The following is a 72,089-nucleotide window of genomic DNA, read 5'->3' on the forward strand; positions in this document are numbered from 1 at the left end:
TTTGTTGAGAAGCGAACATTACTAACCCGTAAGAATAGCATGCTTCTTTATGTTGCATGTTAGCCGCTTTTTCTAAATCATGAAGTCCGATGTTCGGATACATTGAGTCAAAATAATTTCTTAACCCGTTGCGTAAAATAGCACTTGGGTTCCCCGCAATATATGCGTCAAAGTAAAAACATCGTAACTTATGGGTTTCCCAATGTGATATCCCCCATCTTTCAAACGAAAGTCTCTTATAAACCAAGACATTCTTGGAACGTTCTTCGAATGTCTTACAAACTGATTTCGCCGTAAATAGTTGTGCCGAAGAATTCTGACCGACTCTAGACAAGATTTCATCAATCATGTCTCCGGGTAGGTCTCTTAAAATATTGGGTTGTCTATCGATTTTGTGTTTTTATACTGTAAAATAGACAAGAGTTAGATTCATAAAAAAAAATACTTATTAATACAAGCAATTTTTACATATATCATAAAGCATAAGCACACTATATTACATATATTACACCAGACGAATACAACTATCTTATTCCGACTCGCTTGTTTCTTCTTCTTCGGTTTTGGTTCGTTTTGCCAAGTTTCTAGGGATATATGATGTTCCCCTAATACGAGCCGTCGTTTTCCACATTGGTTTAGAAAAACCTGGTGGTTTAGAGGTTCCCGGGTCATTGTTACAACTTAAGGACTTCGGGGGTTGACGATACATATAAAGTTCATCGGGGTTGGAATTAGATTTCTCTATTTTTATGCCCTTTCCCTTATTATTTTCTTTTGCCTTTTTAAATTCAGTTGGGGTAATTTCTATAACATCATCGGAATTCTCATCGGAATCCGATTCATCGGAGAATTGGTAATCCTCCCAATATTTTGCTTCCTTGGCGGAAACACCATTGACCATAATTAACCTTGGTCGGTTGGTTGAGGATTTTCTTTTACTTAACCGTTTTATTATTTGCCCCACCGTTTCTATTTCTTCATCCGGTTCCGATTCTTCTTCCGGTTCCGATTCTTCTTCCGGTTCCGACTCTTCTTCCGGTTCCTCTTCGGGAACTTGTGAATCAGTCCACGAATCATTCCAATTTACATTTGACTCTTCATTATTATTAGGTGAGTCAATGGGACTTGTTCTAGAGGTAGACATCTATCACATAATATCAAACGCGTTAAGAGATTAATATATCACATAATATTCACATGTTAAAAATATATAGTTTCCAACAAAATTTGTTAAGCAATCATTTTTCAAGTAAACACGATCGAAGTCCAGACTCACTAATGCATCCTAACAAACTCGATAAGACACACTAATGCAAAATTCTGGTTCTCTAAGACCAACGCTCGGATACCAACTAAAATGTCCCGTTCTTATTGATTAAAAACGTTCCATATTAATTGATTTCGTTGCGAGGTTTTGACCTCTATATGAGACGTTTTTCAAAGACTGCATTCATTTTAAAACAAACCATAACCTTTATTTCATAAATAAAGGTTTAAAAAGCTTTACGTAGATTATCAAATAATGATAATCTAAAATATCCTGTTTACACACGACCATTACATAATGGTTTACAATACAAATATGTTACAACAAAATAAGTTTCTTGAATGCAGTTTTTACACAATATCATACAAGCATGGACTCCAAATCTCATCCTTATTTAAGTATGCGACAGCGGAAGCTCTTAATAATCATCTGAGAATAAACATGCTTAAAACGTCAACAAAAATGTTGGTGAGTTATAGGTTTAACCTATATATATCAAATCATAATAATAGACCACAAGATTTCATATTTCAATACACATCCCATACATAGAGATAAAAATCATTCATATGGTGAACACCTGGTAACCGACATTAACAAGATGCATATATAAGAATATCCCCATCATTCCGGGACACCCTTCGGATATGATATAAATTTCGAAGTACTAAAGCATCCGGTACTTTGGATGGGGTTTGTTAGGCCCAATAGATCTATCTTTAGGATTCGCGTCAATTAGGGTGTCTGTTCCCTAATTCTTAGATTACCAGACTTAATAAAAAGGGGCATATTCGATTTTGATAATTCAACCATAGAATGTAGTTTCACGTACTTGTGTCTATTTTGTAAATCATTTATAAAACCTGCATGTATTCTCATCCCAAAAATATTAGATTTTAAAAGTGGGACTATAACTCACTTTCACAGATTTTTACTTCGTTGGGAAGTAAGACTTGGCAACTGGTTGATTCACGAACCTATAACAATATATACATATATATCAAAGTATGTTCAAAATATATTTACAATACTTTTAATATATTTTGATGTTTTAAGTTTATTAAGTCTGCTGTCCTCGTTAGTAACCTACAACTAGTTGTCCACAGTTAGATGTACAGAAATAAATCGATAAATATTATCTTGAATCAATCCACGACCCAGTGTATACGTATCTCAGTATTGATCACAACTCAAACTATATATATTTTGGAATCAACCTCAACCCTGTATAGCTAACTCCAACATTCACATATAGAGTGTCTATGGTTGTTCCGAAATATATATAGATGTGTCGACATGATAGGTCGAAACATTGTATACGTGTCTATGGTATCTCAAGATTACATAATATACAATACAAGTTGATTAAGTTATGGTTGGAATAGATTTGTTACCAATTTTCACGTAGCTAAAATGAGAAAAATTATCCAATCTTGTTTTACCCATAACTTCTTCATTTTAAATCCGTTTTGAGTGAATCAAATTGCTATGGTTTCATATTGAACTCTATTTTATGAATCTAAACAGAAAAAGTATAGGTTTATTGTCGTAAAAATAAGTTACAAGTCGTTTTTCTAAAGGTAGTCATTTCAGTCGAAAGAACGACGTCTAGATGACCATTTTAGAAAACATACTTCCACTTTGAGTTTAACCATAATTTTTTGATATAGTTTCATGTTCATAATAAAAATCATTTTCTCAGAATAACAACTTTTAAATCAAAGTTTATCATAGTTTTTAATTAACTAACCCAAAACAGCCCGCGGTGTTACTACAACGGCGTAAATCCGGTTTTACGGTGTTTTTCGTGTTTTCAGGTTTTAAATCATTAAGTTAGCATATCATATAGATATAGAACATGTGTTTAGTTGATTTTAAAAGTCAAGTTAGAAGGATTAACTTTTGTTTGCGAACAAGTTTAGAATTAACTAAACTATGTTCTAGTGATTACAAGTTTAAACCTTCGAATAAGATAGCTTTATATGTATGAATCGAATGATGTTATGAACATCATTACTACCTTATGTTCCTTGGATAAACCTACTGGAAAAGAGAAAAATGAATCTAGCTTCAACGGATCCTTGGATGGCTCGAAGTTCTTGAAGCAAAATCATGACACGAAAACAAGTTCAAGTAAGATCATCACTTGAAATAAGATTGTTATAGTTATAGAAATTGAACAAAAGTTTGAATATGATTATTACCTTGTATTAGAATGATAACCTACTGTAAGAAACAAAGATTTCTTGAGGTTGGATGATCACCTTACAAGATTGGAAGTGAGCTAGCAAACTTGAAAGTATTCTTGATTTTATGTAACTAGAACTTGTAGAATTTATGAAGAACACTTAGAAGTTGAAGATAGAACTTGAGAGATATCAATTAGATGAAGAAAATTGAAGAATGAAAGTGTTTGTAGGTGTTTTTGGTCGTTGGTGTATGGATTAGATATAAAGGATATGTAATTTTGTTTTCATGTAAATAAGTCATGAATGATTACTCATATTTTTGTAATTTTATGAGATATTTCATGCTAGTTGCCAAATGATAGTTTCCACATGTGTTAGGTGACTCACATGGGCTGCTAAGAGCTGATCATTGGAGTGTATATACCAATAGTACATACATCTAAAAGTTGTGTATTGTACGAGTACGAATACGGGTGCATACGAGTAGAATTGTTGATGAAACTGAACGAGGATGTAATTGTAAGTATTTTTGTTAAGTAGAAGTATTTTGATAAGTGTATTGAAGTCTTTCAAAAGTATATAAATACATATTAAAACACTACATGTATATACATTTTAACAGAGTTGTTAAATTATCGTTAGTCGTTACATGTAAATGTTGTTTTGAAACCTTTAGGTTAACGATCTTGTTGAATGTTGTTAACCCATTGTTTATTATAACAAATGAGATGTTAAATTGTTATATTATCATGATATTATGATATATAATATATCTTAGTATGATATATATACAGTTAAATTTCGTTACAACGATAATCGTTACATATATGTCTCGTTTCGAAATCATTAAGTTAGTAGTCTTATTTTTACATATGTATTTCATTGTTAATACACTTAATAATATATTTACTTATCATTTAACATAATTAACCAAGTGTATCAATATCTTAATATGATTCATATGTACCTAGTAAGACGTTGTTATAACGATAATCGTTATATATATCGTTTTCGAGTTTCTTAAATTAATAGTCTCATTTTTATGTATATAACTCATTGTTAAAATACCTAATGAGATACATACTTATAATAAAATCATGTTAACTATCTATATATCCATATATATGTCATCATATAGTTTTTACAAGTTTTAACGTTCGTGAATCACCGGTCAACTTGGGTGGTCAATTGTCTATATGAAACATATTTCAATTAATCAAGTCTTAACAAGTTTGATTGCTTAACATGTTGGAAACATTTAATCATGTAAATATCAATCTCAATTAATATATATAAACATGGAAAAGTTCGGGTCACTACAGATTAAAGCTTGTAATTGAAGCTAAAAGATGGTGAAAATGCTTGGAGATGATCAAGTATGATGTTAGGAGTATTTTGAGAGAGAATTTGGAGTGTAACTATGAGAAAATGGAATGGAAAAATGGGGTGAAATCATAAAAACGAATTTACTTGTTATAAAGAAAAAAAAATCCTTAAGTTTGTTTTTATCTCATTAGTCATACAAGTTGTTAAATAATGGTTCCACATGTTTTTGACTCTAACATGGCTGCTAAGAATGAATGATTAAAGGTGTATATACCAATAGTAAATACATCTAGAAGCTATGTATTGTACGAGTACAAATACGGTGTACACGAGTAGAATTGTTGATGGAAACGAATGAGAATGTAATTTTGAGCATTTTTGCTAAGTAGAAATACTTTGATATATGTCTTGAAGTCTTTCAAAAGTGTATTAATATATCTTAATACACTACATGTATATACATTTTAACTGAGTCGTTAAGTCACCGTTAGTCATTACATGTAAGTGTTGTTTTAAGACCTTTAAGTTAACGATCTTGTTAAATGTAATTAATCCATTGTTATTATACTTAAATGAGATGTTAAATTATTACATTATCATGATATTATAATGTATGATTATATCTTAATATGATATATATACATTAAAATGTCGTTACAACGATAATCGTTACATATATGCCTCGTTTCGAAATTCTTAGGTTAGTAGTCTTGTTTTACATATGTAGTTCATTGTTAACACACTTAATGATATACTTAATTATCATTTTATCATGTTAAACATAGTGTATCAATATCTTAATATGATTCATATGTATTTAGTAAGACATTGTTATAACGATAATCGTTATATATATCGTTTCGAGTTTCTTAATTCAATAAACTCATTTTTATGTATATCACTCATTGTTAATATACTTAGTGAGATACTTACTTATCATAATCTCATGTTAACCATATATATATATATATATTCATATATATATCATCATGTAGTTTATATAAATTTTTAACGTTCGTGAATCACCGGTCAACTTGGGTGGTCAATTGTCTATATGAAGCACATTTCAAATAATCAAGTCTTAACAAGTTTGATTTCTTAACATGTTGAAAACATTTAATCATACAAATATAGTTTTTATTTAATATATAACATGGAAAAGTTCGGGTCACTACATCTTGTGAGTTTACTTAGTGTAATGTATGTCCCAGTATTGTCTTAGGATCATCATTACAAAGTGTATAAGTCTTGTAACTTCAATTAGTAGAAGCATAAGCTAGCTTAGTGATCTACTTCCTTAAAGGGACTTAGGAAGTTGATTAATCTTATTTGGAGATTAATACTTGTCCAAGGTGAAGAAAAGTTGATCTAGGTTAGAGTTGATCTTTCAAAGGGATAGAAAGATTAGGTTTGTTGTCTAACAAAGAAGTTGAAGACTTGTAAATCGGATCTCCACCGGGTTTGGAGAAAAGTGCTTAGTGAAGCAACAAATCCCGATTAGTGTAATCCGGGAGTGGATTAAGGTGGATTAGTTAACATCCACCCGAACCACTATAAATCCTTGTGTTTATGTTCTTTACATTACTTCATTTATCATTTTAAATATATACACCACACACATCAAGTTTGAGTTGAATTGGTTGATCAAAGTTAATTGAATTTAGTGAATAATAGAAAAAGTGTTAAAAACGTATTAAGTAACTATTCACTATCCCTCTAGTTACTTACAAACTCAATGCAACACTTCAAACAATCTTCAAATATCCTCTAAATCGATCACAATTCAATCCTCAACTAAAAATCTCCACATCTTCATAACTTCTCCAAGCATCAAGCAAAGAGACACACACACACACACACAGACACACACACACACACACACACACACACACACATATATATATATATATATATATATATATATATATATATATATATATATATATATATATATATATATATATATATATATATATATGCTCCCTAGAAAGGTTCAAATATCCACAAGTTTTGCACTTTACGAATAAATTTATCAAGAGTCGACCTTTTTAGTGCAAACTTTTGTAGGAGCTTCTTCGAACCATAAAATCATCGAGTTTTCATCTCCACCATCTTATTCTTCGAACCACAATCGATCAAGAACTACCCACAAGCTTCACTTTGGTTAAATGGAGCACCAATTTGCATGAGTTAACAAAGGAAAATGTTTTAGCCTTAAGGAAAACAGTGCTTTTAAAGAAAACTATTTTCGTTTTTAAGAAAGGGAAAACGAGCCAAGTTGTGAAACGAGACAAATTTTCCGAAAATTTTGGTTTCAAGCTTTGTGCATTCTAAAGTCATCCCGGTTTTGGGACAACCGCACGGATAGCTATTGCCCCGGGTATATAACAAAGTGAACTACCTTCTTGTATTGAAGGCGATGAGACAATAGCCATCTTGGGCTCATAAGGTGATGTGCATACAAGCCATCCCGATTTGGGACGACCGCACGGGTAGCTACTTTCCCAGTATATCATCGAAGTGAATGACCTTCTTGTGTTGAAGGCGATGAGAAAGCAACTACCTTGGGTGTGTGATTAGCGGTGGGTCTATTGCGTGATACTTGGAAGACTTTACTTCCAAGCTTAGGTCTTTTTGGTACAAAACTTAACTTGGGAGACTTTACTCCCAAGCTTGGAAGACAACATAACTTGGAAGACTTTACTTCCAAGATGAAACATTGAGAGGACTCGACTCTCCTGGGAATGTCAAAGCTCAAGGCTTTTATTCACTCGGCTACTTCCCACATAACAAGCTTTTATGCTTATATTGAGAAAAGGTAGGAAGTCAAAACTACCCTTCTATAATTGATCGAACAAAGGTGCCATAGATTTTGGCTATGGCGTGTGTTGTCTAGCAACACTAGCACGAACCATTGCTCCTAAAAAGGAAAGCACATTGTGAAGCTCAGTGACTCCTCTTCCCACGGCACTTAGCATAGCTAAATGTAAAATGGTGTAGATTAGGAAGTCTCCTACACCAAGTGAATTAACCATTCAAGTTTATTTTTGAGACATAAGAGGGTAGACTTTAACCACCCAATTTGAAACCACATAAGAGGGTGGACTTTAACCACCGAATTTTTGAAATCGGGAAGACTTTACTTCCCCCACACTTGAATGGAACTTTAACCATTCAAGTTGAAACTTGGAACCATTAATGAATGGAACTTTAACCATTCAAAAAATGTAAGTTATGGCTTAATTTTGACCAAAACTTTTCAACAATTCAACAAAACACTTAGAAATTTTTTAAAATTAGGTCATAATTTTGTTTAAGAATAAGTCCCGAGAATTTATCTCCCCCCCCCCACACACACTTGAGATCATGTAATGTCCTCATTACATGGAATCGAAATAAAATAATAAATTCAAGAGGACAAAATGAAAAAGTGGAAGAGAAATAGAGATACCCGAGAACAAAAGTCAGTTCTACAAGTATTCGTCAAATTGCATGAAATTTTCTTAACATATCCGCATTGCCAAACTTCCTTCTTGATTTTGATTAACGAGTCTTTATCTTAACTCGTCCCCGTCTTCTCAACATTCCTTATCGGGGTGGTTCTCCCCCACACTTTATCGGACGACATGTGAAATCGGTGGAAAAAGTTCCATGAATCAAGAGAGTGAGTCAATCATTAACCCCTCGGGTGGTGCATAAGAAGAGAATAATCTTCTTCATTTACATGAAGAAGATTGAACCAGCCTCAGAGTCAAAAAAAGACTCTCTTCCAAACACGATTTTGAACACGAGGTTTGCTTTCTTAATCGGCTCACACAAACACGAATAATCAACCTCAGGTTGCAAAACCTCCTTAAAATCATCAATACCATACCCGAGAGGATTTTTATACACTTTGAAAGTTTCGGGTATGATATTCTCAACCCCATCTTCTTCATCAACATCATCATCTTTGTGACGCCCCGTACAAAACCATCGTGTACGATTCGTCAACAACAGGATCTTTACACGGTCAAACACTATATGCTGTTTGAAAACCAGTTTTGCATTCATAAAAGATAGTGTTTAAAAAAGATAACGTGACACTGAGGTCATTACAAAGCCATTATTCAAATAACATAAGTTGTGAATGCAAGATAAAAGTTTCATGATTGAGACATCTCTAAGTAATGCAGCGGAAATCTAACACAGTAGGTCCATAACAGCAAGTCTATAACACCAAGACAGCAAGTCTAACAGCAGAAGCAACATCGTCTAAGCACCTGAGAAATACACGCTTAAAAGTCAACACGAATGTTGGTGAGCTATAGTTTGTTTGTTCCAGTAATGTAATGTAGACCACGAGATTTCGTATTCAAACAATATGAAAACTATATGCTTATCCGTGGGCACCCGGTAACTAACTTAACGTAATAATAATACCCCCTAAAAGTACACTTGGCGAGTGCGTATGTCCTCGAAGTATCAAACACCCATTAAATGCTAGCGAGACTAGCCCGAGTGGGGATGTCAAACCCTATGGATCCATATCTAATATTCGCGTTCACTGGTTCAAAAACCAATGATTAAACGTTACCGTGCTAAGGGGAAAGTTTATGCCGTTATATAACCCACACATATGTAAAGTTTAAGTACTCGTGTCTAGTATGTAAAACATAAAAAGCGCATGTATTCTCAGTCTCAAAAATAGTATAAGTAAAAAGGAAAGCTATAACTCACAGTGAATAAGCAGTAAAAGTCGATATGAAATGTATGCAGGTAGTAAGTCGGTCCGAAAGGTCGTCAACCTAAGTCAAAGGTCACTAGGTCAGTATGTTATCCCAATAAGTGTAAAAGTGAATAAATTAAGTTTAAGTGTCATCATCAACATCATCATTATCATCATCATTCATCAACATTAAGGTAAGTTTAACAAGAATAGATACCGAAACAAAAGGCTGACTTCGGACAGCTGTTACGGCCTCTATACAAATCGAAAAGACGCGTAGTCAGTGGCCATGGCTCCGTATGTGAGTCCTCTAACCGTTGACCAAATTTTTCAGAACTAACTCGTCTTCGTTTGACCGTGGTGATGGTTTAAGTGCGAGTAGGTCAGAAATTTCAGCACAACGTTACAAAGGCGTAGTGACTTTCGGAAGGCTATAAATCCTAAACCGTATATCGGATTAAGTTGAGGCCTAAACGAAAGGTCATCTATTCGAAATGAACTATCTGAAAATTAATTTTCCAGAATTCCAGGAGTCTGATCAGTGTGACGACCCGGGAATTTCCTACTAAATTTAAACTTAATCTTTATATGTTTCCGACACGATAAGCAAAGTTAGAAATGTTGAGTTTTGAAAAACTTTGGAACAGTTTACATGAATGCATCTGCCCTATTGACTATTCCCAACGATTCACGAACAAATGAGGTGAAATTAAATATATACATATATGAGTATAAACAAAAGTACATATAGTGATTTAAAATAATAAAATACAATAGATCAGTAAGATTTAGTATGTAAAATATTATACAAGATCATAAATTGGTTATTAAAATAAAGCTATATATAAATGGTTATGAATTCTATAAATAATTATTATGATATATATTGGATTATATATAAAAGATATATAATTATTATATGTTATTATATTTGTTAAATGATACATAATTAATAATGTGTAGTATTAATATATATTAAATTTAATTACAAGTTATAATATAAGTTGTTATTATTATTATTATTACTTTCATTAGTATTATTAAAATTTATATTAATATTAATATTAACATCATTATTGTAAATATTATTGTTTTTAATATGAGATTTGATATATGTAAGTTGTTAGATCTTAATTATTATTTGTATTACAATTATTAGATATTATTATTAATTCGATCAATAAAAATCATTATTTTTATCATTTATAATAATATAATTATCATTTTATATAAATTTATTATTACCATTATCAATAATAATGATATTATTATTGTTAATATTATATTATTATAAGCTTTTATTATTATTAGTTAAAAAATAAAGTGTATTACTATTATTGATATATATTATTAGTTAATAATACTAATATTAATTATGATATATAAATATAAATACAGATATTAAAGAAAACGCAGGTTTATATTGATATACATAAAACTGATACAGATATGGTTAAGATATACATATATACAGATAAATATATATTATACAGATATATACAATATATTATACAGATACATTAGATTATATAAATTCATATATTTGTAATAATAATATATTTATTAATTAAATTACGGTATTATATTAACAGAATTAAGAATCATATTCATATCTTAATCAAACTGTATTCAATCTTATTTATGTCCTCAAATTCGTTACCTATCTATATCAATCGTACCAATTACAGCTTGATTTCGTTTGTTTTTTATTCAATTTCTATTCCTAATTGAATATTCGGTCGACTATCTGATTAGGATTTGTGTAGTTTCCAAATTTTGTTACAAGTCCTTATCGAACACCAGTAACAAATGAAATCGTTTGTTATAGATATCCTACTGCAATTGGTAATGGAAATAAAAACTAAACACAGAACATAAATACGATAATATCTCTGTTCTTTAACTTTTTGGCAAAAATTCGATTTCGCATCAATTTTCAAAATGTATTAATGCAATTACGTTAGGAATCCTCCTGTGAATCTGTCTACAAAATCTCAAGTTTCAATTCTTTTTATTGAATCTTAATTTTCGAGTCAAAGTTTAAATAAAAAAGTCAAAGGATTCGTTCTTCGTAAAATTTGAATTCTAGTTGCTGTTTCAGATTTAATTGATGATTGGAATAGTTTCTAGGATTGAATTGAAATATATTTCATGTTTTAATCTTGGCCTAATACGATCTATAAATGAAAATCAATTTTTTTCTCTTCATCCAAACAGCGACGAACAGTTTTACTTGGGTTCTTCATTTTTTTTACTTTAAATTTCTTTTCCTTTCCTCTGTTAGTTAATATTACGGTTATACATTGTTTTCTGGATTACAACAAATAATCAATGATGTTACAAATGGTTATGTTAGTCGACTGAATTGTGAAAGGAGATGATGCATATAAATTAAAACGGGATATATACATATGAAATAGGATTTAAATCAGAAAGCTAAAGTAGAAGGAATGGTTAAGAGGTCTGCTGGTTAGCGAGAGGTCTCGGGTTTGAGCCCCGTCGTGGGTGATTCTTTTTATGAAAGCATTTTTTAATGGTATATATTTTTATTTCCTTTTCCTTTTCATTATTATTATTATTATTATTATTATTATTATTATTATTATTATTATTATTATTATTATTATTATTATTATTATTATTATTATTATTATTATTATTATTATTATTATTATTACTACTACTAATATGTATTAAGTATCAATTATCATTATTATTATTATTATTATAATCATAGTTATAACTAAGAATATTGTTATTATTATTATTATTATTATTATTATTATTATTATTATTATTATTATTATTATTATTATTATTATTATTATTATTATTATTATTATTATTATTATTAATATTATTATTATTATTATTATTATTATTATTATTATGTTAACAGAAATACTATAATTAGTAATATTATCATTTTATTAGTAAGTAATGTCATTAAGTGTTATGAGGATCATTATTAGTATTATAATGAAAGTAATAAAAGTTACTATCATTTTTATTAATATTAGTATTAGTATCATTTTAGCATTATTATTTTTATAAAAGTATTACTATTAAAGATTACCATAAGTAATAAGGTTGTTACAATTAGTATTACTAAGTACTAAGTAATAATATCAAAAAATATAATTGTCATTATCATTATTATTAAATTACTTAATTTATTAAAAACTATTAATATTAATTTAGTATTAATATAATTTTTTTTACAAACTAATGAAATACATACATATAAAATATTTGATACATATAAAATATAATTTGCTTCCCCCCGCTTCCCCCCGATTGGTTACTTCCCCATTAATCCTGCCCCTATATATATATATATATATATATATATATATATATATATATATATATATATATATATATATATATATATATATATATATATATATATAGGGGCAGGATTAATGGGGAAGTAACCAATCGGGGGGAAGCGGGGGGAAGCAAATTTTTTATTTTTTTTCGTTTTTTTTTTTGAAATTTTTTTTTCCGGCATCAAGATCACACGAAAATATGAACATTTAGAAGAGACACTTCGTGATGAATGTTATTATCTAGGTGGGAAAACGATCGACAAAAATAACATTCAAGATAATATTGTTCGTGAAGAATATGAACGTTTTTTTTTTTTTCATGTTTTGTGAAGTAAAATTTAGCCCGATTTAGAGTTTAGGGTTTAGGGTTTAGGATTTGGTGTTTTGGGTTTATTCCATAAACCCAAAACACCAAACCCTAAACCCTAAACCCTAAACCCTAAACTCTAAACCGTTCGTGTTAAAAACTCAATCTAAATCCTAAATCTAAACCCTAAATCTAAACCCTAAACCCTAAATTTCTAAACCCTAATATCTAAACCCTATAAACCCTAACATCTAAACCCTAATATCTAAACCCCAATAGCTAAAACCACAAAATACGCTCGAAAAACACGATAATTGTTATATATTACTTCTTCGAGCGTTTTCCCGCCAAAATAATAACATTTATCACAAAGTGTCTCTACTAAATGTTCATATTTTCATCTCATCTATAATGTTCGTGAACAAAGTTTTTTCAAAAATGAAAAAAAAAGTTTTTGCTTCCCCCGAATGGTTACTTCCCTCTTGATCCTACCACTATATGTATATATATATATATATATATATATATATATATATATATATATATATATATATATATATATATATATATATGTTCGTTTACAAGGATATGTATTAATATATACACAAATGATATAGGTTCGTGAATCCGAGGCCAACCCTGCATTGTTCAGTTTCGTCGTATGAATATTTTTACTACAAAATATTGTAGAGTGAGTTTCATTTGCCTTTTTAGCCTTTATATTTTTGGGCTGAGAATATATGCGAAATTTTTATAAATGTTTTACGAAATAGACACAAGTAATCGAAACTACATTATATGGTTGAATGATCGAAGCTGAATATGCCCCTTTTGCTTGGTAACCTAAGAATTAGTAAACCGATCTACTAATTGACGCGAATCCTAAAGATAGATCTATTGGGCCTAACGAACCCCATCCGTTGGAGCGGATGCTTTAGTACTTCGATGTTGTTTTTTTATCATGTCCGAAGGATTTCCCGGAATGATAGGGGATATTCTTATATGCATCTTGTTAATGTCGGTTACCAGGTGTTCAATCCATATGAATGATATTTTTGTCTCTATGCATGGGACGTAAATTTATGTGAACTGAAAATGAAAATCTTGTGGTCTATTAAGATGATGGAAATGATTATTTATGTTAAACTGATGAACTCACCAACCTTTTGGTTGACACTTGAAAGCATGTTTATTCTCAGGTATGAAAGAAATTTTCCGATGTGCATTTGCTCATATTAGAGATATTACTTGGAGTCATTCATGACATATTTCAAAAGACGTTGCATTCGAGTCATCGAGTTCATCAAGATTATTATTAAGTCAATTATAGTTGGAGGTATTATGAAATAGTATGCTTGCCGTCAACTTTCGATGTAAAGAAAGTTTGTTTTTTAAAAATGAATGCAATGTTTGTAAAATGTATCATATAGAGGTCAATTACCTCGCGATGTAATCAACTGTTGTAAATCGTTTGTAATCGATATGGACTTCGTCTGGTTGGATTAAGACGGGTCTCTACAATCAGACCCCGAAAAACAGCAAACAAGTGCTCCGGTGAGGTTCTTGGTGCTTGATGCTCATCACGGTTCTCATCCTTGATGCTTGTAAGCTTTAAGTGTACAACTCTTTGATGTTTTAGCATCACTTTGACCAAGGTTCAACCATCAATACACAACTAAGAGTAAAATCTATCATTCTACAAGTTTTGAACATCAAGATTGCCTTTTTATTGCATAGATCCAATAAAGCTTCAACCTTTGTCCTTTTTACACAATTTTATGCATCTCCATCATATGAGATGATAAAGACTTGATCTTTATCATCACAACAATCACAAAAAGGTTCCAAGTAAGTGAGATCTACAATAATAACTTAGATCTCAAGTATTAAGAAAACCCTAAGCTATAAAGCTCGGATTTTTACAAGATTAATGAGACCATAAGCTAGAAAGCTAATATCTTTAACAAAATAATGAAAGTAATGAGACCATAAGCTAAAAAGCAAAGATCTTTAACATAATAATGAAACCATAAGCTAGAAAGATTGGATCTTTAGTGTTCTTGAAGATCTTGAAACAAAAAACTTGGATCTTTAAGATACATGAAGATCATAAACACAAGTTTTGATCTTTATAACAAAACAAAGAAATTTCAAGCTAGATCTAACAAGTAAATGAAGATTCCAAGCTAGAAAGCTTGAATCTTTCATGTTCTTGAAGGATTCAAACCCAAGTTTGAATCTATAAGATATAACAAGATCAAAAGCTAAAAGGTAGATCCATAAAATGATGATGATGATGTCGACTTTATGAAGAAGAAAAGAAGAAGAAGAAAATTTAAAACTTACACTTTTTAGAGTGAGAAAGCCTAGAGAGAGAATTAGAGAGTAAGTATGTGTAAATTGCAAATGAGATCAAGTGTAGAATGGGTGAAATAAGGCTTGTATTTATAGGTGGTGAGGAGGTGGGAGGGGTGTGGTGGCCGTGGGTATGGGAGGGGGACAAGGGGGATAACTTTTTACTTTTTGGTTAATGGTTGTCTAAAGTTGGTGCTTATGTTAGGATCCCATGCAACATTAAGGATAATGCTTAACAAAAATGCTAGTATGTTCCCTTTAATAAATGGGCATTTGTCTTTCATTAATATGGGTCGCTAACTTATTATAATTGGGCTAATTAAATAGTCTACTAGCTAGTATAGGGTGGGCTAAAGTCTAACAATGTAGAAAGCCCAGCAAGACCAACCATAGTTCACGTTCATATTGAAATGTCCCGTTCATATTGATTATAAACGTTCCATATTAATTGATTTCGTTGCGAGGTTTTGACCTCTATATGAGACGTTTTTCAAAGACTGCATTCATTTTTAAAACAACCATAACCTTTATTTTATCGATAAAGGTTTAAAAAGCATTACGTAGATTATCAAATAATGATAATCTAAAATATACCGTTTACACACGACCATTACATAATGGTTTACAATAAGAATATATTACATCAAAAATAAGTTTCTTGAATGCAGTTTTTACGTAATATCATACAAGCATGGACTCCAAATCTTGTCCTTATTTTAGTATGCAACAGCGGAAGCTCTTAATAATCACCTGAGAATAAACATGCTTAAAATGTCAACAAAAATGTTGGTGAGTTATAGGTTTAACCTATATATTATCAAATCATAATAATAGACTACAAGATTTCATATTTCAATATACATCCCATATATAGAGATAAAATTCATTCATATGGTAAACACCTGGTAACCGACATTAACAAGATGCATATAAGAATATCCCCTATCATTCCGGGAAATCCTTCGGACATGATAAAAACAACATCGAAGTACTAAAGCATCCGGTACTTGGATGGGGTTCGTTAGGCCCAATAGATCTATCTTTAGGATTCGCGTCAATTAGTAGATCGGTTTACTAATTCTTAGGTTACCAAGCAAAAGGGGCATATTCGGCTTCGATCATTCACCCATATAATGTAGTTTCAATTACTTGTGTCTATTTCGTAAAACATTTATAAAACTGCATGTATTCTCATCCCAAAATATTAGATTTTAAAAGTGGGACTATAACTCACTTTCACAGATTTTTACTTCGTCGGGAAGTAAGACTTGGCCACTGGTCGATTCACGAACCTATAACAAATATGTACATATATATCAAAGTATGTTCAAAATATATTTACAACATTTTTAATACGTTTTAATGTTTTAAGTTTATTAAGTCAGCTGTCCTCGTTAGTAACCTATAACTAGTTGTCCACAATTAGATGTACAGAAATAAATGGATATATATTATCTTGAATCAATCGACGACCCAGTGTATACACATCTCAGGCTAGATCACAACTCAAAGTATATATATTTTTGGAATCAACCTCAACTCTGTATAGCTAACTCCAACATTACTGCATATAGAGTGTCTATGGTTGTTCCAAATAATATATATACATGGGTCGATATGATATGTCAAAACATTTGCATACGTGTCTATGGTATCCCAAGATTACATAATATATTAGAATACATGTATAATACAATATAAGTTAGCTAGGATATGATTTTTATAGAATTGTTACAATATTTCCCGTAGCTACAACAATCAAAAATATCCAATCTTGTTTTACCCATAACTTCTTCGTTTTAAATCCGTTTTGAGTGAATCAAATTGCTATGGTTTCATATTGAACTCTATTTTATGAATCTATACATAAAAAGTATAGGTTTATAGTCAGAAATATATATTACAAGTCGTTTTTGTAAGAGGTAGTCATTTCAGTCGAAAGAACGACGTCTTGATGACCATTTTGAAAAACATACTTCCACTTTGAGTTTAACCATGATTTTTGGATATAGTTTCATGTTCATAAGAAAAATCATTTTCCCAGAAGAAAAACTTTTAAATCAAAGTTTATCATAGTTTTTAATTAACTAAACCAAAACAGCCCGCGGTGTTACTACGACGGCGTATATCCGGTTTTACGGTGTTTTTCGTGTTTTCCGGTTTTAAATCATTAAGTTAGCATATCATATAGATATAGAACATGTGTATAGTTGATTTTAAAAGTCAAGTTAGAAGGATTAACTTTTATTTGCGAACAAGTTTAGAATTAACTAAACTATGTTCTAGTGATTACAAGTTTAAAACTTCGAATAAGGTAGTTTTAAATGTATGAATCGAATGATGTTATGAACATCATTACTACCTCAAGCTTTGTGGATAAAGCTACTGGAAATGAGAAAAATGGATCTAGCTTCAAAGGATCCTTGGATAGCTTGAAAGTTCTTGAAGCAGAATCATGACATGAAAACAAGTTCAAGTAAGATCATCACTTGAAATAAGATTGTTATAGTTATAGAAATTGAACCAAAGTTTGAATATGAGTATTACCTTGTATTAGAAAGATATCTTACTGTAAATAAGAAAGATTTCTTGAGATTGGATGATCACTTTACAAGATTGGAAGTAAGCTAGCAAACTTGGAAGTGTTGTTGGTGTGTTCTTGAGTAGTGGTTTTGTATGTTGATCTTGGTTACCTAGATTGAACTAGATTGAGCTAGATTATGAAGAACAAGATGAAGAACACTTAGAACACTAAGAGAGTAATTGAGAGAGAGTAATTTGATGCAAGTAAGTTGAATGAAAATTTGTTTGTGGTGGTGAAAGTTCACGTGAACTTTAGGTGTAGATAAAGGATTCATTAGTTTGTAATTTAGCTTAATCATTCATGGTAAATGACAAAGGATGATCCCTACATGTTGCTATAATGGATGATGAGTCATTTAGGGCTTCTAAGATCAGATAATTGAGTGTATATACTATTAGTACATACATCTAAAAGCTGTGTATTGTACGAGTACGAATACGGGTGTATACGAGTGGAATTGTTGGTGAAACTGAACGAGGATGTAATTGTAAGCATTTTTGTCAAGTAGAAGTACTTTGATAAGTGTCTTGAAGTCTTTAAAAAGTGGATAAATACATATTAAAACACTACATGTAAATACATTTTAACTGACTCGTTAAGTCATCGTTAGCCATTACATGTAAATGTTAATTTGAAACCTTTAAGTTAACGATCTTGTTCAATGTTGTTAACCCAATGTTTATTATATCAAATGAGATGTTAAATTATTATATTATCATGATATTATGACTTATTAATATATCTTAATATGATATATATACATTTAAATGTCGTTACAACGATAATCGTTACATATATGTCTCGTTTCGAAATCCTTAAGTTAGTAGTCTTGTTTTTACATATGTAGTTCATTGTTAATATACATAATGACATGTTTACTTATCATTTATCATGATTAAACATAGTGTATCAATATCTTAAAATGATTCATATGTTTTTATAAGACGTTGTTATAACGATAATCGTTATCTATATCGTTTCGAGTTTCTAAAATCAATAAACTCAATTTTGTGTATATAACTCATTGATAATGTTGGGATTTAACAAGTTCATATATCTTAAAACCTTTTAAGAATCATTATAAATGGAAGCGTGTAATTATCAAATTTTACTTGTTATCTTTAAACCAATTTAAAGTTAAATCCCACAAGGATCAAGTTGTTAAATATATGCTTACAATTAACAAGAAAAGAAGTGATTCAATACCTCCTCAAAACCAAGTTTGAAGGCTGTTTTGAAGGCTTAAGATGATGATGATGAAGATGATAGAACAATACACCAAACCACCCTTGAGTTGGTTAAACCTTTATCACCTTGAAACCTAGCTTGAAACCCACTTTTCTGCCCTTGAGAAAACCGAACAGCAGCAGCTGTATTTGAGCAGAAAGTTTGATGAGTTTTGATGGCTTTTATGCTTCTAACTTGAAGCCTCAAGTGTTGCATACCCCAAGCAATAACCCCAATACCTTTTGCCTTTAGTTGGTTAGGATTTTGGCACTTGTTCAAGCTTCCAAATGACCTTATGTTCTCTCTTTTCTGCTGGAAAAAACTGACCAGAATGTGAGAGAGAGAGAGAGAGGTAATGTTTTTCACTTGAAATGTTGTGTTATGCATGTGTGTTTTGATTCTCACAAGTCATGGTCCTTATGCACATGCACATGAGAAGTTGTGCTCTTGAAAAACACAAGAATCAAGCATGCTTGTCCCTCCATTTTGACCCTTAGAACCGGCCATCCCATGGGAGGGTTTTATTTTTATAAAACTTTGTCAATTTATATAAATTTGTAACATAAACTCAAGCATTTATTTGATATTTACATATTTTATAAACCTTTTATAAAATATAACACAACATAATTATTTAAACCTATAAATAATATATATATATATATAAATTATCCAAATAATTTATTTCAAGTGATAATATTTTAGAAACCGATTTTCTAAAATCCAAGTGTCGCGTATTCATTTAATGATCCGTTCATTAAGATTAAATACGTATAAGGTGTCGGTAAGCTTGTTATTGGGTATGACCCGACTTGGATCATAACATATTAGCTACATTGATTTAATACGTCTCTCGGGCATACGAAATACTTTCAGTTAAAATACCTAATGAGATACCTACTTATCATAATATCATGTTAACTATATATATAATCATATATATGTCATCATATAGTTTTTACTAGTTTTAACATTCGTGAATTACCGGTCAACTTGGGTGGTCAATTGTCTATATGAAACCTATTTCATTTAATCAAGTCTTAACAAGATTGATTACTTAACATGTTGGAAACACTTAATCATGTAAATACCAATTTCATTTAATATATATAAACATGGAAAAGTTCGGGTCACTACAAAAAGCTAAAAGGTAGATCCATAAAATGATGATGATGATGTCGACTTTATGAAGAAGAAAAGAAGAAGAAGAAAATTTAAAACTTACACTTTTTAGAGTGATAAAGACTAGAGAGAGAATTAGAGAGTAAGTGTGTGTAGATTGCAAATGAGATCAATTGTAGAATGGGTGAATAAGGCTTGTATTTATAGGTGGTGAGGAGGTGGGAGGGGTGTGGTGGCCGTGGGTATGGGAGGGGGACAAGGGAGACAACTTTTTGCTTTTTGGTTAATGGTTGTCTAAAGTTGGTGCTTATGTTAGGATCCCATGTAACATTAAGGATAATGCTTAACAAAAATACTAGTATATTCCCTCTAATAAATGGACATTTGTCTTTCATTAATATGGGTCACTAACTTATTATAATTGGGCTAATTAAATAGTCCACTAGCTAGTGTAGGGTGGGCTAAAGTCCAACAAGGTAGAAAGTCCAGCAAGACCAACTAGTGTGCTCAAGTAAATTACTAAGCGTAATTAAGCATTTAAAAACCCAAGTAATTGTTATTATAAAATAACAATTAGTATTTCGTAGTCGTAATATTCCGGTTACGACAAAAGTTAAACGTGTACATAGTACGCAGTTCGTTCTAAACGTCAAGTGACACTAATGAAATGTCCCGTTCATATTGATTATAAACGTTCCATATTAATTGATTTTGTCGCGAGGTTTTGACCTCTATATGAGATGTTTTTCAAAGACTGCATTCATTTTTAAAACAACCATAACCTTTATTTTATCGATAAAGGTTTAAAAAGCATTACGTAGATTATCAAATAATGATAATCTAAAATATACCGTTTACACACGACCATTACGTAATGGTTTACAATAAGAACATATTACATCAAAAATAAGTTTATTGAATGCAGTTTTTACATAATATCATACAAGCATGGACTCCAAATCTTGTCCTTATTTTAGTATGCAACAGCGGAAGCTCTTAATAATCACCTGAGAATAAACATGCTTAAAACGTCAACAAAAATATTGGTGAGTTATAGGTTTATCCTATATATTATCAAATCATAATAATAGACCACAAGATTTCATATTTCAATATACATCCCATACATAGAGATAAAATTCATTCATATGGTGAACACCTGTTAACTGACATTAACAAGATGCATATAAGAATATCCCCTATCATTCTGGAAAATCCTTCGAACATGATAAAAACGAATTCAAAGTACAAAAGCATCCGGTACTTTGGATGGGGTTCGTTAGGCCCAATAGATCTATCTTTAAGATCCGTGTCAATTAGTAGATCGGTTTACTAATTCTTAGGTAACCAAGCAAAAGGGGCATATTCGGCTTCGATCATTCACCCATATAATGTAGTTTCAATTACTTGTGTCTATTTCGTAAAACATTTATAAAACTGCATGTATTCTCATCCCAAAATATTAGTTTTTAAAAGTGGGACTATAACTCACTTTCACAGATTTTTACTTCGTCGGGAAGTAAGACTTGGCCACTGGTCGATTCACGAACCTATAACAAATATGTACATATATATCAAAGTATGTTCAAAATATATTTACAACACTTTTAATACATTTTGATGTTTTAAGTTTATTAAGTCAGCTGTCCTCGTTAGTAACCTACAACTAGTTGTCCACAGTTAGATGTACAGAAATAAATCGATATATATTATCTTGAATCAATCCACGACCCAGTGTATACACGTCTCAGGCTAGATCACAACTTAAAGTATATATATTTTTGGAATCAACCTCAACCCTGTATAGCTAACTCCAACATTACTGCATATAGAGTGTCTATGGTTGTTCCAAATAATATATATACATGGGTCGATATGATATGTCAAAACATTTGCATACGTGTCTATGGTATCCCAAGATTACATAATATATTTGAATACATGTATAATACAATATAAGTTAGCTAGGATATGATTTGTATAGAATTGATAATATTTCCCGTAGCTACAAAAATCAAAAAAATATCCAATCTTGTTTTACCCATAACTTCTTCATTTTAAATCCGTTTTGAGTGAATAAAATTGCTATGGTTTCATATTGAACTATATTTTATGAATCTAAACAGAAAAAGTATAGGTTTAAAGTCAGAAATATAAGTTACAAGTCGTTTTTATAAGAGGTAGTCATTTCAGTCGAAAGAACGACGTCTTGATGACCATTTTGAAAAACATATTTCCACTTTGAGTTTAACCATGATTTTTGGATATAGTTTCATGTTCATAAGAAAAATCATTTTCTCAGAAGAACAACTTTTAAATCAAAGTTTATCATAGTTTTTAATTATCAAACCCAAAGCAGCCCGCGGTGTTACTACGGCGGCGTATGTCCGGTTTTACGGTGTTTTTCGTGTTTCCAGGTTTTAAATCATTAAGTTAGCATATAATATAGATATAGAACATGTGTTTAGTTGATTTTAAAAGTCAAGTTATAAGGATTAACTTTTGTTTGCGAACAAGTTTAGAATAAACTAAACTATGTTCTAGTGATTTCAAGTTTAAACCTTCGAATAAGATAGCTTTATATGTATGAATCGAATGATGTTATGAACATAATTACTACCTCAATTTTTGTGGATAAACCTACTGGAAAAGAGACAAATGGATCTAGCTTCAAAGGATCTTGGATGGCTTGAAAGTTCTTGAAGTAGAATCATGACACGAAAACAAATTCAAGTAAGATTTCCACTCGAAATAAGATTGTTATAGTTATAGAAATTTAATCAAAGTTTGAATATGAGTATTACCTTGTATTAGAAAGATATCTTACTGTAAATAAGAAAGATTTCTTAAGGTTGGATGATCACTCTACAAGATTGGAAGTAAGCTAGCAAACTTGGAAGTATTCTTGATTTTATGAAACTAGAACTTGTAGAATTTATGAAGAACACTTAGAACTTGAAGATAGAACTTGAGAGAGATCAATTAGATGAAAAAAATTGAAGAATGAAAGTGTTTGTAGGTGTTTTTGGTCGTTGGTATATGGATTAGATATAAAGGATGTGTAATTTTGTTTACATGTAAATAAGTCATGAATGATTACTCATATTTATGTAATTTTATGAGATATTTCATGCTAGTTGCCAAATGATGGTTCCCATATGTGTTAGGTGACTCACATAGGCTGCTAAGAGCTGATCATTGGAGTGTATATACCAATAGTACATACATCTAAAAGCTGTGTATTGTACGAGTATGAATATGGGTGCATACGAGTAGAATATTTAAGTAGAAGTATTTTGATAAGTGTCTTGAAGTCTTTCAAAAGTGTATGAATACATATTAAAATACTACATGTATATACATTTTAACTGAGTCGTTAAGTCATCATTAGTCGTTACATGTAAATGTTGATTTAAAACCTTTAAGTTAACGATCTTGTTAAATGTTGTTAACCCAATGTTTATTATATCTAATTAGATGTTAAATTATTATATTATCATGATATTATGATATATTAATATATCTTAATATGATATATATACATTTAAATGTCGATACAACCATAATCGTTACATATATGTCTCGTTTCGAAATCATTAAGTTAGTAGTCTTGTTTTTACATATGTAGTTCATTGTTAATACACTTAATGACATGTTTACTTATCATTTATCATGATTAAACATAGTGTATCAATATCTTAATATGATTCATATTTATTTAGTAAGAAGTTGTTATAACGATAATCGTTATATATATCGTTTCGAGTTTCTTAATTCAATAAACTCAATTTTATGTATATAACTCATTGTTAAAATACCTAATGAGATAATTACTTATCATAATATCATGTTAACTATATATATAATCAAATATATGTCATCATCTAGTTTTTACAAGTTTTAACGTTCGTGAATCACCGGTCAACTTGGGTGGTCACATGTCTATATGAAACCTATTTCAATTAATCAAGTCTTAACAAGTTTGATTGCTTAACATGTTGGAAACACTTAATCATGTAAATAACAATTTCATTTAATATATATAAACATGGAAAAGTTCGGGTCACTACAGTACCTACCCGTTACATAAATTTCGTCCCGAAATTTTAAGCAGTCGGAGGTGTTGACGTATCTTCTGGAAATAAATGCGGGTATTTCTTCTTCATCTGATCTTCTAGTTCCCAGGTGAACTCGGGTCCTCTACGAGTATTCCATCGAACCTTAGTAATTGGTATCTTGTTTTGCTTAAGTCTTTTAACCTCACGATCCATTATTTCGACGGGTTCTTCGATGAATTGAAGTTTTTTGTTGATTTGGATTTCATCTAACGAAATAGTAAGATCTTCTTTAGCAAAACATTTCTTCAAATTCGAGACGTGGAAAGTGTTATGTACAGCCGCGAGTTGTTGAGGTAACTCAAGTCGGTAAGCTACTGGTCCGACACGATCAATAATCTTGAATGGTCCAATATACCTTGGATTTAATTTCCCTCATTTACCAAATCGAACAACGCCTTTCCAAGGTTCAACTTTAAGCATGACCATCTCTCCAATTTCAAATTCTATATCTTTTCTTTTAATGTCAGTATAGCTCTTTTGTCGACTTTGGGTGGTTTTCAACCGTTGTTGAATTTGGATGATCTTCTCGGTAGTTTCTTATATTATCTCCGGACCCGTAATCTGTCTATCCCCCACTTCACTCCAACAAATTGGAGACCTGCACTTTCTACCATAAAGTGCTTCAAACGGCGCCATCTCAATGCTTGAATGGTAGCTGTTGTTGTAAGAAAATTCTGCTAACGGTAGATGTCGATCCCAACTGTTTCTGAAATCAATAACACATGCTCGTAGCATGTCTTCAAGCATTTGTATCATCCTTTCGCTCTGTCCATCAGTTTGTGGATGATAGGCAGTACTCATGTCTAGACGAGTTCCTAATGCTTGCTGTAATGTCTGCCAGAATCTTAATATAAATCTGCCATCCTTATCAGAGATATAGAGATTGGTATTCCATGTCTGGAGATGACTTCCTTCAAATACAGTCGTGCTAACTTCTCCATCTTGTCATCTTCTCTTATTGGAAGGAAGTGTGCTGATTTGGTGAGACGATCAACTATTACCCAAATAGTATCAAAACCACTTACAGTCCTTGGCAATTTAGAGATGAAATCCATGGTAATGTTTTCCCATTTCCATTCCGGGATTTCGGGTTGTTGAAGTAGACCTAATGGTTTCTGATGCTCAGCTTTGACCTTAGAACACGTCAAACATTCTCCTACGTATTTAGCAACATCGACTTTCATACCCGGCCACCAAAAATGTTTCTTGAGATCCTTGTACATCTTCCCCGTTCCAGGATGTATTGAGTATATGGTTTTATGAGCTTCTCTAAGTACCATTTCTCTCATATCTCCAAATTTTGGTACCCAAATCCTTTCAGCCCTATACCGGGTTCCGTCTTCCCGAATATTAAGATGCTTCTCCGATCCTTTGGGTATTTCATCCTTTAAATTTCCCTCTTTTAAAACTCCTTGTTGCGCCTCCTTTATTTGAGTAGTAAGGTTATTGTGAATCATTATATTCATAGATTTTACTCGAATGGGTTCTCTGTCCTTCCTGCTCAAGGCGTCGGCTACCACATTTGCCTTCCCCGGGTGGTAACGAATCTCAAAGTCGTAATCATTCAACAATTCAATCCACCTACGCTGCCTCATATTCAGTTGTTTCTGATTAAATATGTGTTGAAGACTTTTGTGGTCGGTATATATAATACTTTTGACCCCATATAAGTAGTGCCTCCAAGTCTTTAATGCAAAAACAACCGCGCCTAATTCCAAATCATGCATCGTATAATTTTGTTCGTGAATCTTCAATTGTCTAGACGTATAAGCAATTACTTTCGTTCGTTGCATTAATACACAACCGAGACCTTTCTTTGAGGTGTCACAATATATCACAAAATCATCATTCCCTTCAGGTAATGACAATATAGGTGCCGTAGTTAACTTTTTCTTCAATAACTGAAACGCTTTCTCTTGTTCATCCTTCCATTCAAATTTCTTCCCTTTATGCGTTAATGCAGTCAAGGGTTTTGCTATTCTGGAAAAGTCTTAGATGAAACTTCTGTAGTAACCAGCTAGTCTTAAAAACTGGCGTATGTGTTTCGGAGTTTTCGGGGTTTCCCACTTTTTAACGGTTTCAATCTTTGCTGGATCCACCTGAATACCTTTCTTTGTTCACTATGTGACCGAGGAATTGAACTTCTTCCAATCAAAATGCACACTTTGAAAACTTAGCGTACAGTTTTTCTTTCCTTAACAACTCTAGCACTTTTCTCAAGTGTTCTTCGTGCTCTTGATCATTCTTCGAGTAAATAAGTATGTCATCGATGAAAACAATGACAAACTTGTCAAGATATGGCCCACACACTCGGTTCATGAGGTCCATGAACACAGCTGGTGCGTTAGTTAATCCAAATGGCATAACCATAAACTCGTAATGAACGTAACGCGTCCTAAAAGCAGTCTTTGGAATATCATCCTCCTTCACCCGCATTTGATGATATCCAGAACGTAAATCGATCTTTGAATAAATAGACGAGCCTTGTAGTTGATCAAATAAGTCGTCGATTCTCGGTAGTGGGTAGCGGTTCTTGATGGTAAGTTTGTTCAACTCTCGGTAGTCGATACACAACCTGAATGTACCATCTTTCTTCTTGACAAACAAAACAGGAGCTCCCCACGGTGATGTGCTTGGTCGAATGAAACCACGCTCTAAAAGTTCTTGTAATTGGCTCTGAAGTTCCTTCATTTCGCTAGGTGCGAGTGTAACGACCCTACTTTTTCCGTTATCTTTTACCGTTAATTATTTAACGACCGTTAACTGTTATTCGTGCCACGTCATTTCTATGACCTATATTATTATTTTTGTAATAATATATTAATTATTATGTGTTAAATGAATATTTGTATTCATATTTTAAATCGTACGTTTCTACGTGTCGCGGATTTCTGTCCGGCGAATCTTTTCGGTTTTCAAACCAACGGTCGCGTTTTTGGGATATTTAAATCCTAATTATTTTAAATATGATATTTTAAGGTCATATATTTATATAGGGTATTTATATTTATTTTTCGTCGCGCGTTTATTATCTTTCCGGATTTTTAATCGCGTAAGTGCGTTTTCGCGTTTCGGGACTCGTTCGGGCTTTCGGGCCATCAGGAATTAATCACTTAGCAACTTGGGCTAGTGGGGCCCACTCCACACACCCCCATTCAGCCGAAATTTCAAGGGGGGAGGGAGTATACTCCCCATTTTTCCCATATTTCATTTTATTTTTCACATTCCATTTTCTTTTATCAAAACCTAATTTCTTGTTTTGCTCTCTCTCCCTCCTTTTTGCTCTCTTGGCCGTCACCCACCACACCCATCATCATCATCATCTTGCTTCAACATATAGCTTGGATCAAGGATTAAATTGCATCAACGCGTTCCTCGTTCCGTTCTCTACGCGATTATACTTCTCGTTTCTTGATTAGGGTATAAACCCTAACCCTAGAACTTTTGATTTTTCATTATATTTCTGTATTTTGATTATATATTAATAGTATGATGATTACTTGTTGTTGTAATGGTGTTTGTATGCATAGAAATTACTCGAATACATATGTTTTCGGTTTGATATAATTGGGACAGCAGCTATTTCGTGTCTTTCTGTTATTGTGACTGTTATAAAAGTTAAAATAAAGTATATAAATGAGTTCCTCTCATCAAGACATTAATTTTAGACTCCGGATTCATACCGTTTCGATTCCCGGAACCCTAATTATGATCAAAGTGGTATTTTGTTAAGATTGAAATGTGATTTTGGTATGAACCAGGTTTGGTCCGACTTTGTGACCATATTTGGTGACTTTAGGGTGTGTTAGTGTGTTAGGACTGATGGTGGGGCGAACTTTCATGTTCGGGTCATCTCAATCCGAGCCACGAATCACCCGTTACGTCTAAAACACGTTTTTGATTGAATTGAAGTTCCAAGTAGTGTATTGACTGTATATCACGACTTGTGGGCTGTTCATGGTGTGTTCTTGAGTGTACCAAAGTGTCGGGTGGTTTGCTTAGGCGGAGATATATGTAAGGCTCGCCGAAAACCGACACCCGGGGCTCAGGATACGACCCGATGAACTTTTGATTTAAAACTTGGGATTTATTATTAAACTTATGATATAAATAATGGATTTCATTATCATTTAATTACTTATGATATAAAAAGTAATTATTATTATTATTTAAGACTTATGATATATATTTATTATATCATTTAATTAATACTTATGATTTAATTAACATTTTAATTAAACTTGTGATTAATAATACTTTCATTATTAATGGAAAATACTTATGATAAGTATTAAACTTATATTATGAGATTATTATAATAAGACTTATAATAAGGATTAATTAATTATTTAATTATTATAAGGCTTAGTTATTATTTAATTATAATTTAATTATTAAATACTTATGATTTAATGATTTTAATTAGAAACTTATGATATGATTAATAATTCATTATTAATTAATAATACTTATGATATAATTTAAAATTTATTATTAATGAATAATACTTATATTATGACTAATATTTACTTAATTAATTAAATACTTATGTTATATTAATTATATCATTTAAACTTATATTAACTTTAATAATTCATTTTAATTTAATTAAACTTATGTTATGACATAATTAGACATATTTAACTTTAATAAACGTTATAACTTACATTATTATTATAACTTACACTTTTCAAATTAATGTTGACTATGTTTGACCAAGGTTGACTTTTGAGTTGACTTTCGGTTGACTTTGACTTTCAGTTGACTTCTGTTGACTTTCTAAATAAGGAAACTTTCCTAACTTCAAAACTTTCTAAAAATAGAACTTTCTAAATTTAGAAACTTTCCAAAAATAGAAACTTTCCAAAAATAGAAACCTTCCAAAAATAGAAACCTTCCAAAAATAGAAACTTTCCAAAAATAGAAACTTTCCTAAAATAGAAAACTTTCCAAAAATGGAAACCTGCTAAAAATAGAAACTTTCTAAAAATAGAAAGTGTGTGTCCGTATGCTGTTCCAGTCAAACCGATGCTTGCCGAGTGTTATTCTATGTCTACTTGCAACATGTACAATAGCTATCATACTAAGACTTGACCTAAGTTAGTTATTTATATCGACCTGCTTTATTTATAGGTCGGCGTTGTGATCATTCCTGATCACTTTACTTCATTTGCTGTTCGCATGTTTGTGTGGTTACTTCGTTTGCTATTAAGGTGAGTTATAGTCCCATTTTCTATTTTAATCTTTTGGGATGAGAATACATGCAATTTATTTTATATTTTGGACACATGTGGAAGTTGGTTTAAATTATTCATTGTGAGTTGAACAAAAATATTCCCTAGTCTGGTAACTGTAATCACTGGTTTCTACTGGTGAACGCGAATCCTATGGATAGATCTATCGGGTTTGACAACCCCATTTCGAGCTAGTCGCGCTAGCAATTTATAATCGGAATGTTTAGTACTTCGTAATTTGTTGTAGATACACTTGTTCGGTGTATATTATTTATTGTGTTTGGCAAGGGTAAATAAAGGGTTAAGTGGTTACCAGGTGGCTCACGGAAAATGGAATAATGTTTTTATTATATGTTTTCTAGCATATAATTTTGAGGTTCAAAAAGGAGTTTTTATGTTTTCAAACATAAATTTTTATTGTTTAAATTAAATATTGTTTGCAATATTAAACCTATAATTCACTCAACATTTTTGTTGACAGTTACTCGCATGTTTTATTCTCAGGTTCATGATTGATTGCTTCCGCTGTGCTTAGAGAGTCTGCATATTTATGATGGCAGCTTTTGTTAAACATTAACTTGCATTCTATTTTATTACATTAAAAAGTGGTTGTTTGTTGACTTTATTTTGGTCAACTTTTGGTTAAAGTATTATTGTATAGTTTTTCTAAACTTATACATTTTAGTAGATTTCCTTTATAGGAAATCATTTTTAAATAAAGAATGCAAGGTTGTTTTATTAAATTCATATAGAGTTTCGATCAAGCTGTGGGACCAAGTGACGGAGCCGTTAAGTGTTTTGACGGAGTCGTCACAGTTGGTATCAGAGCTCTGGTTGTAGGGAATTAGACTACATTGATGTCGTTACCCGAGTCAATAGGGTGCATTAGTGAGTCTAGTCTACAGCCCGGCCTATTATATATTATTATATGTGATTATTTGTGTCGTGTTGGTATGTATATTGTTATCATACATACATTTCTATTATGTTCTGAATCCGGGAGGAACTCCCATTCCGATTTAAACGTATTCTCCGACTCATGCGAGTTCATCTTTTAAAGGAACACCTCGGTTAGTGAAACCGAGGGGGTGTCATTCTTGACTTCTGGAATTCTCGACATTTCTATGTCATAATTAGTGTTTATTGATATAACGTTTAAGTTACATTACGTGTTCTAGAATTCTCGGCATTTCTATGTCATCTATTATGGTTATGTATATAACGTTTGAGTTATATTACGCGAGATGTCATTCTTGACTTCTAAAGGCTCGGCATTTCAATATCAGCTATTGTGTTTGGGTATATAACATTATTGTTACATTACATGCCATTGTGCCGTTGTGCCTATGTGCTTTGGTTTTTGAACCGAAAAACGTCATTCTTGACTTTTAGAGATTCTTGGTACTTCGAAGACATTTTTATGTCATCGTTACTCATATTCATTACTTTCGATGTCTTTGTCTCTTGTGCTATCCTTAGCACATTGTTAAGAAATTGTTTTAGGAGAAATTGTTTTAGGGAAATTTTGTTGAAATTCGAGGTTGACCACGTGTCCTGACCTTATGTAGTGATATTGGAATGGAACTATGAGTTAGTGAAATATAATGGCGTCAGGCCAACGTGATTATATTACGTTAATTCATAAAAATTCCCAATATTGTGACATGAGGAATAGAAAGTGAGTCAAAGAAAATTTGTACACCACTCATTCGGAAATTCTAACGTTGTTACATGAGTAAGGAAGATACTCATTATCTTATTTGTTGATATACGAGAGACTCGTCTTAACCGAACTACTTACCCTATGTTTTGTCATTCATAACTCGCTTGTTAGTGACAGCTTCGCACGTGAAGAGTTTTGGCCCAAGGACTTATGTCCTGACAATAGTCAAAACAATATTTAACTCATTGGTTTTCATGACCTCGTAGCATTTATTGATTAGATGTCGCAAGACGATTCAAGTCCATCACCCGAGCTTTAACGATCTTACTTCAACTCGTAACCTCTGTAATGCGGATACCCTGCTTTTCATTAAAATTTTTACACATTTGTGCAATTGGGCGGTTCTCACGAGATTTATGGGCGAATAGAAGTAATGAAATATTTTGTCATGTATACGATTTATAAAATCATATATGTACGTATGAATTCAAATGGACTAATTTACCCTTACCTATTTTGGCTATTATACACTAAATTATACCTTCAAAATTATTTTAAAAACCACTCTTGTTGAGTTGTTTAGTTAACTCGAATTGATTTACGTAAAATGGTACACGTTGTACATACTTCTAAATTTACTAAGAGCTTCGTTCCATTTATGGGGTTACATCAGACGTTTCAAGCTTTTTCAAAACTCCTTTGATTGATTACATTAGAATTTTCGCATTACTCTACCGAGTGTTTGGATCACAGTTCTCCTCATCCTCCGTTTAAGGATGAAACTTACCATTAAGTTCATTGATAGAAACTCATACACCACTTTGGGGGCCGGCTTTGTAAATTTGTTGGAGAATCTTTGCGCTCATTAGATTTTATCTCTTATGGTTGGACATGGCCGAAACGCGGACCGATAAATCAATTTTCTGGGGTACCCTCGATGGTCACCTTATTGTAGAAAAGGCGCTAGGCGGGTTCTACCCCAGCTGTTGTTATAATGGGTATCATGGATATATATTACTCTAGACCGTTTGAGGAGTTTCTACTCTCAATTTTCGCTGTCAACCGCAACACCCTCGTAAACATCAATCCTAGGATTCGATACTTTAGGGTGCACGAAATTATTTTTGGAGATTCATCTCACCTGGAGTCGGCCATTCTTTATAACCCATGATTCGCGTTCTTTTCATCCGCACATAAATTTAAGAATATGGATGAATCCTAGACTTCCACGCTCATTGTACAAGGAAGTTCACTCTCGTTGAATTATCACACCTTTCATACGTCTTCCTTTCGGAAATATAATGAAAATTTACTTTGAAGTCCATGATCCTCGTTAACTCCTTTGAGAGAATTGCCTTAAATATCTATGCCACAGATGTGACTACTCCATATTTATTTCTTCCTTCATATTGCAACTTTATTTCATCCGTTCCAGTTCGTCCCCTTGGGGAGCTCCCGTTTTGTTCGATGAGAAGAAAGATGGTTCATTTCGTTTGTGTATTGATTATCGTGAATTGAACGAGCTTACTGTTAAAAACCGTTACCCTCTTCCGAGAATTGATGATCTGTTCGATCAACTTCAAGGTTCGTCCGTTTATTATAAGATTGATCTTCGTTCCGGTTATCACCAATTACGCGCTAAAGAAACTGATATTCTGAAAACTGCTTTCCGCACCCGTTACGGTCACTTTGAATTTCTTGTTATGCCGTTCAGATTGACAAATGCACCTGTTGTGTTCATGGACCTCATGAACCGTGTGTGTAGACCCTATCTGGACAAATTCGTTACTGTTTTCATCGACCACATCCTTATTTATTCTATGAGTGATGAAGGGCGAAGAACATTTGAAGTTAGTGCTTGATCTGTTGAGGAAAGAAGAGTTGTACGCTAAGTTCTCTAAGTGTAATTTCTGATTAAGAGAAGTTCAATTCCTTGGATATATTGTTAGTAAATAGGGAATACAAGTTGATCCTGCTAAGATTGAGGCGATTGAAAAGTGGGAAGTTCCGAAAACTCCTACTCAGATTCGCCAGTTTCTAGGATTAGCAGGCTATTATAGAAGGTTCATTCAAGATTTTTCACGTGTAGCGAAACCTCTGACTGCTTTAACGCATAAGGGGAAGAAGTTCGAGTGGAAGAGTGAACAAGAGTCTGCTTTCCAAACTCTGAAGAAGAAGTTAACTTCTGCACCGATATTATCACTACCTGAGGGTAATGATGATTTTGTTATCTATTGTGATGCTTCGTGTCAAGACTTTGGTTGTGTTTTGATGCAACGAAATAAAGTTATTGCGTACGCGTCACGTCAGTTGAAGATTCACGAGCAGAATTATGTAACCCATGATTTAGAGTTAAGAGCTATTGTGTTTGCGCTTAAGATTTGCAGACATTATCTATATGGGGTCAAAGGTACATTGTACACTGATCACAAAAGTCTTCAACATATTCTTGATCAGAAACAGTTAAATATGAGGCAACAAAGATGGGTTGAGACGTTAAATGATTATGATTGCGAACTTTTATATCATCCGGGAAAGGCCAATGATGTGGCTGATGCATTAAGTCGTAAAGAAAGGGCTGAACCTCGTAGGTTTAGAGCCTTAAATATGACCATTCGAACAAACCTCACAAGGCAGATTCTTGAGGCACAACAAGAAGCCTTGAAGGAGGAAAATTTTGTAACGGGAAGGTCCGAGGCTTGAGTAAATAGTTAGAGGTACAAACCGATGGTACTCGGTATTTTGCGGGATGCCTTTGGGTTCCGAAGTTTGGTGATCTACGAAAACTTGTTTTAGATGAGGCTCATAAGTCTAGGTACTCTATCCATCCTGGTTCAGGAAAGATGTATCGTGATCTTAAGGAGCTGCATTGGTGGCCTAATTTGAAAGCTGATGTGGCTACGTATGTGGCTAAGTGTTTGACATGTGCTAAGGTTAAAGCTGAACATCAGAACCGTCAGGACTTTTGGTGCAATTTGAAATTTTCGAGTGGAAGTGGGAAGGTATTGCAATGGACTTTATTACGAAGTACCGAGAGTTGTGGGTGGTTACGATACCATTTGGGTGATTGTTGACCGACTCGCTAAGTCAACTTTTTTTCTTGCCAATTAAGGAAACATATTCAATGAAGAAGTTTACTCGTTTGTATTTGAAGGAGATTATTTCGAGACATGGTGTTCCCGTATTGATTATGTTGGACTGAGGCAGTCCTAACAAGGTGCTCTAGAAACTAAATTGGATATGAGCACCGCTTATCATCCACAGACGGATGGTCAGAGTGAAAGGACCATTCAAATGTAGAAAACATGTTAAGAGTGTGTGTTATTGATTTTGGAAATGGGTGGGATAAATATTTGCCGCTGGCTGAGTTTTCTTATAACAACAGTTATCATGCAAGTATTAAAGCCGCACCGTTTGAAGCTCTGTATGGTAGAAAGTGTAGGTTTCCTGTCTGCTGGAATGAGGTTGGGGATGCTCAACTCACAGGACCAGAGATCATTCACGAGACTACCGAGAATATTGTACAGATTAAGGAAAGATTGAGAACCACCAAGAGTAGGCAAAAGAGTTATGCTGATGAGAGAAGGAACGATATCGAATTTCAGGTCGGTGATCCTGTTATGTTGAAAGTTCCACCTTGGAAGGGTGTGGTACGTTTTGGTAAAAGGGGAAAGTTGAATCCTCGATTTGTTGGACCTTTTGGGATTATTGAGAGAGTTGGACCAGTGGCTTATCGTTTGAAATTGCCACAAGAACTCAGTGCTTTTCGTGACGTTTTCATGTATCGAATTTAAAGAAGTGTTTGGCCGGGGCCAATGAAACTATTTTTTTTTTGATGAACTTCATGTTGATAAACAACTCCATTTTATTGAGGAACCTGTCGAGATTATGGATCGAGAGGTTAAGACTCTTAAGCAGAGTAGAATTCCTATTGTTCGAGCTAGATGGAACGCCAGGCGCGATCCCGAGTTCACTTGGGAGCGTGAAGGTTAGATGAGGCAGAAGTACCCGCATTTGTTCCCAAATGATGAGAAAACCCCTGCACCTGCTTAAATTTCGGGACGAAATTTCCGTAACGGGAAGGTACTGTAACGACCCTACTTTTTCCGTTATCTTTTACCGTTAATTATTTAACGACCGTTAACTGTTATTCGTGCCACGTCATTTCTATGACCTATATTATTATTTTTGTAATAATATATTAATTATTATGTGTTAAATGAATATTTGTATTCATATTTTAAATCGTACGTTTCTACGTGTCGCGGATTTCTGTCCGGCGAATCTTTTCGGTTTTCAAACCAACGGTCGCGTTTTTGGGATATTTAAATCCTAATTATTTTAAATATGATATTTTAAGGTCATATATTTATATAGGGTATTTATATTTATTTTTCGTCGCGCGTTTATTATCTTTCCGGATTTTTAATCGCGTAAGTGCGTTTTCGCGTTTCGGGACTCGTTCGGGCTTTCGGGCCATCAGGAATTAATCACTTAGCAACTTGGGCTAGTGGGGCCCACTCCACACACCCCCATTCAGCCGAAATTTCAAGGGGGGAGGGAGTATACTCCCCATTTTTCCCATATTTCATTTTATTTTTCACATTCCATTTTCTTTTATCAAAACCTAATTTCTTGTTTTGCTCTCTCTCCCTCCTTTTTGCTCTCTTGGCCGTCACCCACCACACCCATCATCATCATCATCTTGCTTCAACATATAGCTTGGATCAAGGATTAAATTGCATCAACGCGTTCCTCGTTCCGTTCTCTACGCGATTATACTTCTCGTTTCTTGATTAGGGTATAAACCCTAACCCTAGAACTTTTGATTTTTCATTATATTTCTGTATTTTGATTATATATTAATAGTATGATGATTACTTGTTGTTGTAATGGTGTTTGTATGCATAGAAATTACTCGAATACATATGTTTTCGGTTTGATATAATTGGGACAGCAGCTATTTCGTGTCTTTCTGTTATTGTGACTGTTATAAAAGTTAAAATAAAGTATATAAATGAGTTCCTCTCATCAAGACATTAATTTTAGACTCCGGATTCATACCGTTTCGATTCCCGGAACCCTAATTATGATCAAAGTGGTATTTTGTTAAGATTGAAATGTGATTTTGGTATGAACCAGGTTTGGTCCGACTTTGTGACCATATTTGGTGACTTTAGGGTGTGTTAGTGTGTTAGGACTGATGGTGGGGCGAACTTTCATGTTCGGGTCATCTCAATCCGAGCCACGAATCACCCGTTACGTCTAAAACACGTTTTTGATTGAATTGAAGTTCCAAGTAGTGTATTGACTGTATATCACGACTTGTGGGCTGTTCATGGTGTGTTCTTGAGTGTACCAAAGTGTCGGGTGGTTTGCTTAGGCGGAGATATATGTAAGGCTCGCCGAAAACCGACACCCGGGGCTCAGGATACGACCCGATGAACTTTTGATTTAAAACTTGGGATTTATTATTAAACTTATGATATAAATAATGGATTTCATTATCATTTAATTACTTATGATATAAAAAGTAATTATTATTATTATTTAAGACTTATGATATATATTTATTATATCATTTAATTAATACTTATGATTTAATTAACATTTTAATTAAACTTGTGATTAATAATACTTTCATTATTAATGGAAAATACTTATGATAAGTATTAAACTTATATTATGAGATTATTATAATAAGACTTATAATAAGGATTAATTAATTATTTAATTATTATAAGGCTTAGTTATTATTTAATTATAATTTAATTATTAAATACTTATGATTTAATGATTTTAATTAGAAACTTATGATATGATTAATAATTCATTATTAATTAATAATACTTATGATATAATTTAAAATTTATTATTAATGAATAATACTTATATTATGACTAATATTTACTTAATTAATTAAATACTTATGTTATATTAATTATATCATTTAAACTTATATTAACTTTAATAATTCATTTTAATTTAATTAAACTTATGTTATGACATAATTAGACATATTTAACTTTAATAAACGTTATAACTTACATTATTATTATAACTTACACTTTTCAAATTAATGTTGACTATGTTTGACCAAGGTTGACTTTTGAGTTGACTTTCGGTTGACTTTGACTTTCAGTTGACTTCTGTTGACTTTCTAAATATGGAAACTTTCCTAACTTCAAAACTTTCTAAAAATAGAACTTTCTAAATTTAGAAACTTTCCAAAAATAGAAACTTTCCAAAAATAGAAACCTTCCAAAAATAGAAACCTTCCAAAAATAGAAACTTTCCAAAAATAGAAACTTTCCTAAAATAGAAAACTTTCCAAAAATGGAAACCTGCTAAAAATAGAAACTTTCTAAAAATAGAAAGTGTGTGTCCGTATGCTGTTCCAGTCAAACCGATGCTTGCCGAGTGTTATTCTATGTCTACTTGCAACATGTACAATAGCTATCATACTAAGACTTGACCTAAGTTAGTTATTTATATCGACCTGCTTTATTTATAGGTCGGCGTTGTGATCATTCCTGATCACTTTACTTCATTTGCTGTTCGCATGTTTGTGTGGTTACTTCGTTTGCTATTAAGGTGAGTTATAGTCCCATTTTCTATTTTAATCTTTTGGGATGAGAATACATGCAATTTATTTTATATTTTGGACACATGTGGAAGTTGGTTTAAATTATTCATTGTGAGTTGAACAAAAATATTCCCTAGTCTGGTAACTGTAATCACTGGTTTCTACTGGTGAACGCGAATCCTATGGATAGATCTATCGGGTTTGACAACCCCATTTCGAGCTAGTCGCGCTAGCAATTTATAATCGGAATGTTTAGTACTTCGTAATTTGTTGTAGATACACTTGTTCGGTGTATATTATTTATTGTGTTTGGCAAGGGTAAATAAAGGGTTAAGTGGTTACCAGGTGGCTCACGGAAAATGGAATAATGTTTTTATTATATGTTTTCTAGCATATAATTTTGAGGTTCAAAAAGGAGTTTTTATGTTTTCAAACATAAATTTTTATTGTTTAAATTAAATATTGTTTGCAATATTAAACCTATAATTCACTCAACATTTTTGTTGACAGTTACTCGCATGTTTTATTCTCAGGTTCATGATTGATTGCTTCCGCTGTGCTTAGAGAGTCTGCATATTTATGATGGCAGCTTTTGTTAAACATTAACTTGCATTCTATTTTATTACATTAAAAAGTGGTTGTTTGTTGACTTTATTTTGGTCAACTTTTGGTTAAAGTATTATTGTATAGTTTTTCTAAACTTATACATTTTAGTAGATTTCCTTTATAGGAAATCATTTTTAAATAAAGAATGCAAGGTTGTTTTATTAAATTCATATAGAGTTTCGATCAAGCTGTGGGACCAAGTGACGGAGCCGTTAAGTGTTTTGACGGAGTCGTCACAGCGAGTCTGTATGGAGCACGAGCTATTGGTGCAGCTCCCGGTACAAGGTCTATTTGAAATTCAACGGATCGGTATGGAGGTAGTCCCGGTAATTCTTTCGGAAATATATCGGGAAATTCTTTTGCCACGGGAATATCATTGATGTTCTTTTCTTCGGAATTGACTTTCTCGACGTGTGCTAGCACAGCATAGCAACCTTTTCTTATTAGTTTTTATGCCTTCAGGTTACTAATAAGATTTAACTTTGCGTTGCTTTTTTCTCCGTACACCATTAAGGGTTTTCCTTTTTCTCGTATAATGCGAATTGCATTTTTGTAACAAACGATCTCTGCTTTCACTTCTTTCAACCAGTCCATACTGATTATCACATCAAAACTCCTTAACTCTACTGGTATCAAGTCAATCTTAAATGGTTCGCTAACCAGTTTAATTTCTCGATTCCGACATATATTATCTGCTGAAATTAATTTACCATTTGCTAATTCGAGTAAAAATTTACTATCCAAAGGCATCAATGGGCAACTTAATTTAGCACAAAATTCTCTACTCATATAGCTTCTATCCGCACCCGAATCAAATAAAACATAAGCAGATTTATCGTTAATAAGAAACGTACCCGTAACAAGCTCCGGCTCTTCCTGTGCTTCTGCCGCATTAATATTGAAAACTCTTCCACGGCCCTGCCCATTAGTATTCCCCTGATTCGGGCAATTTCTAATAATGTGGCCCATTTTTTCACATTTATAACAAACAGCGTTGGTATTACTTGCTCCGACACTATTCATTTCGGCATTACTTGTTTCGGCATTATTTGCGCCCTTAGTTCTGTTAAACTTTGGTCCGTAGACCTCACACTTTGTCGCGCTATGACCATTTCTTTTACACCGTTGCAAAATTTCGTGCAAAACCCCTGGTGATTTTCTTCACACCTATGACATGGCTGTTTTTGGTTTTTGTTGCCTTTGTTGTTATTGAGGTTGTTGTTGGGATTGTTATTGTTGTTGAAACGGTTATTGTAGTTGTTGTTGTTGTTGGGATGTTTGTTGTAGTTATTGTTAGGATTGCGGTTATTGTTGCGATTGTTGTTGCGGTTGTTGGGATAGTTGTTGCGATTGTGGTTGTAATTGTTATTGTTGTTGTACTGGTGACTCTTGTCACCGTTTTCCTCCCACTTCCTCTTGAGTTGTTTCGTGTTGGCTTCTTCGGCCGCCTGCTCTTTAATTCTTCCCTCAATCTGATTTATGAGTTTATGAGCCATTCGACTTGCCTTCTGTATAGAAGCGGGCTCGTGTGAACTTACATCTTCTTGATTCCTTACTGGTAACCCTTTTAAAAATGTGTCGATCTTCTCTTCTTCATCTTCGAATGCTCCCGGACACAATAGGCACAACTCTGTGAATCGTCGTTCATATGTGGTAACGTCGAACCCTTGTGTTCGTAACTTTCTAAGTTCTGCCTTGAGTTTATTGACTTCGTTTCTAGGACGGTACTGCTCGTTCATCAATTGTTTGAATGCCGACCACGGTAGTGCGTAAGCAGCATTTTATCCTACCTGTTCAAGATCGGTGTTCCACCACGTTAACGCAGTACCTGTGAAGGTATGCGTAGCGTACTTAACTTTGTCCTCTTCAGTACACTTACTTATGGTAAACACCGATTCGACTTTCTTGGTCCACCGTTTCAATTCAATTGGTCCTTCGGTTCCATCAAATTCCAAAGGTTTGCAGGCAGTGAATTCTTTGTAGGTGCATCCTACACGATTTCTTGCGCCGTTAGCTGCATTGCTAGATTCAGCGTTATTGTTGGTATGTAACGCAGCCTATACTGTGGCTATGTTTGCAGTAAGAAAGGTACGAAATTCCTCTTCGTTCATATTCATGGTGTGTCGAGTAGTCGGTACCATTTCCTTCAAAATAGACAACTGAATCGAGTTAATCATACAGAATATTAAGAGTAGTCAATAGTATTTCGTAGCATAATATGAACTCATTTATAAAAGCTTTTTCTTCATATTAGCGTTTTATAAGTTTAAATTCGGGTACTACCTACCCGTTAAGTTCATACTTGTTAGCTAATATACAATTCAACTACTACAATTCCATATGAAAAATTGATTATAATAATATATCACATACAAATATTCTTCAAACTTACAACTTCGCTATATTACATATAACATGAAATATAGTACACTATGATACCGGACAGTTTTGAAGATAAATCTAGTTAATACGCAAGTTGTTCAGTAAAGGAAATAAAGACACGTAATTCATAAGTCCAGAAACAAGTCATGCATCCTGGTTTTACTAAGACGACTTCCCATCCTTGGTCTTGTGGAAAATAACCGTTATGACCATTGGCTAGGCAGCATGTTGTAACGTCGTCAAAAGGACGAGGGTTTCGTAATGTCCAACAGCCCCGTAATAATCTAAAAACCTTGTTTCTCACCCCAACTACTGAATCCGTCACTTATGGGAAGGTTTTATTTAAAAGTTGCAATCCGATATTCTTTTTCTCACTTTGGTAAAAGCGAACATCACTAACCCGTAAGCATAACATGCTTCTTTATGTTGCATGTTAGAAGCTCTTTCTAATTCATGAAATCCTATGTTGGGATATGTTGAGTCAAAATAGGTTCTTAACCCGTAGCGTAAAATTGCATTTGGGTTCCCCGCATTTAACGCTTTAAAGAAAACACGGCGTAACTTACGGTCTCCCCAATGTGATATACCCCACCTATCAAAGGAAAGCCTTTTATAAACTAAGGCATTTCTGGAAAGTGTTTCAAATGTTTGACAAGTTAATTTCGCCATAACTAAATGTGCCGATGAATTCTGACCGAATTTAGACAAGATTTCCTCAATCATATCCTCTGGTATGTCTTCTAAAATATTCGGTTGTCTACCCTTAACGTCCATTTTGTTTTTATACTGTAAAATAGACAAGAATTAGATTCGTAAAAGATAATTAACAAACAATACAAGCAATTTTTACATAGAACAAAAAAATACAAGCACACTACAACATATATAATACACAACATGATTACAACTCTCTAATCTGAATCACTGGTTTCTTCTTCTTCGGACTTGGTTCGTTTTCCTAATTTTCTAGAAATATATGGTGTTCCTCTAATACGAGCCGTAGTTTTAAATAATGGTTTAGAAAAACCTGGTGGTTTAGAGGTTCCTGGGTCATTGTTACATTTTAGGAAATATGGATGTTGTCGAAACATATAAAGTTCATCGGGGTTGGAATCGGGTTTCTCTATTTTTATACCTTTTCCCTTATTATTTTCTTTTGCTTTATTAAATTGGGTCGAGGTAATTTCTATAACATCATCGGAATCCTCATCGGGATCCGATTCATCGGAAAATTAGTAATCTTCCCAATATTTTGCTTCCTCGGCGGAAACACCATTGACCATTATTAACTTTGGTCCGTTGGTTGAGGATTTTCTTTTATTTAATCGATTTTCTATAGGTATCAATATTTCTTCCTCCGGAACCTCTTCTTCTTCTGGTTCCTCCTCTTCCGATTCCTCCTCTTCTGGTTCCTCTTCTTCCGGTTCCTCCTCTTCCGGTTCCTCCTCTTCCGGTTCCTCTTCGGGAATTTGTGAATCTTCCCAAAATATATTCGACTCTTCATTATTATTAGGTGAATCAATGGGATTTGTACTAGAGGTAGACATCTATCACACAATATCCAACACGTTAAGAGATTAATATATCACGTAATATTTACATGTTAATAATATATAATTTCCAACAAAAAAAATGTTAAGCAATCGTTTTTTTTTTTGAAGAAAAACACGGTCGAAGTCCAGACTCACTAATGCATCCTAACAAACTCGGTAAGACACACTAATGCAATTTTCTGGTTCTCTAAGACCAATGCTCCGATACCAACTGAAATGTCCTGTTCATATTGATTATAAACGTTCCATATTAATTGATTTCGTCGCGAGGTTTTGACCTCTATATGAGATGTTTTTCAAAGACTGCATTCATTTTTAAAACAACCATAACCTTTATTTTATCGATAAAGGTTTAAAAAGCATTACGTAGATTATCAAATAATGATAATCTAAAATATACCGTTTACACACGACCATTACATAATGGTTTACAATAAGAACATATTACATCAAAAATAAGTTTCTTGAATGTAGTTTTTACATAATATCATACAAGCATGGACTCCAAATCTTGTCCTTATTTTAGTATGAAACAGTGGAAGCTCTTAATAATCACCTGAGAATAAACATGCTTAAAACGTCAACAAAAATGTTGGTGAGTTATAGGTTTATCCTATATATTATCAAATCATAATAATAGACCACAAGATTTCATATTTCAATATACATCCCATACATAGAGATAAAATTCATTCATATGGTGAACACCTGGTAACCGACATTAACAAGATGCATATAAGAATATCCCCTATCATTCCGGGAAATCCTTCGGACATGATAAAAACGAATTCGAAGTACTAAAGCATCCGATACTTTAGATGGGGTTCGTTAGGCCCAATAGATCTATCTTTAGGATTCGCGTTAATTAGTAGATCGGTTTACTAATTCTTAGGTTACCAAGCAAAAAGGGCATATTCGGCTTCGATCATTCACCCATATAATGTAGTTTCAATTACTTGTGTCTATTTCGTAAAACATTTATAAAACTGCATGTATTCTCATCCCAAAATATTAGATTTTAAAAGTGAGACTATAACTTACTTCGTCGGGAAGTAAGACTTGGCCACTGGTCGATTCACGAACCTATAACAAATATGTACATATATATCAAAGTATGTTCAAAATATATTTACAACACTTTTAATATATTTTGATGTTTTAAGTTTATTAAGTCAGCTGTCCTCGTTAGTAATCTACAACTAGTTGTTCACAGTTAGATGTACAGAAATAAATCGATATATATTATCTTGAATCAATCCACGACTCAGTGTATACACGTCTCAGGCTAGATCACAACTCAAAGTATATATATTTTTGGAATCAACCTCAACCCTGTATAGCTAACTCCAACATTACTGTATATAGAGTGTCTATGGTTGTTCCAAATAATATATATACATGGGTCGATATGATATGTCAAAACATTTGCATACGTGTCTATGGTATCCCAAGATTACATAATATATTAGAATACATGTATAATACAATATAAGTTAGCTAGGATATTATTTGTATAGAATTGTTAATATTTCCCGTAGCTACAAAAATAAAAAAAATATCCAATCTTGTTTTACCCATAACTTCTTCATTTTAAATCCGTTTTGAGTGAATAAAATTGCTATGGTTTCATATTGAACTCTATTTTATGAATCTAAATAGAAAAAGTATAGGTTTATTGTCATAAATATAAGTTGCAAGTCATTTTTGTAAGAGGTAGTCATTTCAGTCGAAAGAACGACGTCTTGATGACCATTTTGAAAAACATACTTCCACTTTGAGTTTAACCATGATTTTTGGATATAGTTTCATGTTCATAAGAAAAATCATTTTCCCATAAGAACAAATTTTAAATCAAAGTTTATCGTAGTTTTTAATTATCAAACCCATAGCAGCCCGCGGTGTTACTACGACGGCGTATGTCCGGTTTTACGGTGTTTTTCGTGTTTCCAGGTTTTAAATCATTAAGTTAGCATATCATATAGATATAGAACATGTGTTTAGTTTATTTTAAAAGTCAAGTTATAAGGATTAACTTTTGTTTGCGAACAAGTTTAGAATTAACTAAACTATGTTCTAGTGATTTCAAGGTTAAACCTTCGAATAAGATAGCTTTATATGTATGAATCGAATGATGTTATGAACATCATTACTACCTCAAGTTTTGTGGATAAACCTACTGGAAAAGAGACAGATGGATCTAGCTTCAAAGGATCTTGGATGGCTTGAAAGTTCTTGAAGTAGAATCATGACACGAAAACAAGTTCAAGTAAGATTTCCACTCGAAATAAGATTGTTATAGTTATAGAAATTGAATCAAAGTTTGAATATGAGTATTACCTTGTATTAGAAAGATATCTTACTGTAAATAAGAAAGATTTCTTGAGGTTGGATGATCACTCTACAAGATTGGAAGTAAGGTAGCAAACTTGGAAGTATTCTTGATTTTATGAAACTAGAACTTGTAGAATTTATGAAGAACACTTAGAACTTGAAGATAGAACTTGAGAGAGATCAATTAGATGAAGAAAATTGAAGAATGAAAGTGTTTGTAGGTGTTTTTGGTCATTGGTGTATGGATTAGATATAAAGGATGTGTAATTTTGTTTACATGTAAATAAGTCATGAATGATTACTCATATTTTTGTAATTTTATGAGATATTTCATGCTAGTTGCCAAATGATGGTTTCCACATGTGTTAGGTGACTCACATGGGCTGCTAAGAGCTGATCATTGGAGTGTATATACCAATAGTACATACATCTAAAAGCTGTGTATTGTACGAGTACGAATACGGGTGCATACGAGTAGAATTATTGATGAAACTGAACGAGGATGTAATTGTAAGCATTTTTGTTAAGTAGAAGTATTTTGATAAGTGTCTTGAAGTCTTTCAAAAGTGTATGAATACATATTAAAACACTACATGTATATACATTTTAACTGACTCGTTAAGTCATCTTTAGTCATTACATGTAAATGTTGATTTAAAACCTTTAAGTTAACGATCTTGTTAAATGTTGTTAACCTAATATTTATTATATCTAATGAGATGTTAAATGTAATGACTCGGAAATTTCCGACCAAATTTAAACTATAATCTTTATATGATTCCGACACGATAAGCAAAGTCTGTAATGTTGAATCTCAAAAAAAAAAAATTAAAAAAAATAAAAAAAATACTGAACTGTTTCATATATTCAATTGACCTTTGACTGTTACCGACGAATCACAAACAATTGGTTTCAAATAAATACATAAACATATATATATATAAATGTATGTATATATAATAATTGAAAATAATAAAATACAATTTAGTTATTAGAATTTAATATGTAAAATAAGATACAAAATAATTAAGTTGTAAGGAATCCATATTTAAATATATACGATTTCTATACATAATTAATACTATATGTATATTGTAAAATACTCAATATATGTTATTATATATATTATTGGATATTACATAATTAATAATATCTAATATCAATATATTACACTTACTTACAAGTTAAAATATAATTGTTATACTAATATTATTATTATTATTACCTTCATTATTAATATTAAAATTAGTATTAGCTATTTTCAATATATAATAAATGAAAGTTAACACATGTAATTTGTTATATCATTATTATTATTAAAAATTCTCATTATTAACATGATTACTAAAAATTTTCATTTTTATTTAAAATTATTATTATCATTACTTTTATCACTTTTATCCTCAATTTTATTATTATTATTATTATTATTATTATTATTATTATTATTATTATTATTATTATTATTATTATTATTATTATTATTATAATTATTATTATTATTATTATTAATAAACTTATAAATTATTTATATTAATTAAAAAGAATTATAACTACGGATAGTTACAAAATTCGTTTCCTATCATAATCAGCTGTCTTTTTCTTTTCCTTCTTTCTCGTGATTTCTCGTGAATTCATGTCGACAAGAGTGATGAGCTGGGAACCTCCACTATCTCTTTTCTTTAATATATACGTCATATAGATATAAAGGAGATATGTAATCACAAGACCCATGTTAACCCTCTCTATCTCTCTTTTTCCTTTCTCTCTATTTATCTCTTTTATTTCCAGTATGATTCACCTCACCATCACACAAACAATGCTAGTTGCTTCTATTTTCTATCATGAACCCTAACCACCATTCTTGTGTAGTGACCCGAACTTTTCCATGTTTATTTATATTAATTGAGATTGATATTTACATGATTAAATGTTTCCAACATGTTAAGCAATCAAACTTGTTAAGACTTGATTAATTGAAATAGGTTTCATATAGACAATTGACCACCCAAGTTGACCGGTGATTCACGAACGTTAAAACTTGTAAAAAAATTATATGATGACATATATATGGTTATATGTATAGTTAACATGATATTATGATAAGTAAACATATCATTAATTATATTAACAATGAACTACATATGTAAAAACAAGACTACTAACTTAATGATTTTGAAACGAGACATATATGTAACGTTTATCGTTGTAACGACATTTAATGTATATATATCATATTAAGAGATATTCGTACATCATAATATCATGATAATATAATAATTTAAAATCTCTTTTGATATTATAAACATTAGGTTAACAATATTTAACAAGATCGTTAACCTAAAGGTTTCAAAACAACACTTACATGTAACGACTAACGATGACTTAACGACTCAGTTAAAATGTATATACATGTAGTGTTTTAATAAGTATTTATACACTTTTGAAAGACTTCAATACACTTATCAAAATACTTCTACTTAACAAAAATGCTTACAATTACATTCTCGTTCAGTTTCATCAACAATTCTACTCGTATGCACCCGTATTCGTACTCGTACAATACACAGCTTTTAGATGTATGTACTATTGGTATATACACTCCAATGATCAGCTCTTAGCAGCCCATGTGAGTCACCTAACACATGTGGGAACCATCATTTGGCAACTAGCATGAAATATCTCATAAGATTACAAAAATATGAGTAATCATTCATGACTTATTTACATGAAAACAAAATTACATATCCTTTATATCTAATCCATACACCAACGACCAAAAACACCTACAAACACTTTCATTCTTCAATTTTCTTCATCTAATTGAACTCTCTCAAGTTCTATCTTCAAGTTCTAAGTGTTCTTCATAAATTCCAAAAGTTCTAGTTTCATAAAATCAAGAATACTTTCAAGTTTGCTAGCTCACTTCCAATCTTGTAAGGTGATCATCCAACCTCAAGAAATCTTTGTTTCTTACAGTAGGTTATCATTCTAATACAAGGTAATAATCATATTCAAACTTTGGTTCAATTTCTATAACTATAACAATCTTATTTCAAGTGATGATCTTACTTGAACTTGTTTTCGTGTCATGATTTTGCTTCAAGAACTTTGAGCCATCCAAGGATCCATTGAAGCTAGATCCATTTTTCTCTTTTCCAGTAGGTTCATCCAAGGAACTTAAGGTAGTAATGATGTTCATAACATCATTCGATTCATACATATAAAGCTATCTTATTCGAAGGTTTAAACTTGTAATCACTAGAACATAGTTTAGTTAATTCTAAACTTGTTCGCAAACAAAAGTTAATCCTTCTAACTTGACTTTTAAAATCAACTAAACACATGTTCTATATCTATATGATATGCTAACTTAATGATTTAAAACCTGGAAACACGAAAAACACCGTAAAACCGGATTTACGCCGTTGTAGTAACACCGCGGGCTGTTTTGGGTTAGTTAATTAAAAACTATGATAAACTTTGATTTAAAAGTTGTTATTCTGAGAAAATGATTTTTATTATGAACATGAAACTATATCCAAAAATTATGGTTAAACTCAAAGTGGAAGTATGTTTTCTAAAATGGTCATCTAGACGTCGTTCTTTCGACTGAAATGACTACCTTTACAAAAACGACTTGTAACTTATTTTTCTGACTTGAAACCTATACTTTTTTTGTTTAGATTCATAAAATAGAGTTCAATATGAAACCATAGCAATTTAATTCACTCAAAACGGATTTAAAATGAAGAAGTTATGGGTAAAACAAGATTGGATAATTTTTCTCATTTTAGCTACGTGAAAATTGGTAACAAATCTATTCCAACCATAACTTAATCAACTTGTATTATATATTATGTAATCTTGAGATACCATAGACACGTATACAATGTTTCGACCTATCATGTCGACACATCTATATATATTTCGGAACAACCATAGACACTCTATATGTGAATGTTGGAGTTAGCTATACAGGGTTGAGGTTGATTCCAAAATATATATAGTTTGAGTTGTGATCAATACTGAGATACGTATACACTGGGTCGTGGATTGATTCAAGATAATATTTATCGATTTATTTCTGTACATCTAACTGTGGACAACTAGTTGTAGGTTACTAACGAGGACAGCTGACTTAATAAACTTAAAACATCAAAATATATTAAAAGTGTTGTAAATATATTTTGAACATACTTTGATATATATGTATATATTGTTATAGGTTCGTGAATCAACCAGTGGCCAAGTCTTACTTCCCGACGAAGTAAAAATATCTGTGAAAGTGAGTTATAGTCCCACTTTTAAAATCTAATATTTTTGGGATGAGAATACATGCAGGTTTTATAAATGATTTACAAAATAGACACAAGTACGTGAAACTACATTCTATGGTTGAATTATCGAAATCGAATATGCCCCTTTTTATTAAGTCTGGTAATCTAAGAATTAGGGAACAGACACCCTAATTGACGCGAATCCTAAAGATAGATCTATTGGGCCTAACAAACCCCATCCAAAGTACCGGATGCTTTAGTACTTCGAAATTTATATCATATCCGAAGGGTGTCCCGGAATGATGGGGATATTCTTATATATGCATCTTGTTATTGTCGGTTACCAGGTGTTCACCATATGAATGATTTTTATCTCTATGTATGGGATGTGTTTTGAAATATGAAATCTTGTGGTCTATTGTTACGATTTGATATATATAGGTTAAACCTATAACTCACCAACATTTTTGTTGACGTTTTAAGCATGTTTATTCTCAGGTGATTATTAAGAGCTTCTGCTGTCGCATACTTAAATAAGGACGATATTTGGAGTCCATGCTTGTATGATATTATGTAAAAACTGCATTCAAGAAACTTATTTTGTTGTAACATATTTGTATTGTAAACCATTATGTAATGGTCGTGTGTAAACAGGATATCTTAGATTATCATTATTTGATAATCTACGTAAAGCTTTTTAAAACCTTTATTGATGAAATAAAGGTTATGGTTTGTTTAAAAAATGAATGCAGTCTTTGAAAAACGTCTCATATAGAGGTCAAAACCTCGCAACGAAATCAATTAATATGGAACGTTTTTAATCAATAAGAACGGGACATTTCAGTTGGTATCCGAGCGTTGGTCTTAGAGAACCAGAATTTTACATTAGTGTGTCTTATCGAGTTTGTTAGGATGCATTAGTGAGTCTGGACTTCGACCGTGTTTTCTTGAAAAATGATTGCTTAACAAATTTTGTTGGAAACTATATATTTTTAACATGTGAATATTATGTGATATATTAATCTCTTAACGCGTTTGATATTATGTGATAGATGTCTACCTCTAGAACAAGTCCCATTGACTCACCTAATAATAATGAAGAGTCAAATGTAAATTGGAATGATTTGTGGACTGATTCACAAGTTCCCGAAGAGGAACCGGAAGAAGAGTCGGAACCGGAAGAAGAATTGGAACCAGAAGAAGAATCGGAACCGGATGAAGAAATAGAACCGGTGGGGGAAATAATAAAATGGTTAAGTAAAAGAAAATCCTCAACCAACCGACCAAAGTTAATTATGGTCAATGGTGTTTCCGCCAAGGAAGCAAAATATTGGGAGGATTACCAATTCTCCGATGAATCGGATTCCGACGAGAATTCCGATGATGTTATAGAAATTACCCCAACTGAATTTAAAAAGGCAAAAGAAAATAATAAGGGAAAGGGCATAAAAATAGAGAAATCTAATTCCAACCCCGATGAACTTTATATGTATCGTCAACCCCCGAAGTCCTTAAGTTGTAACAATGACCCGGGAACCTCTAAACCACCAGGTTTTTCTAAACCAATGTGGACAACGACGGCTCGTATTAGGGGAACATCATATATCCCTAGAAACTTGGCAAAACGAACCAAAACCGAAGAAGAAGAAACGAGCGAGTCGGAATAAGATAGTTGTATTCGTGTGGTGTAATATATGGAATATAGTGTTCTTATGCTTTATGATATATGTAAAAATTGCTTGTATTAATAAGTATTTTTTTATGAATCTAACTCTTGTCTATTTTACAGTTTAAAAACACAAAATGGATAGACAACCCAATATTTTAAGAGACCTACCCGGAGACATGATTGATGAAATCTTGTCTAGAGTCGGCCAGAATTCTTCGGCACAACTATTTAAGGCGAGATCAGTTTGTAAGACATTCGAAGAACGTTCCAAGAATGTCTTGGTTTATAAGAGACTTTCGTTTGAAAGATGGGGGATATCACATTGGGAAACCCATAAGTTACGATGTGTTTACTTTGACGCATATATTGCGGGGAACCCAAATGCTATTTTACGCAACGGGTTAAGAAATTATTTTGACTCAATATATCCGAATATTGGACTTCGTGATTTAGAAAAGGCGGCTAACATGCAACATAAAGAAGCATGTTATGCTTACGGATTAGTAATGTTCGCTTCTCACCAAAGTGAGAACAAGAACATCGGGCTACAACTATTAAACAAAACGTTTCCACAAGTGACGGAGTCGGTAATTGGGGTAAGAAATGAGGTTTTTAGATTATTACGGGACTGTTGGACATTACGTAACCCTCGTCCCTTTGATGACGTTACAACACGCTGTCTTATCAACGGCCATAACGGTTATGTTGCACAAGACCAAGGATGGGAAGTAGTCCTAGTAAAACCAGAATGCATGACTTGTTTCTGGACGTATGAATTACGTGTCTTTATTGCCTTTGCTGAACGACTTGTGTACTAGCTAGAATTGTCTTCACAACTATCTTGTATCAAAGTTATTGTGTGCTATATTTCATGCTTTATGTAAAATAAGCGGTATTGTAAGTTTGTAAAATATTGTATAAAAGTTTGAACGCGAAATATTATTATAATCAGTTTTTCATATAGAATTGTAGTAGTTGAATTGTATATTAGCTACTAAGTATGAACTTAACGGGTAGGTACTACCCGAATTTAAACTTATAAAACGCTAATATGAAGAAAAAGCTTTTATAAATGAGTTCATATTATGCTACGAAATACTATTAACTACTCTTAATATTCTGTATGATTAACTTGTTCCATTTAACTATTTTGAAGGAAATGGCACCGACTACTCGACACACCGTGAATATGAATGAAGAGGAATTCCGTACTTTTCTAGCTTCAAACATAGCCGCAGTACAGGCTGCGCTACATACCAACAATAACCTTGGATCTAGCAGTACAGGAAATCGTGTAGGATGCACCTACAAAGAATTCACTGCCTGCAAACCTTTGGAATTTGATGGAACCGAAGGACCGATCGGATTGAAACGGTGGACCGAGAAGGTTGAATCGGTGTTTGCCATAAGTAAGTGTACTGAAGAGGACAAAGTGAAGTACGCTACGCATACCTTCACAGGTTCTGCGTTAACATGGTGGAATACCTATCTAGAGCAAGTGGGACAAGATGATGCGTACGCACTACCGTGGTCAGCATTCAAGCACTTGATGAACGAGAAGTACCGTCCCAGAACCGAGGTCAATAAGCTCAAGACAGAACTTAGAGGGTTACGAACCCAAGGATTTGATATTACCACGTACGAAAGACGATTCACAGAATTGTGCCTATTGTGTCCGGGAGCATTCGAAGATGAGGAAGAGAAGATCGACGCGTTTGTGAAAGGATTACCGGAAAGAATCCAAGAAGATATAAGTTCACACGAGCCCGCCTCCATACAACAGGCATGTAGAATGGCTCACAAACTAGTAAACCAGATTGAAGAAAGAATTAAAGAACAGACTGCTGAAGAGGCCAATGTGAAGCAAGTCAAAAGAAAGTGGGAGGAAAACGGTGATAAGAATCACCAATACAACAACAACAGCAATTACAACAATAATCGCAACAATTATCCCAACAATCGCAACATCAATCGCAACTACAACAAACGGCCCAACAACAACAACAACAACAACAACAACAGCAACTACAACAATCATCCCAACAACAATAATAACCGCAACAACAACAACAATCAGAAGCAACTATGCCAAAGGTGTGAAAAGAATCACTCGGGGTTCTGCACCAAATTTTGCAACAAGTGTAAAAGAAATGGTCATAGCGCGGCGAAGTGTGAGGTCTACGGACCAGGGATTAATAGAACGAAAGGAACAAATGGTGTCGGAACGAGTAATGGCGGAGCAAGTAGTGTCGGAGCAAGTTATGCCAATGTAGTTTGTTATAAATGTGGAAAACCAGGCCACATTATTAGAAATTGCCCGAACCAGGAGAACACGAATGGACAAGGCCGTGGAAGAGTTTTCAATATTAATGCGGTAGAGGCACAGGAAGACCCGGAGCTTGTTACGGGTACGTTTCTTATTGACAATAAATCTGCTTACGTTTTATTTGATTCGGGTGCGGATAGAAGCTATATGAGTAGAGATTTTTGTGCTAAATTAAGTTGTCCATTGACGCCTTTGGATAGTAAATTTTTACTCGAATTAGCAAATGGTAAATTAATTTCAGCAGATAATATATGTCGGAATCGAGAAATTAAACTGGTTAGCGAAACATTTAAGATTGATTTGATACCAGTAGAGTTAGGGAGTTTTGATGTGATAATCGGTATGGACTGGTTGAAAGAAGTGAAAGCGGAGATCGTTTGTTACAAAAATGCAATTCGCATTATACGAGAAAAAGGAAAACCCTTAATGGTGTACGGAGAAAAGGGCAACACGAAGCTACATCTTATTAGTAATTTGAAGGCACAAAAACTAATAAGAAAAGGTTGCTATGCTGTTCTAGCACACGTCGAGAAAGTACAAACTGAAGAAAAGAGCATCAATGATGTTCCCATTGCAAAAGAATTTCCCGATGTATTTCCGAAAGAATTACCGGGATTACCCCCACATCGATCCGTTGAATTTCAAATAGATCTTGTACCAGGAGCTGCACCAATAGCTCGTGCTCCTTACAGACTCGCACCCAGCGAGATGAAAGAACTGCAAAGCCAATTACAAGAACTTTTAGAGCGTGGTTTCATTCGACCAAGCACATCACCGTGGGGAGCTCCTGTTTTGTTTGTCAAGAAGAAAGATGGTACATTCAGGTTGTGTATCGACTACCGAGAGTTGAACAAACTTACCATCAAGAACCGCTACCCACTACCGAGAATCGACGACTTATTTGATCAACTACAAGGCTCGTCTGTTTATTCAAAGATTGACTTACGTTCCGGGTATCATCAAATGCGGGTGAAAGAAGATGATATTCCAAAGACTGCTTTCAGAACACGTTACGGTCATTACGAGTTTATGGTCATGCCGTTTGGTTTAACTAATGCACCAGCTGTGTTCATGGACCTTATGAACCGAGTGTGTGGACCATACCTTGACAAGTTTGTCATTGTTTTCATTGATGACATACTTATTTACTCAAAGAATGACCAAGAATACGGTGAACATTTGAGAAAGGTGTTAGAAGTATTGAGGAAGGAAGAATTGTACGCTAAGTTTTCAAAGTGTGCATTTTGGTTGGAAGAAGTTCAATTCCTCGGTCACATAGTGAACAAAGAAGGTATTAAGGTGGATCCGGCAAAGATAGAAACTGTTGAAAAGTGGGAAACCCCGAAAACTCCGAAACACATACGCCAGTTTTTAGGACTAGCTGGTTACTACAGAAGGTTCATCCAAGACTTTTCCAGAATAGCAAAACCCTTGACTGCATTAACGCATAAAGGGAAGAAATTTGAATGGAATGATGAACAAGAGAAAGCGTTTCAGTTATTGAAGAAAAAGCTAACTACGGCACCTATATTGTCATTGCCTGAAGGGAATGATGATTTTGTGATTTATTGTGACGCATCAAAGCAAGGTCTCGGTTGTGTATTAATGCAACGAACGAAGGTGATTGCTTATGCGTCTAGACAATTGAAGATTCACGAACAAAATTATACGACGCATGATTTGGAATTAGGCGCGGTTGTTTTTGCATTAAAGACTTGGAGGCACTACTTATATGGGGTCAAAAGTATTATATATACCGACCACAAAAGTCTTCAACACATATTTAATCAGAAACAACTGAATATGAGGCAGCGTAGGTGGATTGAATTATTGAATGATTACGATTTTGAGATTCGTTACCACCCAGGGAAGGCAAATGTGGTAGCCGATGCCTTGAGCAGGAAGGATAGAGAACCCATTCGAGTAAAATCTATGAATATAATGATTCATAATAACATTACTACTCAAATAAAGGAGGCGCAACAAGGAGTTTTAAAAGAGGGAAATTTAAAGGATGAAATACCCAAAGGATCGGAGAAGCATCTTAATATTCGGGAAGACGGAACCCGGTATAGGGCTGAAAGGATTTGGGTACCAAAATTTGGAGATATGAGAGAAATGGTACTTAGAGAAGCTCATAAAACCAGATACTCAATACATCCTGGAACGGGGAAGATGTACAAGGATCTCAAGAAACATTTTTGGTGGCCGGGTATGAAAGTCGATGTTGCTAAATACGTAGGAGAATGTTTGACGTGTTCTAAGGTCAAAGCTGAGCATCAGAAACCATCAGGTCTACTTCAACAACCCGAAATCCCGGAATGGAAATGGGAAAACATTACCATGGATTTCATCACTAAATTGCCAAGGACTGCAAGTGGTTTTGATACTATTTGGGTAATAGTTGATCGTCTCACCAAATCAGCACACTTCCTACCAATAAGAGAAGATGACAAGATGGAGAAGTTAGCACGACTGTATTTGAAGGAAGTTGTCTCCAGACATGGAATACCAATCTCTATTATCTCTGATAGGGATGGCAGATTTATTTCAAGATTCTGGCAGACATTACAGCAAGCATTAGGAACTCGTCTAGACATGAGTACTGCCTATCATCCACAAACTGATGGGCAGAGCGAAAGGACGATACAAACGCTTGAAGACATGCTACGAGCATGTGTTATTGATTTCGGAAACAGTTGGGATCGACATCTACCGTTAGCAGAATTTTCCTACAACAACAGCTACCATTCAAGCATTGAGATGGCGCCGTTTGAAGCACTTTATGGTAGAAAGTGCAGGTCTCCGATTTGTTGGAGTGAGGTGGGGGATAGACAGATTACGGGTCCAGAGATTATACAAGAAACTACCGAGAAGATCATCCAAATTCAACAACGGTTGAAAACCGCCCAAAGTCGACAAAAGAGCTACGCTGACATTAAAAGAAAAGATATAGAATTTGAAATTGGAGAGATGGTCATGCTTAAAGTTTCACCTTGGAAAGGCGTTGTTCGATTTGGTAAACGAGGGAAATTAAATCCAAGGTATATTGGACCATTCAAGATTATTGATCGTGTCGGACCAGTAGCTTACCGACTTGAGTTACCTCAACAACTCGCGGCTGTACATAACACTTTCCATGTCACGAATTTGAAGAAATGTTTTGCTAAAGAAGATCTCACTATTCCGTTAGATGAAATCCAAATCAACGAAAAACTCCAATTCATCGAAGAACCCGTCGAAATAATGGATCGTGAGGTTAAAAGACTTAAGCAAAACAAGATACCAATTGTTAAGGTTCGATGGAATGCTCGTAGAGGACCCGAGTTCACCTGGGAGCGTGAAGATCAGATGAAGAAGAAATACCCGCATCTATTTCCAGAAGATTCGTCAACACCTTCAACAGCTTAAAATTTCGGGACGAAATTTATTTAACGGGTAGGTACTGTAGTGACCCGAACTTTTCCATGTTTATTTATATTAACTGAGATTGATATTTACATGATTAAATGTTTCCAACATGTTAAGCAATCAAACTTGTTAAGACTTGATTAATTGAAATAGGTTTCATATAGACAATTGACCACCCAAGTTGACCGGTAATTCACGAACGTTAAAACTTGTAAAAAAACTATATGATGACATATATATGGTTATATGTATAGTTAACATGATATTATGATAAGTAAACATATCATTAATTATATTAACAATGAACTACATATGTAAAAACAAGACTACTAACTTAATGATTTTGAAACGAGACATATATGTAACGTTTATCGTTGTAACGACATTTAATGTATATATATCATATTAAGAGATATTCGTACATCATAATATCATGATAATATAATAATTTAAAATCTCTTTTGATATTATAAACATTAGGTTAACAACATTTAACAAGATCGTTAACCTAAAGGTTTCAAAACAACACTTACATGTAACGACTAACGATGACTTAACGACTCAGTTAAAATGTATATACATGTAGTGTTTTAATAAGTATTTATACACTTTTGAAAGACTTCAATACACTTATCAAAATACTTCTACTTAACAAAAATGCTTACAATTACATTCTCGTTCAGTTTCATCAACAATTCTACTCGTATGCACCCGTATTCGTACTCGTACAATACACAGCTTTTAGATGTATGTACTATTGGTATATACACTCCAATGATCAGCTCTTAGCAGCCCATGTGAGTCACCTAACACATGTGGGAACCATCATTTGGCAACTAGCATGAAATATCTCATAAGATTACAAAAATATGAGTAATCATTCATGACTTATTTACATGAAAACAAAATTACATATCCTTTATATCTAATCCATACACCAACGACCAAAAACACCTACAAACACTTTCATTCTTCAATTTTCTTCATCTAATTGAACTCTCTCAAGTTCTATCTTCAAGTTCTAAGTGTTCTTCATAAATTCCAAAAGTTCTAGTTTCATAAAATCAAGAATACTTTCAAGTTTGCTAGCTCACTTCCAATCTTGTAAGGTGATCATCCAACCTCAAGAAATCTTTGTTTCTTACAGTAGGTTATCATTCTAATACAAGGTAATAATCATATTCAAACTTTGGTTCAATTTCTATAACTATAACAATCTTATTTCAAGTGATGATCTTACTTGAACTTGTTTTCGTGTCATGATTTTGCTTCAAGAACTTTGAGCCATCCAAGGATCCATTGAAGCTAGATCCATTTTTCTCTTTTCCAGTAGGTTCATCCAAGGAACTTAAGGTAGTAATGATGTTCATAACATCATTCGATTCATACATATAAAGCTATCTTATTCGAAGGTTTAAACTTGTAATCACTAGAACATAGTTTAGTTAATTCTAAACTTGTTCGCAAACAAAAGTTAATCCTTCTAACTTGACTTTTAAAATCAACTAAACACATGTTCTATATCTATATGATATGCTAACTTAATGATTTAAAACCTGGAAACACGAAAAACACCGTAAAACCGGATTTACGCCGTTGTAGTAACACCGCGGGCTGTTTTGGGTTAGTTAATTAAAAACTATGATAAACTTTGATTTAAAAGTTGTTATTCTGAGAAAATGATTTTTATTATGAACATGAAACTATATCCAAAAATTATGGTTAAACTCAAAGTGGAAGTATGTTTTCTAAAATGGTCATCTAGACGTCGTTCTTTCGACTGAAATGACTACCTTTACAAAAACGACTTGTAACTTATTTTTCCGACTTGAAACCTATACTTTTTTTTGTTTAGATTCATAAAATAGAGTTCAATATGAAACCATAGCAATTTGATTCACTCAAAACGGATTTAAAATGAAGAAGTTATGGGTAAAACAAGATTGGATAATTTTTCTCATTTTAGCTACGTGAAAATTGGTAACAAATCTATTCCAACCATAACTTAATCAACTTGTATTATATATTATGTAATCTTGAGATACCATAGACACGTATACAATGTTTCGACCTATCATGTCGACACATCTATATATATTTCGGAACAACCATAGACACTCTATATGTGAATGTTGGAGTTAGCTATACAGGGTTGAGGTTGATTCCAAAATATATATAGTTTGAGTTGTGATCAATACTGAGATACGTATACACTGGGTCGTGGATTGATTCAAGATAATATTTATCGATTTATTTCTGTACATCTAACTGTGGACAACTAGTTGTAGGTTACTAACGAGGACAGCTGACTTAATAAACTTAAAACATCAAAATATATTAAAAGTGTTGTAAATATATTTTGAACATACTTTGATATATATGTATATATTGTTATAGGTTCGTGAATCAACCAGTGGCCAAGTCTTACTTCCCGACGAAGTAAAAATATCTGTGAAAGTGAGTTATAGTCCCACTTTTAAAATCTAATATTTTTGGGATGAGAATACATGCAGGTTTTATAAATGATTTACAAAATAGACACAAGTACGTGAAACTACATTCTATGGTTGAATTATCGAAATCGAATATGCCCCTTTTTATTAAGTCTGGTAATCTAAGAATTAGGGAACAGACACCCTAATTGACGCGAATCCTAAAGATAGATCTATTGGGCCTAACAAACCCCATCCAAAGTACCGGATGCTTTAGTACTTCGAAATTTATATCATATCCGAAGGGTGTCCCGGAATGATGGGGATATTCTTATATATGCATCTTGTTATTGTCGGTTACCAGGTGTTCACCATATGAATGATTTTTATCTCTATGTATGGGATGTGTTTTGAAATATGAAATCTTGTGGTCTATTGTTACGATTTGATATATATAGGTTAAACCTATAACTCACCAACATTTTTGTTGACGTTTTAAGCATGTTTATTCTCAGGTGATTATTAAGAGCTTCCGCTGTCGCATACTTAAATAAGGACGATATTTGGAGTCCATGCTTGTATGATATTATGTAAAAACTGCATTCAAGAAACTTATTTTGTTGTAACATATTTGTATTGTAAACCATTATGTAATGGTCGTGTGTAAACAGGATATCTTAGATTATCATTATTTGATAATCTACGTAAAGCTTTTTAAAACCTTTATTGATGAAATAAAGGTTATGGTTTGTTTAAAAAATGAATGCAGTCTTTGAAAAACGTCTCATATAGAGGTCAAAACCTCGCAACGAAATCAATTAATATGGAACGTTTTTAATCAATAAGAACGGGACATTTCATCTTGATCTACCATCGACCACCTTCAATGCTTGTCTGTTTGGGTTAAACCAAAAACCCATTTGTTATTTATTGTGGTACTAAACTGAACACCAACCGTAGCTATCATCGTCATACTAATTCGAGCATCAAGACCCAAACCACCTTCATCAACCCATCAAGACCCATCTTGGTTGTTGTTTGATGTACCACCGATTACCACCTATTTCTATTCCTGTAACCGTAATCCACAACCAAACCACCACCGAGAAAACCATTGAAGCACCACCACCTCCACCATTACAACTGCCACCAAGAACCTCACCCACAAACTCGTCACTTGTTTCTGTTCTTGCCCAACATCGAACCCATCATGATAACTATCATCCACCACCATCACAACCGTGAGACCACCTAGCAAACTTCAAACAACCACCGGCAGCCTTATTTTCTTGCAACTGCTACGATTGTTTCTGTTTTCGGATGAAACCTGAAATGTCCCGTTCTTATTGATTAAAAACGTTCCATATTAATTGATTTCGTTGGGAGGTTTTGACCTCTATATGAGACGTTTTTCAAAGACTGCATTCATTTTTAAAATAAACCATAACCTTTATTTCATAGATAAAGGTTTAAAAGCTTTACGTAGATTATCAAATAATGATAATCTAAAATATCCTGTTTACACATGACCATTACATAATGGTTTACAATACAAATATGTTACATCGAAATCAGTTTCTTGAATGCGGTTTTTACACAATATCATACAAACATGGACTCCAAATCTTGTTCTTATTTTAGTATGCAACAGCGGAAGCTCTTAGTATTCACCTGAGAATAAACATGCTTTAAACGTCAACAAAAATGTTGGTGAGTTATAGGTTTAACCTATATGTATCAAATCGTAACAATAGACCACAAGATTTCATATTTCAATACACATCCCATACATAGAGATAAAAATCATTCATATGGTGAACACCTGGTAACCGACATTAACAAGATGCATATATATAAGAATATCCCCATCATTCCGGGACACCCTTCGGATATGATATAAATTTCGAAGTACTAAAGCATCCGGTACTTTGGATGGGGTTTGTTAGGCCCAATAGATCTATCTTTAGGATTCACGTCAATTAGGGTGTCTGTTCCCTAATTCTTAGATTACCAGACTTAATAAAAAGGGGCATATTCGATTTCGATAATTCAACCATAGAATGTAGTTTCACGTACTTGTGTCTATTTTGTAAATCATTTATAAAACCTGCATGTATTCTCATCCCAAAAATATTAGATTTTAAAAGTGGGACTATAACTCACTTTCACAGATTTTTACTTCGTCGGGAAGTAAGACTTGGCCACTGGTTGATTCACGAACCTATAACAATATATACATATATATCAAAGTATGTTTAAAATATATTTACAACACTTTTAATATATTTTGATGTTTTAAGTTTATTAAGTCAGCTGTCCTCGTTAGTAACCTACAACTAGTTGTCCACAGTTAGATGTACAGAAATAAATCGATAAATATTATCTTGAATCAATCCACGACCCAGTGTATACGTATCTCAGTATTGATCACAACTCAAACTATATATATTTTGGAATCAACCTCAACCCTGTATAGCTAACTCCAACATTCACATATAGAGTGTCTATGGTTGTTCCGAAATATATATAGATGTGTCGATATGATAGATCGAAACATTGTATACGTGTCTATGGTATCTCAAGATTACATAATATACAATACAAGTTGATTAAGTTATGGTTGGAATAGATTTGTTACCAATTTTCACGTAGCTAAAATGAGAAAAATTATCCAATCTTGTTTTACCCATAACTTCTTCATTTTAAATCTGTTTTGAGTGAATCAAATTGCTATGGTTTCATATTGAACTCTATTTTATGAATCTAAACAGAAAAAGTATAGGTTTATAGTCGGAAAAATAAGTTACAAGTCGTTTTTGTAAAGGTAGTCATTTCAGTTGAAAGAACGACGTCTAGATGACCATTTTAGAAAACATACTTCCACTTTGAGTTTAACCATAATTTTTGGATATAGTTTCATGTTCATAATAAAAATCATTTTCTCAGAATAACAACTTTTAAATCAAAGTTTATCATAGTTTTTAATTAACTAACCCAAAACAGCCTGCGGTGTTACTACGACGGCGTAAATCCGGTTTTACGGTGTTTTTCGTGTTTCCAGGTTTTAAATCATTAAGTTAGCATATCATATAGATATAGAACATGTGTGTAGTTAATTTTAAAAGTCAAGTTAGAAGGATTAACTTTTCTTTGCGAACAAGTTTAGAATTAACTAAACTATGTTCTAGTGATTTCGAGTTTAAACCTTCGAATAAGATAGTTTTATATATATGAATCGAATGATGTTATGAACATCATTACTACCTCAAGTTTAGTAGGTAAACCTACTGGAAGTGACAAGAAATGATCTAGCTTCAAAGGATCTTGGATGGCTTGAAAGTTCTTGAAGTAGGATCATGACACAAAAACAAGTTCAAGTAAGATTTTTACTCGAATTAAGATAGTTTATAGTTATAGAAATTGAATCAAAGTTTGAATATGAATATTACCTTGAATAAAAAAGATAACCTACTGTATATAACAAAGGTTTCTTGATCTTAGATGATTACTTGGAATGGATTAGAAAGCTTGGAAGTAAATTAGTAAACTTGAAGGGATTTTTGAAGTGTTCTTGAAGTGTTCTTCCTATGATGATTATAGCTTGATTCTTGAAGTGATTTTTGATGAAGATGATGATTAACTACTGGAAAAATACGTTCATAATAGTGTGTGTGTGTGTGTTGAGAGATAATTAGAAAGAGAATTGGAAGTGAAATGGAGTGAATGATGAGTGGTAATTGGTGAGTGGTGAGTGGGGTTAAAAGGAGTTCTAGTTAGTTGACTAGCTCATGGTAGAAGTTAAAATTGATTAGTCATACATGACATAATCAAGAGTGGAATCCCATGCTAGTTCCTATTGGTATATACTCATAGTAAGTACGTTTTGAAGCTGTGTATAATACGGGTAAGAATACGACTAGAATTCTTGATGAAAGAAAAGAATGGAAAAGTAACTGTAACCATTTTCGTTAAGTATGAGTGTTTTGATATATGTCTTGAAGTCTTCTAAAAGTATTTTAATACATCTAAATACACTACATGTATATACATTTTAACTGAGTCGTTAAGTCATCGTTAGTCGTTACATGTAAGTGTTGTTTTGAAACCTTTAAGTTAACGATCTCAATTAATGTTGTTAACCCATTGTTTATTATATCTAATGAGATGTTAAATTATTATATTATCATGATATTATGATATATTAATATATCTTAATATGATATATATACATTTAAATGTCGTTACAACGATAATCGTTACATATATGTCTCGTTTCGAAATCCTTAAGTTAGTAGTCTTGTTTATATGTATATAACTCATTGTTAATATACTTATGGAGATACTTACTTATCATAATCTCATGTTAACCATATGTATATCCATATATATATCGTCATGTCGTTTTTACAAGTTTTAACGTTCGTGAATCGCCTGTCAACTTGGGTGGTCAATTGTCTATATGAAACATATTTCAATTAATCAAGTCTTAACAAGTTTGATTGCTTAACATGTTGGAAACATTTAATCATGTAAATATCAATCTCAATTAATATATATAAACATGGAAAAGTTCGGGTCACTACAGTACCTACCCGTTAAATAAATTTCATCCCGAAATTTTAAGCTGTTGAAGGTGTTGACGAATCTTCTGGAAATAGATGCGGGTATTTCTTCTTCATCTAATCTTCACGCTCCCAGGTGAACTCGGGTCCTCTTCGAGCATTCCATCGAACCTTAACAATTGGTATCTTGTTTTGCTTAAGTCTTTTAACCTCACGATCCATTATTTCGACGGGTTCTTCGATGAATTGGAGTTTTTCGTTGATTTGGATTTCATCTAACGGAATAGTGAGATCTTATTTAGCAAAACATTTCTTCAAATTCAAGACGTGGAAAGTGTTATGTAGAGCCGCGAGTTGTTGAGGTAACTCAAGTCGGTAAGCTACTGGTCCGACACGATCAATAATCTTGAATGGTCCAATATACCTTGGATTTAATTTCCCTCGTTTACCAAATCGAACAACGCCTTTCCAAGGTGCAACTTTAAGCATGACCATCTCTCCAATTTCAAATTCTATATCTTTTCTTTTAATGTCAGCGTAGCTCTTTTGTCGACTTTGGGCGGTTTTCAACCGTTGTTGAATTTGGATGATCTTCTCGGTAGTTTCTTGTATAATCTTCGGACCCGTAATCTGTCTATCCCCCACTTCACTCAACAAATCGGAGACCTGCACTTTCTACCATAAAGTGCTTCAAACGGCGCCATCTCAATGCTTGAATGGTAGCTGTTGTTGTAGGAAAATTCTGCTAATGGTAGATGTCGATCCCAACTGTTTCCGAAATCAATAACACATGCTCGTAGCATGTCTTCAAGCGTTTGTATCGTCCTTTCGCTCTGCCCATTAGTTTGTGGATGATAGGCAGTACTCATGTCTAGACGAGTTCCTAATGCTTGCTGTAACGTCTGCCAGAATCTTGAAATAAATCTGCCATCCCTATCAGAGATAATAGAGATTGGTATTCCATGTCTGGAGATGACATCCTTCAAATACAGTCGTGCTAACTTCTCCATCTTGTCATCTTCTCTTATTGGCAGGAAATGTACTGATTTGGTGAGACGATCAACTATTACCCAAATAGTATCAAAACCACTTGCAGTCCTTGGCAATTTAGTGATGAAATCCATGATAACGTTTTCTCATTTCCATTCCGGGATTTCGGATTGTTGAAGTAGACCTGATGGTTTCTGATGCTTAGCTTTGACCTTAGAACACGTCAAACATTCTCCTACGTATTTAGCAACATCGGCTTTCATACCCGGCCACCAAAAATATTTCCTGAGATCCTTGTACATCTTCCCCGTTCCAGGATGTATTGAGTATCTGGTTTTATGAGCTTCTCTAAGTACCATTTCTCTCATATCTCCAAATTTTGGTACCCAAATCCTTTCAGCCCTATACCGGGTTCCGTCTTCCCGAATATTAAGATGTTTCTCTGATCCTTTGGGTATTTCATCCTTTAAATTTCTCTCTTTTAAAACTCCTTGTTGCGCCTCCTTTATTTGAGTAGTAAGGTTATTATGAATCATTATATTCATAGATTTTACTCGAATGGGTTCTCTGTCCTTCTTGCTCAAGGCATCGGCTACCACATTTGCCTTCCCCGGGTGGTAACGAATCTCAAAGTCGTAATCATTCAATAATTCAATCCACCTACGCTGCCTCATATTCAGTTGTTTCTGATTAAATATGTGTTGAAGACTTTTGTGGTCGGTATATATAATACTTTTGACCCCATATAAGTAGTGCCTCCAAGTCTTTAGTGCAAAAACAACCGCGCCTAATTCCAAATCATGCGTCGTATAATTTTGTTCATGAATCTTTAATTGTCTAGACGCATAAGCAATCACCTTCGTTCGTTGCATTAATACACAACCGAGACCTTGCTTTGATGCGTCACAATAAATCACAAAATCATCATTCCCTTCAGGCAATGACAATATAGGTGCCGTAGTTAGCTTTTTCTTCAATAACTGAAACGCTTTCTCTTGTTCATCATTCCATTCAAATTTCTTCCCTTTATGCGTTAATGCAGTCAAGGGTTTTGCTATTCTGGAAAAGTCTTGGATGAACCTTCTGTAGTAACCAGCTAGTCCTAAAAACTGGCGTATGTGTTTCGGAGTTTTCGGGGTTTCCCACTTTTCAACAGTTTCTATCTTTGCCGGATCCACCTTAATACCTTCTTTGTTCACTATGTGACCGAGGAATTGAACTTCTTCCAACCAAAATGCACACTTTGAAAACTTAGCGTACAATTCTTCCTTCCTTAATACTTCTAACACCTTTCTTAAATATTCACCGTGTTCTTGGTCATTCTTTGAGTAAATAAGTATGTCATCAATGAAAACAATGACAAACTTGTCAAGGTATGGTCCACACACTCGGTTCATAAGGTCCATGAACACAGCTGGTGCATTAGTTAAACCAAACGGCATGACCATAAACTCGTAATGACCGTAACGTGTTCTGAAAGCAGTCTTTGGAATATCATCTTCTTTCACCCGCATTTGATGATACCCGGAACATAAGTCAATCTTTGAATAAATAGACGAGCCTTGTAGTTGATCAAATAAGTCGTCGATTCTCGGTAGTGGGTAGCGGTTCTTAATGGTAAGTTTGTTCAACTCTCGATAGTCGATACACAACCTGAATGTACCATCTTTCTTCTTGACAAACAAAACAGGAGCTCCCCACGGTGATGTGCTTGGTCGAATGAAACCACGCTCTAAAAGTTCTTGTAATTGGCTTTGCAGTTCTTTCATCTCGTTGGGTGCGAGTCTGTAAGGAGCACGAGCTATTGGTACAGCTCCTGGTACAAGATCTATTTGAAATTCAACGGATCGCTGTGCGGGTAATCCCGGTAATTCTTTCGGAAATACATCGGGAAATTCTTTTGCTACGGGAACATCATTGATGCTCTTTTCTTCAGTTTGTACTTTCTCGACGTGTGCTAGAACAGCATAGCAACCTTTTCTTATTAGTTTTTGTGCCTTCAAATTACTAATAAGATGTAGCTTCGTGTTGCCCTTTTCTCCGTACACCATTAAGGGTTTTCCTTTTTCTCGTATAATGCGAATTGCATTTTTGTAACAAACGATCTCTGCTTTCACTTCTTTCAACCAGTTCATACCGATTATCACATCAAAACTCCCTAACTCTACTGGTATCAAGTCAATCTTAAATGTTTCGCTAACCAGTTTAATTTCTCGATTCCGACATATATTATCTGCTAAAATTAATTTACCATTTGCTAATTCTAGTAAAAATTTACTATCCAAAGGCGTCAATGGACAACTTAATTTAGCACAAAAATCTCTACTCATATAGCTTCTATCCGCACCCGAATCAAATAAAACGTAAGCAGATTTATTGTCAATAAGAAACGTACCCGTAACAAGCTCCGGGTCTTCCTGTGCCTCTACCACATTAATATTGAAAACTCTTACGCGGCCTTGTCCATTCGTGTTCTCCTGGTTCGGGCAATTTCTAATAATGTGGCCCGTTTTCCACATTTATAACAAACTACATTGGCATAACTTGCTCCGACACTACTTGCTCCGCCATTACTCATTCCGATACCATTTGTTCCTTTTGTTCTATTAACCCCTGGTCCGTAGACCTCACACTTTGCCGCGCTATGACCATTTCTTTTACACTTGTTGCAAAATTTGGTGCAGAACCCCGAGTGATACTTTTCACACCTTTGGCATAGCTGCTTCTGATTGTTATTATTGTTGCGGTTATTATTGTTGTTGGGATGATTGTTGTAGTTACTGTTGTTGTTGTTGTTATTGTTGTTGGGCCGTTTGTTGTAGTTGCGATTGATGTTGCGATTGTTGGGATAATTGTAGCGATTATTGTTGTAATTGCTGCTGTTGTTGTATTGGTGATTCTTATCACCGTTTTCCTCCCACTTTCTTTTGACTTGCTTCACATTGGCCTCTTCAGCAGTCTGTTCTTTAATTCTTTCTTCAATCTGGTTCACTAGTTTGTGAGCCATTCTACATGCCTGTTGTATGGAGGCGGGCTCGTGTGAACTTATATCTTCTTGGATTCTTTCCGGTAATCCTTTCACAAATGCGTCGATCTTCTCTTCCTCATCTTCGAATGCTCCCGGACACAATAGGCACAATTCTGTGAATTGTCTTTCGTACGTGGTAATATCAAATCCTTGGGTTCGTAACCCTCTAAGTTCTGTCTTGAGCTTATTGACCTCGGTTCTGGGACGGTACTTCTCGTTCATCAAGTGCTTGAATGCTGACCACGGTAGTGCGTACGTATCATCTTGTCCCACTTGCTCTAGATAGGTATTCCACCATGTTAACGCAGAACCTGTGAAGGTATGCGTAGCGTACTTCACTTTGTCCTCTTCAGTACACTTACTTATGGCAAACACCGATTCGACCTTCTCAGTCCACCGTTTCAATCCGACCGGTCCTTCGGTTCCATCAAATTCCAAAGGTTTGCAGGCAGTGAATTCTTTGTAGGTGCATCCTACACGATTTCCTGTACTGCCAGATCCAAGGTTATTGTTGGTATGTAGCGCAGCCTGTACTGCGGCTATGTTTGAAGCTAGAAAAGTACGGAATTCCTCTTCATTCATATTCACGGTGTGTCGAGTAGTCGGTGCCATTTCCTTCAAAATAGTCAAATGGAACAAGTTAATCATACAGAATATTAAGAGTAGTTAATAGTATTTCGTAGCATAATATGAACTCATTTATAAAAGCTTTTTCTTCATATTAGCGTTTTATAAGTTTAAATTCGGGTAGTACCTACCCGTTAAGTTCATACTTAGTAGCTAATATACAATTCAACTACTACAATTCTATATGAAAAACTGATTGTAATAATATTTCGCGTTTAAACTTTTATACAATATTTTACAAACTTACAATACCGCTTATTTTACATAAAGCATGAAATATAGCACACAATAACTTTGATACAAGATAGTTGTGAAGATAATTCTAGCTAGTACACAAGTCGTTCAGCAAAGGCAATAAAGACACGTAATTCATATGTCCAGAAACAAGTCATGCATTCTGGTTTAACTAGGACTACTTCCCATCCTTGGTCTTGTGGAACATAACCGTTATGGCCGTTGATAAGACAGCGTGTTGTAACGTCGTCAAAGGGACGAGGGTTACGTAATGACCAACAGTCTCGTAATAACCTAAAAACCTCATTTCTTACCCCAATTACCGACTCCGTCACTTGTGGGAACATTTTGTTTAATAGTTGTAGCCCGATGTTCTTGTTCTCACTTTGGTGAGAAGCGAACATTACTAACCCGTAAGCATAACATGCTTCTTTATGTTGCATGTTAGCCGCTTTTTCTAAATCACGAAGTCCTATATTCGGATATACTGAGTCAAAATAATTTCTTAACCCGTTGCGTAAAATAGCATTTGGGTTCCCCGCAATATATGCGTCAAAGTAAACACATCGTAACTTATGGATTTCCCAATGTGATATCCCCCATCTTTCGAACGAAAGCCTTTTATAAACCAAGGCATTCTTGGAACGTTCTTCGAATGTCTTACAAACTGATCTCGCCTTAAATAGTTGTGCCGAGGAATTCTGACCGACTCTAGACAAGATTTCATCAATCATGTCTCCGGGTAGGTCTCTTAAAATATTGGGTTGTCTATCCATTTTGTGTTTTTATACTGTAAAATAGACAAGAGTTAGATTCATAAAAAAAAATACTTATTAATACAAGCAATTTTTACATATATCATAAAGCATAAGCACACTATATTACATATATTACACCACACGAATACAACTATCTTATTCCGACTCGCTCGTTTCTTCTTGTTCGGTTTTGGTTCGTTTTGCCAAGTTTCTAGGGATATATGATGTTCCCCTAATACGAGCCGTCGTTTTCCACATTGGTTTAGAAAAACCTGGTGGTTTAGAGGTTCCCGGGTCATTGTTACAACTTAAGGACTTCGGGGGTTGACGATACATATAAAGTTCATCGGGGTTGGAATTAGATTTCTCTATTTTTATGCCCTTTCCCTTATTATTTTCTTTTGCCTTTTTAAATTCAGTTGGGGTAATTTCTATAACATCATCTGTAACATCCCGCCTTTTTCCGTCAAGTTTTCCGGTTAACTATTTTAAACTCCGTTATATGTTTATAACATCTCCCGTTAATACGCGTTTCAATTATCTTGTTTTAGGTAATTTAACGCACCCGATTGCAACTTGAGGGACTAGTTTCGCCAAGACACCAAAGTGGTGACTAGCCACTTGACTAGTCAACCTCTTCCACCTCATTTCTCCATTTAATTTTCCTTTTCATCTAATACTTCCACCATTTCTTTAATTCCATCAAAAAGCAATTCATCATCCATATTCAATCGATCAAGCTTCGGGCCAAACAAATTACATATTTGAACTCCTCGTGATCTCCTCTTCGATTCCATACCGATTTCATCAAATTTGGGTAACTTTCTAAAATCACTAATTTTATGTGTTCTTGAGTTTTTTAGTTAAAAGGTTGTTAATTAGTGTCTATGGCTCAAGTCTAGTATGATTATGTGTTTTGTATGCTTGTTCTTGCTATTTTGGTGTAACTAGCTCATATTGAAAGAATGCTTGTTTAATCTTGAGTTTTAGGTGTACATATGTTATTTGATGATGAAAATTCATGTTTTAATTGTGTTCCTAACATCACTAGCTTCAAATTGGTATGTAGTTTGACATGGATTAGTTTCATAAGCAAGATTGTTGATTTTATGATTTTGGGTTAGGGTTTGATAAAAGTAAATTGAATATTTGATGCATTAAATGCTTAGCAATGTTAATTGTAAGTGTCTAGTTGTGTTGTATGCTTGATTATCTTCAAAACGGCGTATTACACATGTGCATAAATTTACCGAATCATAATATGGCATTTATGAACTTGGAGTAATAAATGATGAGCATTAATGGTGATTTTGATATAAGTTGTTTGGTTTTGATTGAGTAAATGCGTTTAGTTATTCTCCTTGTCAAATTACCTTTCTCATGTTATATGATATGCGTTTTAAGTGTTTTCGGTGCATGAAATATGTTAAAATGAGTTTTGGTTCGTTACTTAAGTTATTTTTTTTCTGCAATCAGCACTTCCCCAGGTTATGCGCGCCGCGCGTGCACCTGCGCACCGCGCAAATCAGAAAAACCAAATAAATGGTTCCCTTGGTCGAGTTCTGACCTGGTATTGCACATGGGTGCGCGCCGCGCAACCCATTGCGCACCGCGCAAATGGCCCATGCCAACTTCCTTGTCTTTAAACGCTCCCAAAATGTTTCCCGCTTAACCGTAACTCCGATTAACATGAAACTTGACTATTATGCTCGTATATGACTTCTCATCATGAGAAAATTGTCGGACACCCGACCCGACCTCATTGACTTTGACTTTGACCAAGTTTGACTTTTAGTCAACCTTAACCAAACGATTATACAATCGTTCTAACATGCTCAACTACTTGTATCTTGCATGAAACTTGACAATTTGATTCACATGCTTTATTAATCGAGTCGTATTGAGCCATAGGACTAATTGAACATCTTTGACCCTTCGTGACTATCGTTATTGATACAACCTATTTTTTTAGGTCAAGACTAGCATTGTTCTTTGCACACGTTACTTGTCGAAGTACTTTTTGATTCGTGCATACAAGGTGAGATCATAGTCCCACTTTTACTTTTTTTTGAACTTACTTTTGGGATGAGAAAACATAAACGTTCTTTTAAACTAAGTGAACACAAGTAGAGGAAAAAAAACATTCTACATACGAGTTTGAACACAAATCCTCAATTCGATTATCATTAGTTACACTTGACGGGTGTAAGCGAGAACTTATGTTATATGGCCATATGGGTTTGACAAACCCTCACTTCGGACGGTTCGCTACCGTCTACGGGTGAAATATATTTTCGAGAAACAGTGTATGTTCTAACACTATTATGATGGGGTTCAATGGAAGGAAACGTTAAGCCTTGATAATTGGGTGCTCGTGAATATTAACTTTTAGAATGTATTACTACTTTATTAATGTTGCAAATCTTGTGGTTCGACTTACCTTCATTCACTTACGTATTTAAACCTATGATTTCACCAACGTTTTCGTTGACAGATTCTCTATGTTTTTCTCAGGTCCTTGAACTTAGGTGATACATGCTTCCGCTCATACTTTTTGATACTTGCATTGGATGTCGAGTATACTTGCATACGTGGAGCGTCTTTTTGGCTACTTTAAACTATGTCGCACGTGTTTCATATGAACTATAACTTTTGTTATGTACTTGTCTTGGGAATTACTTTTGTAAACATTGAAACATCCTTTTATGAAATGAATGCGACATATTTTCGGTCAAACTTTGTTATAAATGCTTATAACCATGTAATGGGACCATACGTAGTCGACGCCGTCACTTGACGATTTGTCGGGGTCGCTACAAGTGGTATCAGAGCTTTGGTTGTAGGGATTTAGAGTTCATTGGTGTCAACCCCGAGTCATAGGG

The sequence above is a fragment of the Rutidosis leptorrhynchoides genome, chromosome 11, assembly GCF_046630445.1.
Source record: "Rutidosis leptorrhynchoides isolate AG116_Rl617_1_P2 chromosome 11, CSIRO_AGI_Rlap_v1, whole genome shotgun sequence".
NCBI classification, from domain to species: Eukaryota; Viridiplantae; Streptophyta; class Magnoliopsida; order Asterales; family Asteraceae; genus Rutidosis; species Rutidosis leptorrhynchoides.